Source organism: Gossypium hirsutum, chromosome D02, assembly GCF_007990345.1.
Source record: "Gossypium hirsutum isolate 1008001.06 chromosome D02, Gossypium_hirsutum_v2.1, whole genome shotgun sequence".
Classification (NCBI taxonomy): Eukaryota; Viridiplantae; Streptophyta; class Magnoliopsida; order Malvales; family Malvaceae; genus Gossypium; species Gossypium hirsutum.
Window position 1 is genome coordinate 10421017 of NC_053438.1, and position 72089 is coordinate 10493105.

Consider the following 72089-nt stretch of genomic DNA (forward strand, 5'->3'; position numbering starts at 1 on the left):
GATTTAGTCCTTTTTGTCAAATTGAACTTGTAAACAGTAAAATTTGTTAACGAAATTTTTATATAGTACTTCTATCATGCTATAAGCAATAAAATAATTATAAAATAAATTTTTTGACTTCAAATTTGTGGTCCTAAAATCATTGTTTCGATTTCACTAAAAACGGGCCGTTACAGTTGAAATGTATTTAACCCTTGTACTTGTATTTCTCCAACTTAAACTTGTTAAAGCTTCTAAGTTGTTTAAGATGTCTTATAAAGCTTCTTAGCCTAACCACATTGTGCTGATTCTTCAACGGCTTTCGGACAAATTGTATTAGATACTTACAATCAAATTTTCTTTTAGCTACTAGGATGCAGGATATCACTGGCTAATGTTTCACTTTTTGCAGCTTTAGAAGGTAAAAATCTAACCTTGCTAATAGTGAGTTTAAATTTTTTTGAATCAATTGATTTAAGTTTAAAAGGTATTTTTTTATTTGTTAGAGAAAAAAAATAAAATTTATGATTCATGTTATGTACTTATCTTTCCTTCAAGTAGGTTTATTTTCCTCCTTTTATATTGAAAGATGTAATGTTGTAATTGCTAATGCATTTTTCACTTGAGAGGTGATGAAACTCTTTTAACTTTTTATTTTGAGCATATGCTTGACAATTGCATTTTTTGTGAGCATTTGTTGGTTATCCATAATTTCCTTATTTTTGGGGTATATGGTATCCACAAAGGGTATCCATGTAGATCCAAAAAAGATAGAGGCTATTCTGAAATGGAAACAAACCAAAAATGTTTCCAAAATAAAAAGTTTCCTTGGTTTAGCCGGATATTATAGGAGATTTGTTGAATGATTCATTCTTATTACTGCTTATGTAACTAAGTTATTGACGAAGAATTTTCTAATCAAATGGACGGATGATCAACAAACTAGCTTTGAAAAGTTAAAATCCGTGTTGATACAAGCTCTCGTGTTAATTCAACCGAAGTCAAGAAAGAAGTATGTGGTATATAGAGACGCATCTTTCACTGGCATTGGATGTGTATTGATGCAAGATGGACAAATAGTTACCATGTGTTGAGACAGTTGAAACAACATGAGTGCAACTACCCGACTCATGATTTGGAGTTTGCAGCTATGGTATTTGCACTAAAAATATGGATGCACTACCTGTATGGTGTGAAGTGCTATATCTATACTGATTATAAGAGTCTCAAATATCTTTTCACCAAAAAAGAGTTGAACTTGAGTCAACAGAGGTGGATAGAATTGTTAAAAGACTATGACTGTGTGATTGAATACCACCCCGAAAAAGTCAATGTAGTGGTGGATGCTGTAAGAAGAAAACAAATGACTGATTTAAAAGCAATGCTTTGTTAGGTTAAGTCTAGTGGATGATGGAGGCTTACTAGTGGAACAAGTGACACGTACCTTGGTTAGTGAAATTAAGGATAAACAACATTAGATGTGTTCTTGTTGTCATGGATTAAGCATGTGGAAGACAAAAAAATGTGGATTTTGGGTTTAACACTGATGGTATTTTGTGCTTGCGAGGGAGATATTGTGTGTTGAATGATAATGGTCTAAAATAGTCCATACTTCAGGAAGTGCATACTAGCCTGTATGCTATGCATCCTAGAGGAAATAAGATGTATCAGAAATTAAGGGAACTGTACTAGTGGCTTGGACTGAAACAAAAAGTGATAGATTTCGTAGCTAAGTGCCTAACGTGTCAGCAAGTGAAAGCTGAACACCAGTTCACTTCTAGTTTGTTGTAATCGATTAAAATACCTTAGTGGAAGTGGGAGCAAAAAAATGGACTTTGTTAGTGGGCTACCCTTAACACCCACTAAGAAAGACTCAATTTGGGTGGTAGTACATCGATTAACTAAGTCAGCTCATTTCTTATCGCGAAAATTTGAGTTTAGTTTTATTTGATTGTTCAATTTTTGTCGATCTGAATCTGATATGAATATTGTAATGACCCAAAATTCAAAAGCACCGAAAAAGTACATTATCGGGCCTCCGTCTTAGTAAATTGAGTTCGAAAATAATTATTAGATATATTTATTAGACTAGTTGTGTGTTTAATTAGGTATTAATTGGGTGAATTTAGTTTAATTAAGAGAAATTAAGAAAAAAGGACTAAATTGATCTAGGGGTAAAAGTTGAATTATAGATTAATAAAAAAGGATTAAAATGGCAATTAAGCCATTAATAAGAAATGAGACGGTAAAGTGATAAAAATCTTAGATTTTTATGCTTTATATTATATTATATTATATTATATTATATTGTATTATATTATATAAGTAAAAAAAAAAGATGACAAATGTATGGTAAATATTGAAGACATGTGTAATAGTAATAATTACATGGGTACACTTGTAATAAAAATAAATATGTGCTTAATTAATAAGTAAAAGATTTTTTTTAATATATTATTAGTTAAAATAAAAGATATAAAGTAAAAGAAAGAAAGAAACAAAGAAGAAAAGAAACAGAGTAGCTAGAAAAGAAGCAGGGAAAGAGACGAAAATAGGGGAAGAAAAGGGGAAAGAAAAATAAAAGGGAAAACTAAGGATTTAAAGCTTCAAGTTAATTGGTAAGCTAAATTTAGCCCTTTCCTCTTCATTTTGATATTTTAAAAGCTTTAAAACAAAATTTTGTTGAAGTTAAGTGGAGGTTATGGAAGTTCATAGGTTTTTGAACATGATTCATTTTGAACAAGTTGTTAAATTAGGGGTTTAGTTGATAGAATTTTTAGTTAGAATAGATAAAAAGAATGATTTGTGAACTAAGTTGTAAGTTTTACATAATTGGGATTAAGTTATAAAAAGCCTTAAATTAGGGTTTATGTTGAATAAATGATGAAATTGAGGGTTTATTTGATAGAGTTTCTAGTTAGAGTTGATAAAAGGATTAAATTGTGAACTAAACTATAAGTTTTGAATTTTAGGCATTAAATTGAGCAAAATTCGAAATTAGTGAAAAACGCTGAAAAATTAGTAGATAAATTTGGATTTAGAAGGAATTTGAATAGAAATAGAGTGTGAATTAAGTTAGAAAAATAAGTAAGCTTAGTTAGAATTAAATTGGGAATAAGTAGGAATTGAATAAAAATATTATTATTATTATTGTTAATATAATTATAATTATAATTATTTTAATGATTATAATTAAAAGTGAAAATAATTATTATTTTCGTAGCTAACAAGGAAAACGAGGCATCAGCATCTAAAGGAAAAGAAAAGATCGTTGAGGAGTAAACGCGTATTCCGGGTTTGTATTACTATAACTTAATCTATTTAATAAATGCTATATTGAAATTGTATTCATGAGACATTTAAAGGAAGGTAAGTATTAACATTTGAAATTAAGTAAGAATATGTGTATATTGAATTATATGTGAATTGAAATAATAGATGTTTTGTATTGATTGAATATTTGAAATTGTTGTGGAAATGAATTCGAAATAGGAAAAGTAAAATAATACCCTATTAACTTATCGGACTAGATTGGATACAAATGGCATGCCATAGGATTTGTGATGTGATGAGGAGATTTGTAGTTCGGTCGTGAAGATGACTATGTTATTAACTGCTTCGGTTTATCCGAAGAGGCATTAAATGCCTTATTGGTGTGTTTGGGAGGTTATGATATACTGGTGTGTTATGAAGGATTTAAATTATTTCGGGTGTGTTTAGGTTGGATATTTTGGTGTGTTTGGGTGGAATCCGCGTATCTGTCAGAGTCCGAGCCTTGTTAATAGGGTAAATAATTGAAATGGAAATTTGAAAATGAGATTAGTTGATTTGACACTATTGAAAAATATGAGAAAGAATGTATGATATAAATTATGAATTGATTTAGTATGTAAATATTTAAATATATAAATTTCAGATTTATGGAATGATATATGAATATTTATATTTAGTTTAAAGTGATTTTTTTAAAGACTATGGTCAATATTTGAAATTTTATTATTATTAAATAGTTTAATTTATAGTAATACCACTGAGTATAAAATACTCAGCGTACGGTTGTTTCCGTGCGCAGGTTGAAAAGGGGTTAGTGTCTCGGTTCAGCATCCAGGACAATCCCGACTCCGACATAAAGATTTTGGTGATGTTTTCTTCCTTTAAGAGAAAGTGGCATGTACATAGGATTTATAATAGTTATTTTGGCATGTTATATAGTTTTGTTGTAAAGTAAGATATTATGTGTTTTGATGATTATATTAGAAAAATGGTATAAGTTTTTTTAGCATTGGTATCAAGTTGAAATGGCTTAGTTAGTTTTATGTGTTAATTAGAAATGATAATAGGATTTTATTTACTTAAGTTGTTAAGTCTATATGTCAAGTAGGATTAAGTATATAAATGCCTTGGTTGAAATACTGAAATTGGGTTGGTTATGTTTGAAATTTTGCAGGGGGTTTAATGTAAAAATAAGTCGAAATGCTGCCGAAATTTTTTAAAAAAATGAATGAAATCAATTAGTACAAATTTATAACAATTTATGAAGTATTTTAATATGTTGGTTATTTATTTAGAATTATTTGTAAATTGTTTGATATGTCCGGTAATGCCTCGTAACCCTGTTCCGGCGACGGTTTGGGGTTAGGGGTGTTACATTTTATGGTATCAGAGCTATCGGGTTTAATCGATTCTTGGACTAAATCGGGCTCAGAATTGAGTTTAGATGTACATGCCACAATCGAGTCAAACTGAGTCAGGATTTTTGGATGCTGATATAATTATTTGTTTTGTTTTATAGTTAAAATGTCGAATGAACACGTGGAAGATGTAGATCAAGAAATGTATATCAGAGATAGAGAATTGGATGAAACAGAATCAGCTACACCGAGTGTAAATCCATTAGGTAACCAACCTAATATAGAACGGGAAAATGTTAGAGACAGAGATGACTCCCATTTACTGAGAATTATAGCTGATGCTTTGCAACGAGTAGCGGGAACTGTACCTGCTACGATATCTACTCCTACTACTAGACGGGCCCCAATCAAAGAATTACGAAAATACGGTGCTACTGAATTTTTGGGTTTGAAGGGAATTGATCCATCCACTGCAGCGAATTGGATGGAATCAACTAAACGAGTTCTGCAGCAATTAGAATGTACCCCCCGAGAGAGCTTGATCTGTGCTGTTTCTCTACTGCAAGGAGAAGCCTATTTGTGGTGGGAATCTGTAATACGACATCTGCCTACAGAACAGGTGACATGGGATTTATTTCAAAAAGAATTTCAGAAGAAATATGTTGGGGAGCTGTATATTGAAGATAAGAGGCAGGAGTTTTTGATGTTGAAACAAGGTAACCTGTCTGTTATAGATTATGAACGTGAATTTTCCAGACTCAGCCGATATGCTTCTAAGTTTATACCGACAGAGGATGATAGTTGTAAAAGGTTTCTTCGGGGTTTGAGAAATGAGATCAGGGTACAGCTGGTGTCACATCGAATTACAGAATTTGTAGATTTAGTAGAGAGAGCGAAGATGGTTGAGCAGGTGTTGGGTTTGGATAAAAAGCCTGAGATAGCTAGATCGACTGGGAAACGAGCTGGCATTACTATTTCAAGTCCTCTACCGAAAAGATCCCGAGAATTCAGAGACAGTTGGAAGTCAAGTTTCAGATCAGATCGAGGAGATAAAAATCGAGGCAAACAGACTGCTGTTTCTACCGATAGTGTAAAAGGACCTTCACGAAATATTGATATCCCCGACTGTGAACACTGTGGAAAGAAGCATTTGGGCGAATGTTGGAGGATAACTCGACGATGTTTTCGATGCGGGTCTACAGATCATTTCATCCGGGATTGTCAAAAAAATGAAGGTGCTTTACCTGCAGCATCTCAGAGATCAGTATCTACTGCTAGAGGCAGAGGGTCAGGTAGAGGTAGTTCACTCTCAAGGGGAGGAAATATTAGGAGGAGCAGTGATATAGCTACTCAACAGTCTGAAGTGAAAGTACCCGCCAGAGCTTATGTTGTCAGAACACGGGAAGAAGGCGACGCCCATGATGTAGTAACAGGTATATTCTTACTATATTCTGAACCTGTTTATGCTTTAATTGATCCCGGATCTTCACACTCTTATATAAATTCAAAACTGGTTGAACTGAGAAAGTTAAAATCTGAAATGTCTAGAATTTTAATAGAAGTGTCTAGCCCTTTGGGACAAACTGTGTCTGTAGATAGAGTATGTCGGAGATGCCTGTTGATGATACATGATAAAATGTTTTCCGTTGACTTGTTGATTATGCCATTTGGGGATTTTGATATAATACTGGGGATGGATTGGTTATCTGAATACGGGGTGATTTTAGATTGTTACAAAAAGAGGTTCGGTATTCAGACAGAGGATGGAGACAGAATTGAGGTGAATGGTATTCGTACTAGTCGATCGACACGTATTATTTCAGCAATCAAGGCTAGTAAATTGCTTCGACAGGGTTGTACAGCATATCTAGCTTATGTTATTAATTCTGATTTGGTGGGTAGTCAGTGTAGTCAGATCAGAACTGTATGTGAGTTTCCAGATGTATTTCCTGAAGAACTACCGGGCTTACCACCTGACAGAGAGGTTGAATTTGCTATAGAAGTGTGCCCGAGTACAGCACCAATCTCTATACCTCCGTACCGAATGTCGCCCACTGAATTAAAAGAGTTGAAGGTGCAGTTGCAGGACTTGCTAGATCGTGGATTTATTAGATCGAGTATTTCACCTTGGGGAGCTCCGGTATTGTTTGTTAAAAAGAAAGATGGATCAATGCGGCTTTGTATTGATTATCGGCAGTTGAACAAAGTCACAATCAAGAACCGGTATCCGTTGCCTCGTATAGATGATTTATTTGATCAACTAAAAGGAGCTTCGGTATTTTCGAAGATTGATTTGCGGTCCGGGTATTATCAGTTGAAAGTAAAAGAAAGTGATGTGCCGAAGACAGCTTTTCGTACAAGGTATGGTCATTATGAATTTTTGGTGATACCGTTCGGATTGACTAATGCTCCAGCTGCTTTCATGGATCTGATGAACCGTATTTTTCAGCCGTATTTAGATCAGTTTGTGGTGGTTTTCATTGATGATATATTAGTTTATTCGAAGTCAGAGTTAGAGCATGATCAGCATCTCAGAACTGTGTTACAGATTTTGCGAGAAAAACAGTTGTATGGAAAGCTCAGCAAATGTGAATTCTGGTTATCAGAGGTGGTATTTTTGGGACATGTAGTATCGGCAGATGGAATCAGAGTTGATTCGAAGAAGATTGAGGCAATTGTTCAATGGAAGGAACCAAAGAATGTATCAGAGGTACGCAGTTTTTTTTGGTTTGGCTGGGTATTACAGAAGATTTGTAAATGGGTTTTCGAAGATAGCTTTGCCGATGACCAAGTTACTACAGAAGAATGTTCCTTTTATCTGGGATGATCGGTGTCAGAGAAGTTTTGAGACATTGAAACAAATGTTGACAGAGGCACCGGTTTTAACTTTACCAGAATCGGGGAAAGATTTCATAGTGTACAGTGATGCTTCTTTGAATGGTTTGGGTTGTGTATTGATGCAAGATGGAAAAGTAATAGCTTATGCATCTCGACAGTTGAAGCCACATGAACGCAACTACCCGACACACGATTTAGAGTTAGCTGCTGTAATTTTCGCATTGAAGATTTGGAGGCATTATCTTTATGGTGAAAAATGTTACATATATACCGATCATAAAAGTTTCAAATACCTTCTGTCACAAAAGGAGTTGAATCTGAGACAGAGACGATGGATAGAACTTCTGAAAGATTATGATTGTGTTATAGATTATCATCTAGGAAAGGCAAATGTGGTAGCAGATGCATTGAGCAGGAAAGCAGCGGTTGAATTACGGGCAATGTTTGCTCGGCTTAGTATTAATGATGATGGAAGTTTGTTAGCTGAGTTAAGAGTCAAGCCAGTAATGTTTGATCAAATCAGAGCAGCACAGCTAAAAGATGAAAAGTTGATGAAGAAAAGAGAAATGGTACAGCTTGGTACGGTGGAAAATTTTAGTATTGAAGAGCATGATTGTTTGAGATTTCGGAATCGAATTTGTGTTCCAACTACTTCTGAGATTAAAGAGTTGATTCTTCGAGAAGCACATAATAGTATTTTTGCTTTGCACCCAAGTGGAACGAAGATGTATCGTGACCTACGAGAACTGTATTGGTGGCCAGGGATGAAGAAAGATGTAGTCGAGTATGTTGGTAAATGCCTGACTTGTCAACGAGTAAAAGCAGAACATCAGGTACCGACAGGTTTACTTCAGCCTATTAGTATCCCCGAGTGGAAATAGCAAAAAGAATGCTATTTGGGTGATAGTTGATAGGCTTACCAAGTCTGCTCACTTTATAGCAGTCAGAATTGATTGGTCACTACAGAAGCTTGCCGAAGTTTATATCCGGGAAATTGTTAGATTACATGGTATTCCGGTATCGATAATCTCAGATCGGGACCCTCGGTTTACATCGAAATTTTAGAGGCAATTACATGATTCACTAGGAACTCGGCTCAATTTTAGTACTGCATTTCATCCACAAACTGACGGACAGTCTGAGCGGGTAATTCAGATTTTGGAAGATATGTTGAGAGCTTGTATTATCGACTTTACGTCAGGTTGGGAACGATATTTGCCATTAGCAGAATTTGTTTATAATAATAGTTTCCAATCTAGTATTCAGATGGCTCCGTATGAAGCACTATATGGTCGAAGGTGTCGATCACCAGTATGTTGGACAGAATTAAAAGAAAGAAAAGTGATTGGGCCAGAATTGATTCAAGAGACAGAGGAAACAGTTAAAAAGATTAAAGATAGACTGAAAGCCGCATTCGACAGACAGAAATCTTACGCAGATTTGAAACGACGAGATATTGAATATTCGGTTGGTGATAAGGTATTCCTCAAAGTTTCGCCATGGAAGAAAATTTTAAGATTTGGTCGGAAAGGAAAATTGAGTCCACGTTTTATTGGGCCGTATGAAATTGTGGAAAGAATCAGACCGGTTGCCTATCGATTGGCTTTACCTCCGGAATTACAAAGGATTCATGATGTTTTTCATGTTTCGATGCTTCGGAGATATAGATCGGATCCTTCTCATGTTATTCCCACTGAAGACATTGAAATTCGATCTGATTTAACTTATGAAGAAGAGCCGGTTCAAATATTAGCACGAGAAGTGAAAGAATTAAGAAATAAACGGGTTCCTTTAGTAAAAGTCTTATGGAGAAGCCATAGTGTGGAAGAAGCGACTTGGGAACCAGAAGAGACGATGAGAGCACAATATCCTCATCTCTTCTCAGGTAAATTTCGAGGACGAAATTTATTAAGGGGGGAGAAATGTAATGAACCAAAATTCACAAGCACCGAAAAAGTACATTATCGGGCCTCCGTCTTAGTAAATTGAGTTCGAAAATAATTATTAGATATATTTATTAGACTAGTTGTGTGTTTAATTAGGTATTAATTGGGTGAATTTAGTTTAATTAAGAGAAATTAAGAAAAAAGGACTAAATTGATCTAGGGGTAAAAGTTGAATTATAGATTAATAAAAAAGGATTAAAATGGCAATTAAGCCATTAATAAGAAATGAGACGGTAAAGTGATAAAAATCTTAGATTTTTATGCTTTATATATATTATATTATATTATATTATATTGTATTATATTATATAAGTAAAAAAAAATGACAAATGTATGGTAAATATTGAAGACATGTGTAATAGTAATAATTACATGGGTACACTTGTAATAAAAATAAATATGTGCTTAATTAATAAGTAAAAGATTTTTTTAATATATTATTAGTTAAAATAAAAGATATAAAGTAAAAGAAAGAAAGAAACAAAGAAGAAAAGAAACAGAATAGCTAGAAAAGAAGCAGGGAAAGAGACGAAAACAGGGGAAGAAAAGGGGAAAGAAAAATAAAAGGGAAAACTAAGGATTTAAAGCTTCAAGTTAATTGGTAAGCTAAATTTAGCCCTTTCCTCTTCATTTTGATATTTTAAAAGCTTTAAAACAAAATTTTGTTGAAGTTAAGTGGAGGTTATGGAAGTTCATAGGTTTTTGAACATGATTCATTTTGAACAAGTTGTTAAATTAGGGGTTTAGTTGATAGAATTTTTAGTTAGAATAGATAAAAAGAATGATTTGTGAACTAAGTTGTAAGTTTTACATAATTGGGATTAAGTTATAAAAAGCCTTAAATTAGGGTTTATGTTGAATAAATGATGGAATTGAGGGTTTATTTGATAGAGTTTCTAGTTAGAGTTGATAAAAGGATTAAATTGTGAACTAAACTATAAGTTTTGAATTTTAGGGATTAAATTGAGGAAAATTCGAAATTAGTGAAAAATGCTGAAAAATTAGTAGATAAATTTGGATTTAGAAGGAATTTGAATAGAAATAGAGTGTGAATTAAGTTAGAAAAATAAGTAAGCTTAGTTAGAATTAAATTGGGAATAAGTAGGAATTGAATAAAAATATTATTATTATTATTATTGTTAATATAATTATAATTATTATTATTTTAATGATTATAATTAAAAGTGAAAATAATTATTATTTTCGTAGCTAACAAGGAAAACGAGGCATCAGCATCTAAAGGAAAAGAAAAGATCGTTGAGGAGTAAACGCGTATTCCGGGTTTGTATTACTATAACTTAATCTATTTAATAAATGCTATATTGAAATTGTATTCATGAGACATTTAAAGGAAGGTAAGTATTAACATTTGAAATTAAGTAAGAATATGTGTATATTGAATTATATGTGAATTGAAATAATAGATGTTTTGTATTGATTGAATATTTGAAATTGTTGTGGAAATGAATTCGAAATAGGAAAAGTAAAATAATACCCTATTAACTTATCGGACTAGATTGGATACAAATGGCATGCCATAGGATTTGTGATGTGATGAGGAGATTTGTAGTTCGGTCGAGAAGATGACTATGTTATTAAATGCTTCGGTTTATCCGAAGAGGCATTAAATGCCTTATTGGTGTGTTTGGGAGGTTATGATATACTGGTGTGTTATGAAGGATTTAAATTATTTCGGGTCTGTTTAGGTTGGATATTTTGGTGTGTTTGGGTGGAATCCGCGTATCTGTCAGAGTCCGAGCCTTGTTAATAGGGTAAATAATTGAAATGGAAATTTGAAAATGAGATTAGTTGATTTGACACTATTGAAAAATATGAGAAAGAATGTACGATATAAATTATGAATTGATTTAGTATGTAAATATTTAAATATATAAATTTCAGATTTATGGAATGATATATGAATATTTATATTTAGTTTAAAGTGATTTTTTTTAAAGACTATGGTCAATATTTGAAATTTTATTATTATTAAATAGTTTAACTTATAGTAATACCACTGAGTATAAAATACTCAGCGTACGGTTGTTTCCGTGCGCAGGTTGAAAAGGGGTTAGTGTCTCGGTTCAGCATCCAGGACAATCCCGACTCCGACATAAAGATTTTGGTGATGTTTTCTTCCTTTAAGAGAAAGTGGCATGTACATAGGATTTATAATAGTTATTTTGGCATGTTATATAGTTTTGTTGTAAAGTAAGATATTATGTGTTTTGATGATTATATTAGAAAAATGGTATAAGTTTTTTTTAGCATTGGTATCAAGTTGAAATGGCTTAGTTAGTTTTATGTGTTAATTAGAAATGATAATAGGATTTTATTTACTTAAGTTGTTATGTCTATATGTCAAGTAGGATTAAGTATATAAATGCCTTGGTTGAAATACTGAAATTGGGTTGGTTATGTTTGAAATTTTACAGGGGGTTTAATGTAAAAATAAGTCGAAATGCTGCCGAAATTTAAAAAAAAATGAATGAAATCAATTAGTACAAATTTATAACAATTTATGAAGTATTTTAATATGTTGGTTATTTATTTAGAATTATTTGTAAATTGTTTGATATGTCCGGTAATGCCTCGTAACTCTGTTCCGGCGACGGTTTGGGGTTAGGGGTGTTACAAATATGATAAAAAAAAATAAAGATTCGTTATAACATTATAACAAAACAAAGATAAGACATTATCTAGAAATAGAATCTGTGTTTAATTTCTTATACTTATATATACATATTACTCTTTACAAAAGCTAGCTAAGTTATATATTTCGAAGATTGTAAGACTACATGAAGTACTAGTATCAATTATTTTAGATCAAGATCTCCATTTTACATTTCAAATTTGGAAGAAACTACAAGAGGCACTAAGTACTTGTTTGGATTTTAGTACTTCCTTCCATTCGCAGACTAATGGACAATTCAAGCGAGTTATCTAGATCTTAGAAGATATGCTAAGGGGTTGCTTTATTGAACTCCAAGGTTGTTAAGAGTAACACTTGCCCCTAGCTGAATTTGCCTATAATAATAGCTTTCAATCAAGTATACAAATGACATCTTATATAGCCTTGTATGGTCGTAAGTGCCGAACACCATTGTGTTGGATTGAACTAGGTAAAAGGAAAATTTTGGGTCCTTAAGTGGTATAAGAGTCCGAGGGAAAAATTAGATTAATTCAGGATAGACTGAAAGTGGCTTCAGATAGGCAAAAGTCGTATACAGACCTAAAGAGAAAGGACATTAAATACAGTGTCAGAGATCAAGTCTTCTTGAAAGTGTTGAGTTTCTGTCGAAAAGGCAAGTTAAGTTCTAGGTTCATCGAACCTTACAAAATTCTCAAGAGAGTCAATTGAGTGGCATGTCAATTAGAATTACCTCCTGAGTTGGACCGTATTCATGATGTATTTCATATTTCCATGTTGAGACGATATCGATTCAACCTTTCCCATTTTGTTCTAATCGAAGAGATCGATGTGAGGCTAGATTTGTCTTTTAAGGAGGAACCTATACAAATTCTAAGAAGGAAATGAATCCCATTAGTTAAGGTTCTGTAGCGGAACCATGGCACTGAGGAGGCTATGTGGGAATCACATGACTCAATCTATCAACAATATCCTCATCTATTTGAATCAGGTAAATTTCGAGGATAAAATTTCTTTAACGAGGGGAGAGTTGTCATGCCCCGAAATATTGGGGGATCAGTGAAATGGATAGACAAGAATTTAATTAGGCTTCATGGTCAAGTGTTAAAGAATCCTCCCTAGAGACCCAAGTTTGAGCTCCCTTCCTCCCATTTCCTTCCTTTTATTTTCGATAACCTAGGGTAAAAGCCACACCTAAAACATATACAGTAAGGAATTAAAATTGAACAAGAAATAGGCTTCAGGCCTAATGGTTAAGAGTTAGCTTCCCTTCCTTGTGACCCTCGGTTTGAACCACTCCTTCCCCAAAAGTATTCCTTTCATTTTCAGCCAAATTTTGGGATATTTGTCGTTGACACCCTAAAATAGATAGACAAGAATTGAATTAGGCTTCATGGTAAAGTGTTAGAGAATCCTCCTTAGAGACCCAAGTTTGAGCTCCTTTCCTCCCATTTCCTTCCTTTTATTTTTGGCAACCTAGGGTAAAAGCAACACTTAAAATATATAAAGCCAAGAATTAAAACTGAACAAGAAATGGACTTTAGGCCTAATGGTTAAGAGTTAGCTTCCATCCCTTGTGACCCTCGGTTCGAGCCACTCATTCCCCAAAAATATCTTTTTATTTTCGGTCAAATTTTGGGATATTTACTGTTGTCGCCCTAGGGTTTACAAACCCTAGCTATTTAGTCATTCCTATTCCTATTTTGATTAGGATTTTCTCTTTTCAAAATTTTAATAAAATTCCTTGTCATCCTAAATTTCTTTTATTTTCCTCCTCTTTTCTCTCATATTTACACCATATTTTCATCCTAATTTATGATAATTATTTTGCTTTCTTAAATCAAATCATCATTCATTCTATCATTCTTTCTATCGATTTTATAATTGTCGTCAATAGCATCCCTACCTTTGCCAAGAATTGGTAAGTAAATATTGTTTCCGATGTTTAGATCCTGAACTTTCGTAGTATTAATATATGATGCTAATCTTACGTTCGATTAATCAATTTTTACAGTTATTGCCAAATCTTCTATATTTTTTTAGAGTTTTATTTCACTCAATTGAATCTTTGATAATATGTATATTTGGAATCTATGATCTGAGTGGCTGAAATATTATTGTTATAAGCATGATATGTAAATAATACATGCCTACTGCTACTATTAAATTGAATACATGTTAAGCATGTTTATTGCTACTGTATTGATCTGTTATAAGCATGTCATATTGCATTGCATAGGGTGGAGTGATATGAACGAAGGAAGAATGAGCAGTTCATCTGCAACGATTAGTGGTTCATCCACAACGTATTGATAGCTCGTCTGCAAATGTTTTTATCTGAAAACTTTTGTGGTTCATTCACAATTTTTATTACTAATAGTTCATCTGCAATGACTAGTGGTTCATCCATAACGATGAGTGGTTCATCCATAACGCGATGTATAAGGATGCATGAGTTCTAAGAAACTCTTACTGTGGTGTGTAGCGAAGTTAAGTAGAATATTTTTTGAAAAATTAAAACTGCATCACCATTCATAAGCATGTGTATGCATAACTGTGTATTCTGAAATATTATTATAGTGATGTGTTAATCAGTAAAATTGATTCTGCGAATTGCATATGATTGTGTTTGTTATGAAAATTGTTATTTTGTATGTTACATCTACAAATTTTCACTGATTTTCTTGTGATAGAACTCACACCGAGCTTCTTAAAGCTCACCCCACTATAATTTTCATCTTTCCAGATAACCCACAAGGTTAGGGCACGGACTTGGCATTCGAAAGGTCTCGGCTCAAAAACAATAATTTTATTAAAAAGTATTTAGATTTTATAAATTCTACTATTTGGAACTGTATTAATTTATTCAAACTGTGGCATGCGACTTAAGTTTTGGGTTTATTTGGAATGCATGACATATAATTTTTAGATAGATTTACATATTCGAATATCCTAAAATTACAAATATTCTAACCCGCGGCAATTCTTATTATAAACAGATTTAAAATTTTAAAAATTAATCTTTTAATATATGAAATTTTTATGCCTCAGCAGTTGGAGTGATAATAATGGTATATTTATAAAAATAGTTTACGATTTTGTATGAACAGGAAATTCAATAAAAATAAAATCAAGACACTAGAATTTGTATTTGGTCAGCATTATTTGTTTGGGAAGACGGACGCTAAGAAAAAAATTTACTTGAATGGAATTATGATTGTAGTGGTTACTAAAAGTGGCATTTTGATGAAAAAGAAAGTACGTACGATTGTTTATACAATTTGATTTTATTACATGTATAAAGTTTAGTTCAGTAAATAAATTTAGTATAACAATATTATATTTGGTAGGAGTATTATTTTTTACTATGTTTTAATATATGAGTTTGTAATAAACTAATTTCAATTGGTAATTTTTAATCACTCACATGGCTTGATTTGCGAAAAGAATAGAGAAAATTTTTGCTTATTTTGAAGAGGTGTTATTTTTTACAAAAAAATTTACTCATATTTGTAATCTCAAATTTAAATTTGTACTAGCTATTTTTTATTTTATGTCTAACTATTGCAATAAATAATGTAATAAATAAGCTTTTTCTTGATGTTATTACATAAGTAACCACATGAGTTAAAAGTGACTTAAGTTCTATCACAAATTGGTATAACAGCCTCAATTTTGTACCTAAAAATATAGATCACTCTCCTCTAAGTCTAAGAACTTAGGTAGTAAACAAAATGTGTTTACCCTATTAAGTGTACTCTAGAAAATACGTTCTACAATGAATAGATATGTGCTCACAATACTCGATCTAAAACCTATACAAGTCTCAAATATATAAGAGTTTTGAGACTAGCTAACATCTTAGAAATAAATTATAATTACTTCTCTTGTTAAACAACAACTAAAATAACAATATACGATGTAATAATAAAGACCAATGTAAGGTGGATTGTTCGAGATATGTCCTTAAAGCTATCCGGATCCAGTCTCTAAAATTCAAGGAGTTCAAATGCGTAATCCAAACTAATCTAATCTTCAAAATAAACTGTTTCAAACGGATTAATCTTAATAAATGAGTTCACATACTTTTACAATATCAAATCGTTTAAAGCCTAAAAATTTTATTTAAAATTTTATCAACCTAAAGTAACAAAGTCGGTTATAGTATTAATCGTATATGGATGAGTGCATAATAATATTTATATATCTTTAAAAATTAATAATATGTAGTGTCAAAAAAATTATATATTTTAAGATTATCTTGATTTAAATTATTATCTTTTAAATTTAATATCTTTTCAGAATTACATTAGATATTAAGCCGGCAAAGGAAAACAAGAAAACGTCACCTAGTACAAACGTTGAACGGTTGATGACAGCAAAAGCCATGGTGTGTGAAAATTGGGGTTTGATTTTCAGGGTTTTTGCTTGATCACCACCAAGAAGAAGATTCGATTTGGATATGCTTTACGTTATGAATCAATTTATGGTTATGTCAATTGCTTAACTTCAATTTGGTACAATATAATTTAATTTTGTAGAAATTTTGGAGCACTGGACCATTCCCATCTCATCTTTTCGCAATTCTTTTCTCATTCAACTAATAAAATATTAAACGAATTTGGAAAAAGAAAAGACTCTTAGAAGTTCCAAATTAGAAGTCAATTAAAGTCCATGTAATATACATATATATATATATATATATATGAAAGTCTTCACTAAATTAATGGGGTTAAGTGAAGGGTAGTTTTCATAATAAAATCCGAATAATAAACATGACTGGTGTGATCTGAATAGGTCATACTTAAGACAGTAAACACTCCTAACCATTAAGTCATTACATGGAGTTACTCTCAATAATTCTTTATACAAATATAAACTATTTATATATATAAATCTTCAAGTCGGATATTAAATGTACTCAAATTAATTTTTTTAAGTTACTTGGTGGTAATAGTCTATTGTTGTTTTTTTGGATTTTGTCTTATTTCTTAAATGAATTATTTACTGGTAAGTGAAAGAAAAAGACAAACCCTTTTTTAACGTATTCAAATAAGAGCATTTTAAGCACTTCACCCTATTTTATGGTATAAAATTAGGTGGATATTACATGTTTAGAATATAATACATAACAATTGTGTCGGATATTAGTTGAAAAGAAAAAATAAGAACATTATTTGGAACCTAATATATAATATTTGAAAATTCTTTATTTAAGCATATTTTGAAAATTTTTTTAAGGTATATTCTATGTCGGTTTTACGATGTATGAATACTAATTCTTTTAGAAGATTTGAGGTTACTTCTCCCAACAATATCTCCAAAGTTAAAAATTCAATGTCAGTGTCACATCTCAAAATATAGGGGGTTAATCGAAATAATTAATAAAGAAATGACATAGGCTAAATGGTTAAATAGTGGGTGCACTCCCTAAAGGAGTCAACATTACATAGGTAGCTAATCTAAAACAGTCTTGATAACTCGTAAGTTTCTTGAAAATTGGATTAAGTTTTCCTCTAAATTAAACAAATGCTTTAATATGACCGTTTTAAAAACTTTGATAGCTCATTGGGCTATCTCGATGGTTAATGTAATCTTTCGAATAGGGGTTTAACGCCTAGACAAGGTTGAGGAGGTTACAGTAAGTATATAAACAAATATTAAATATGACTTTTTTTAAAAAAAAAACTTATAGGAAATTCATAGAAAAAATCTTTAAAAAATCGAAATTAATTAGAATTATGTATATTTTGAATTTATTTAGATAATACTTTTATTCAATTTTTAATTTATAAAAAATGCAATTATTTAGATTGAAGTATTATTTTTGATAGTTTAAAAAAGTACTTTTTTATAGACCGATCATAAAGCTTAAAATATATAGTCTTTTACTTCAAATAAATCGCAACTGATAGACCTAGCCCGCTTGTGATGCATGCTCATACGAGATCTTGATTACCAACTATTTGTATGTCATAGAAACAAACAAGCAATACATAAATTAAGGAACAAAATTGAGGTTGTTAATTGATATTGGAAATTTAGGGTTTATTTTTATAACAAAGCTGTTGTGGAGTCTGAAGGTGACAATCACATACATTTGCCCAATCCATTTGTCAATTGGAAACACCAAACCTTTTAGTATTTTAATTCAGTGTCTGATTGTTGTATTATTATTATTATTATTATTATTATTATGGTAAAGTTGTATTATCAATTTCGTCCTCGACGAGTTTAAGAATTGATTAATTATCAACACTACTAATTAAACAATTATCTTAGTTTTAATTAAAGGATTCATATATAGTTTGATACCTAAGTTTAATATTTTTTTAATGTAATCTTTATATCTTTTTCTATCTAATGTGGTACATGTATTTGACAAAAGTCATATACTTTGATATCTGAATATAACAATGTTAACTTTTTAGTATTAAATTTGGGGTTTATAATTGATTTGATAAAAATTCATAATTAGCTGATAATATTAGCAATTATCTTTCATCTAATCAATTCCAAAATCTGAATTGAATTGCATCCATCATACTGTATTTGATAAATTAAATGCAAAATTAAACAAACTCATAATTAACACATTTATTCTATTAACAAAACCATGAAAAATTCAAGACTAAGAATATTAACAATTAACTTTCATCAAATCAACCATAAACCCTGAATTAAACATTAAAAAGTTAACACAATTACATTTGAGTACTGAAATATATAACTTTTGTCAAATGCATGTATAACATTGGACTAAAATAACATAGATACGATATTAAAAAAAAAGTGTCAAACATAAATACCAAATGATATATTAATCTTAATTAACTGATTTTTTCTTAATAATTAGAATTAATATGAAATTATCAAGAATTGAACTCAAATTTTTATGCCAGCACAACACAATAAAATTATCCCTAAATAAGAGGTTGTTGGGTATTTAATTAATGATTAGATAATTATTTAAGTAGAGATTTAGTTTTACTGGTGAAGGATATATCTGTTCTTAATAAGGTTTGTACTAAAATGAATATATTTATTATAATAATATTATGTTGAGTGTAATTTATATTTTTGTAAGTTTGATTAACTTTCGTATCAATATTTTTCAATTAATATTGAAAGAAATAAACTTGTTAAAAAAATTATTAATAAATATAATTTAATAAAATATATTTTTAAATAATTTTTTATTCCGTCAATTAAACAATAAAATTTTACTTTTCAATAAAATATATCAAATAAAATAATATAACATATTTATAATATACTAAATAATTTTACATTCTATTAATTTTATTATCGAAAATAATCTTACATGTATGAACCAAAAGTTACTCATACCAAAGTACCTCTTGAACTTAGATAAATACCTAAAATTTTGCTGTCAAACACATGGACCAATTTGACTAACGTTATTAGTCCAAGATGAAAGTGGCAACTAATGTTCAATAAGAAGGCAAAACGTGGTAAAAACATTATCTCAATATTTTCATATAATTATTAAGTGAAATAATTGAATATTAAAAAAATAAAATTAAAAAATTCCAATATATATGTATGTCTGTAATCAACACTAGCCGCTGCTGGTTTCCCCCAGGTTGTCTCCATTTGAGCTCTAAACCAACTTGGTGATGGGAGGATCACCATTAATAACCTGTTTAAAGCTTCTCTTTCCTCACCAACTTAAAGACAATATAAGAGTAGGTGAATTCAATCAAACAAATAGAATGGTAAATTGATGTTGAAAACAGAATCAAAGAATGAAACATAAAAAAAAGATGGAGGCAATTCCCCTAAAGTCAAGAAAGACGTGCTAACGTGAGTTGAGAGAAAAAGCCCAACTCTACTCAAAAACTCATAATTTATTTTCTGAAATTATAAAAATATTCTTAGAATTGTAATAATGAAACAACTTTTTTTAAAAAAAATTCATAAAATTCTAGAAATTAGAAAGGAAAAAAAAACCCAAAATCTTCTTTTGGGATGAATTACCCATAAATACAGTTTTTTTTATAATTATCAGTTAGTTTTTCTAAAATTTATCGAATTAGGTTGAAAATACGAAAACGCATCCAGCTAGATATATTTTCAGCGGATTAGCAAGAAAACACTTCCAGCTGGTCGCGTTTTCATTCTCTCTCCACGGGCTAGGGTTCTTTTATTATTTTAGTTCTTTTAATTGTTTTATGGTTTATGAAATTAGGGTGAGCATTTGATGGAATCAGATGAAATTTTTTTTAGTTAACCGAGTTGACAATTCCTATTTTATCATCCTAACTCAATTCGAATTTTTCTCGAATCAAGTCGAGTGACATGAAATTCGAATTGAATCTAATCTAATATATTTTTCGAGTTAAATTAAAAAAATGACTTTAGGTCCTTGTAGCCACTACCACCTACAATAATCAAAAATTTTTTTAACTTTCATCCCCTTATAAATTTATTTATTAATCTTTTATATACGAGTTAGCTTCTTTGCTTACTTGTTTCAATTATCTCCTTATTCTTGTCACCATGTATTTTAAAATAAAAAACATATTAAATGTAAAAAATGTGATTTGTTTAATAAAAGTTATTTTAAATATAAATGTGAAAATAATACCAACAGAAATTTTTAACACGAATATTTTATGGCATCATCAATAATTCAATTTTAATACAAATTGATAAAGATCCGGCATTACTAAACAATTTAATAATATAAATAGTACAAAATGTGAAATTTAATTCGATAATGTAAATAGTATACATAAATTCGAAAAAAAGTTTTAGGGGTTTGAGAGAAAGTAAAAGTTTTGGGAAAAAACAAAAGGAAAAAGTTTTGGGAGGAAAGCAAAAGTAAAAAGTTTTAAGGGTTTGGAGGGAAGTAAATTTTTAGAGGGGTAAGTAAAAGTTTTGAGGGTTTGAGGGGAGTAAAAGGGGTTGAGGGGGGTTGGGGGGAAGGGAAGTAAAATGATTTGGTATTTGGTTTATCAGATCATTTGAGTTATTTAAATTCAAAAATTCAACTCGATTCAAACTTGAAATTCGAAAAAGAAATTTAAATTGATTTGGTTAACTTGATTAATTCAATTCAAATAATTTGAAATTCAAACTTTTTTCGAGTCGAATCGAATTTTGCGCACCCTTATATAAAATAATGTTTTAGATTTTTTTTTTACTTTTTAACTTTTTTATATATTCTTTAGAAACTTATTATAATTTTTTAAGCTATAAAATTAATATTATTTTTAAAAATTTGAAATTATTTAGAGCCTAATTTGGTATAAATTTAAAACATGACAGGTACCAAAAGGCATTCACAACAATTGTATTTACACCAATTGTATATTCAAATTATTCAAATTGTAAAATTTAATTCGATTCAAAATCAAAACTCGAACTACTTGATTCGATTAACTCGTATCTCGTATTTTTTTTTATTTTTTTCCAAATGGAATCAAGTTTTGATCACCCATAGTTTACGACAAGAGGAGGTCAATCTGAAATTTTCAGAAAATATTATCTCGAGAATCTTGGGATATCTGATGGGTGAGTGGGAAATTTGTAGGAGTAGAAATTGGTAGTGGGAAAACGCTCCACATAGGGAGCATTTTTAGTGCAATGTCAGAAAAATGAACTGAAAGTGCACTCAATTGGATGTGTTCCATCCTTTCTTCTGGACTTTCAAGCAATGTCAACAAACTTTCTGGTATTGTAAGACATTGGTAAAAATCGACGACACATTTATGTACGGGAGATATATGCATTGGTTGTTGGTTATGGCACAGGAGGGTAATCAGAAAATCTCACCATTGCCCTTGCAATAATGCAGTCTCAAAAGGCGGACGATTGAGATTTCTTCCTGTCTAGGTTGAGGAGGTATGTTGTCCACCAATATAATATATGTTGGAACGCCGGCACCCCTACGGCGCAGCGGAAAAAATATAACACCCGGCAATCCTAACCATGGATCCATGTGTGAGGAACGAATCGGGGTGAAAAAAGGGTTTCGAAATTACTGAATGGTGATTCTGAGTAGACAGCGATGCCTCGGCAATGAGTAATCTGATCTACTACCGAACCAAGCCGCAATCTTTGATGACTCCGACCTTTACGTAATCCACCCAGTTGACTATGAACAGAAGGAATCCCCAAATAGTTTTGGAGAAGACTTTGCTTTGACGGCTACTAGACTCACCAAGCAAAGAAAAACGAGATTTTATATCTTATTATTTTTTAGGGTTTCTCAAAATTAAATAAATATAATAATGTTTAAAAAATAAAAAATTATAATTACATTAATTATAATAAAGATTTCAGTAAACTATATTTATTTATATACGAACCAAAATCATATTCTCATTATGTGTACAACAACCTTGTACATATAATGTGTTCGATATTTGATTACCCAATTAAATTAATTCTATAATTAATTTAATTCATGCAACAACCAAACACAATACCAATTATGTTTTATTCTGTTCATTTCAACTATAGGGTGTGACCCTGTAGGTTCTTGTAACGTTAGCAGTAATGTTAGAACGATTCCAATGTTACAAACAATGAGTGGCACCTAGCAATGCATCATTGCTACCTAAGTCACAAGAAATCATGATTCGACATAACCTTTTTATGATTAATCTTTTCATGCACTAATCCTTAAGTCATTTATTTCTGGATTCAACACAAGTCATGGAATAGTCACACTTGTATAGTCCATTCCATGTTCCTTGATATCTTAAGTAGACTATGATATACAAATAAGTATGACATCTCATATCAGCTTATTAGAGCATGGTCATGCATTTCTAGTCTCACTCAATCAAGTGGCCTAAGATATTACTCCCATTATGTAGGAGGGACTTATCCTATATCGATCAACGATATCCCTCTACATAGATTGTGGTACATCCAACATCAGCCTTTATAGAACAACCAGTTACGGTGTACGTTTGACTGTATCAAAATATACAACTCACGATGTTGGGATTATGATGATCTCAAGTCTGAGGATCATATACATATTAATCACTATGAGTAATATCGTGACAATTACATAATAATCCAAGAAACATACTCATAACGGGTTAGTCCAATATGTTGTTCTCTAACACACATATTCATGCATCGATTTTGACACTCCATATCAATGAAAACTCTTTATCATCAATCAACTACATGTTAGTCTTAATGCGTTATCGTTGTCCTATCCAACAATAATACTTGACTAAGAACATTTTAAGAATAATCATATTATTCTTAAGATATTATTATAAAACAGTTTATTTATACACACAGAAAAGAAACTGAAATAATAATGGTAACGCCTTATATTAATAAACATGATAAATCAAGTATGTTATTATAACCATCTCATGATTGATCTTTGGGCATACTCTAACAATATATGCGTCATCTTCGACAGGGGACCTGGAATACTGGTCACAATTGAACGACAGGGAAGCCTTTGAGACCACTCACACCATAGATATTGTTTAAGACATGTTGCGGTGAACTACCACGAACAGTTCGAATCTAAAGCTCAGCGCGTACAAGTGATTAACATGGGTATGTATTCACCATTATTTTAATTGTCTGATATTTAACCAATCAGCAGATGTTGGGGATAATGGATAAACTATTCACTTTCCTCGGTAGAGTACGAGCTCGTCAAACATTGTTTCCATGAAATGTTGAAAAACTTTCGGGCCATTAACAGTGTCAATGCAAGTTTCCTCTCTAACATACCATTCGACCAATGGACAAAATCGTATTACAGGGGTCTACGATATGGGCACATGAGGACAAACCTGGCGGAATGCATCAATTCCATATTGAAGAAGACATGTCATTTTCCTATAACCTCAGTTGTGAAAGAAACATATTTCTGTTTGGTAGTACTATTACCAAAAGGGAGCGGAAAAATATATTGGACAAATTAAGGGTGGGCACATTTGGTGCAAGGACATTATGAAAGAAATTAGGGAGGCTACAACACGAGCTAAATATATGCATTCAGTGTGTCACTCATGCCATACTGACCAGGGGATAGTGTGACCATCGGTGCTTGTTTTTGTGTTGGTGTAGATGATGGACTCACCTCAACAGCTGCTCCAGACTTTGGATTTCTATGCGCCTATCGTGGCCTCCTTATATGACGTTGCCTACCCTTCGCCTCTTCCGCTAGTAGATATGGCTTGTAATGATGTCTAAACCATGACATGTACTCCAAATCGTAGGCTAATTCACAAGCGATATTGGGTTCATGATTATGTTAAAATCCGTACCTATAGTTCCAGATGTTGATATATTCCACATGGAATTTAACCCCATTTTCATCGGTTTTCCCACACAAGTCGATATGGTGCAGATATTCGATTTCTTATGGTACCGATGGAATCGTTTGCCTAAACCTAAGCTACCGCATAACTCTATCTAATTTGTGCATCTCTACCGTAGCATACATTACCAATGGCACCTTCATGTGCCAGATGTTAATATTCACCAAGAATTTAGATGGGATGCATGCTTGAATTCTTGGATCGGAGTATGGCGTCCATTCAAACTATATTAAAATAATAATTTTAATTATATATTTACTATTAATTTTTAAATCAACTACTTTAATATTATATAATTGAAATTTTACAAATACATACCTCTACTTCCAATCGTTGATCTAACAAAAGTCGTATATCTTGAAGCTCCTCTGGTAGTTCCACATATCTCGGCCCATGGTTCCACCTATTGAAATAATATGTTAACACAATAATTTAAATTTTAAATAATTTTATTATGATAAATATATTATCTAATGAATTTTACCTTTTTATGAGTGCGAATGTATAAGGTTAGTCCGCTCAAGGACGTAAAAATGGTAGCTGGTACCACACCCATGATTGCAGCAATAACATCCAACCATCAATGGTTGCTTCGCCTGACACAGTTGACCCCCAACTGAGTTCGCCTGCTTCTCTAAAGTTCATGAGTTTTAGCAACCACTTTAAATGGACAAGATTTCGTGATTTATCGGGTATTAGGGGAGATCCGATGATCATAAGGATATACGCCCAAGCGTGTTATTCTCTTTCAACTTCACTGGATTCTGAATCAAGCCTAACAAAATTTCTTTTCAACCAATTCATATCTATCTGAGTTCCATCAATCGTCTTTGAAACGCTCTCTAAAAGTTGCTCGCATACATCTCTCCAATCGGTTGCAACAACTGACCTAGTCACTATCGGCTCATCCACCGGTAACCCGAGTTGTAACTACACGTCCTTGAATGTAATAGTACACTTGGTGCATGGAAGATCGAATGTGTGTGTCTCAAGTCTCCATCTTTCCAGCAACACGCTTACAAGTGTAAGGTCTAATTTACACCACATACCCATATGGGCCATGTGCAAAAATCTCGCATCTCTTAAGTATGGTTCGATTAAAAATGATGGCGGATTGAATAGATTACGAATATATGTCTCCAAAATTTGATCTCTTGACTATAGATAAAAAAACATACAAAATATCAAATTTTTGTATAGCAACAAAATATTTAAATTAAATTAGACTAAATATAAAAAAAAAAACTTATTACCATGTGCAATTGATCGACTGAAATGTGCTTGTCATTCAAATGAATTAGAGATTTTGTCATTACTAATTTCAATAAATAAGAATTAAATTGTAATACAAAATTAATTTTAAAAAAACTTAATACAATTTGAATAAAAAAAAGAGAGTTGAGAGAAGAATAAAAATTGAGTGGTAATTAAGAGGGAATTGGGAGAAATTTAGAAGAGATTTGAGAGAGAATTGAGAATGTGAGAGAGAGTTGAGTTGAGATTGAATTGAAAAACAATGGAATTAGGTGTTTAAATAGGAAAAAAAAGACCTGGGGGATTAAAATCCCGTTGAAATAGCCGTTGGGTGGGGGTTTGCTGGAAATTGACCGTTGGGGGCCGGGGTAGCCGTTATGGAAAACACATCCAATTGGAAGAATTTTCCTGCCAATTTGCTGAAAACGCGTTTTTGTATTTTCAACCTAATTCGGTAAATTTTGAAAAGCCCGACCTAATTCAGTAATTATCCCAAAAAAAACTGTATTTATGGGTAATTCACCCAAAGAATTGAGCTTTTTCTAATTAATAAATTTTAAATCATAAAAAAAGCAAAAATAATTAAGAATTATAAAGGTTCAGAAAATTCAAGAAGCATTTTTTTAATATAAAAACTAAAAAAAAATCTTTAAAATGGATATTCATATAACCTAAGATAAAGCTTATCTTTATTCAAAAGCCAAATCAAATCATAAATGATGTTTGTTTTTAATTGGTGCTTGAGAATTGTTGTTCCAGGGAATAAAGTAAATTATATTAAATACTTATTTGCCATAATGCAGGCAATCATTGGCTAATATTTGCTAAATAATAGAAGTAAAGTGAATTCATTCACAATTAGTACATGGGTAAATTTAAGTCAGTTTAGTAACCTTGCTAATACTTTAGACATTGTCTAATTGATTGGTTTATGTTGAAAAGATGTTTTTTCTTTTGGGTAAATTTTAAAGCTGGTTTTCATTTATCAAACAAAAAAATATATACCAGCTAATTATGAGAAATTAGATCCAAATTACATCTTATTATGATTCATCCTATCTACTTTTCTTTCCTTCAACTGTGTAATTACTAATGCATTTCTCACTTGGGAGGTAATGAAGCTCTTTAACCTTTTACTTTGAGCATATGTTTGTTAACTACAGTTTTTATGAGCATCTATTGCTTATCCCCAATTTCTTCAGAAAATCTATGAATGTTTCTTATGGTGGTAGTGCATAATTTGATTTGTCTTTTGGATAAAGACATTTGGTATTGGGTTATTCCCCAAAAATTTAAGATTTCTTTTTTTAGAATTTCATGCAACATAATTGTTATATTTATTTTTGAATTTTTTATAAGTTTAAGGATTTTTAGATTTTTTTCGTATTTTGTTATAATTTAAAAGTGTATCAATTTTTAGATTCTTTTGGAATTTTGTTTTTTATTTAAATTGTGAAGTTTATAATAAAATTTACACCATGTTTGGTTGGGTGTAATGCCCTAATACGGGCCTATTACGTTACGGACGTATTCCCAAAATTCTCTGCTTCAGCGCCGATTTGTATTCCCTTCCAAAAGCAAGGATTAGCTATTCAATCTCTGTTTTACCCTCCCAAGTCAAAATCAACCTCCACCCTCTCCCTCCCAACATCAACAGAAGCTGCCAGCGAACCAAACCTCCACCCGCTCCCATTTCACTTTCATCTTGGCATCTTTCGCCGACTCCACCGTCTCAGATCTCCAGCCCAATTGAAGCGGCAATTGAAGCTTCAATTTCTTGTAGCTTCTATTTTCTCCTGAAGTGTGGTTGTAGTGGCTTCCCAAATGTATAGGCTTGTGAGTAATCTCTATTTCTTTCCTCTCTGCATGCATTTTTAATGGGTGTTGTTGTAATTTTTTTTATAAATATGATTAGTTTTTGGTGCGATTGTTTCAGTTCATTAGTTTCTTGGTAAATCGACATTTCGTTTCTTGCTAGTTATGATTTTTTTTCATTACCGAAGCTAGGATAGAGAAAATTTTGGGCTGGAAATGTATTTACTGTTTTTTATGCTTTATTTTGTTCGTATTTGTGCTTTTTGGGAGAAACGGGGACTTTTTTGTATAAATACTTTGTCCAAGAAAATAAGGTGCTTTTTTTAAACCCTCGTTTTGTGGTGTCAGGTTTTGTGTTAACTAAATACTTTATACTTCTGCTCTTGAGGAACAGAAAGTACAGCACTCTCCTAGACCATATTTAGACCATTATCAGGTTATTTGTTTGCATTTTATGATACTGTATTACTTACCAAAGTGTTTTGAATCATGTTTGTAAACTTATGTCTCTGCATTATCATTCTATCTTGTATCTGTTATTGTATTTCTCCTCGTTGTTTGCTTCCTGCAATATTACCTTTTTTTTTCTTTTCTGGTGTTATTCTTTATTCATGATTCACATATTACTAGCTAGTGTTTTCTTTTTAATGGAGAAACAATCGTTTTTCTCTAAGGATTAAATACTTTCTGAACTTCATTAGTCTGATATGTGAACATTCTATCATTTTTTTTAAAGCCCCCTGGATCTTAATTTAAATGTGACCGATATTATGTCATTCAATCCTTATTTGGTCTTTTTTTAAGAATAATATGTTAACTGAAATACAGAGAGGTGCATTTTACAGACAACAGCTGGACATGATTTTGCTTATTGGTTTAGTTACTGTTTTGTGGACTTCTGGTTATAAAAGAAAAACTTTGATTTAGGATTAATGATGATCTTAAACATAATTTTCTTTGTGCATCCGATATTATTTAGGTTGATGCAACTAGTGGAGTGGGTAATGGTATCGTGCAGGTTGGAAAATGTTCCACATAGGAATATTTAGGAACTAAACATTTCCAAAAGAAAGTGCTTTTGATGTATGGGTTTAGATAATATCTTGATGACTAAGTGGAGTATTAATTTTGATTTACTTCTGTGCAGATTGAAAAAGTCTCAAGGCCATTAATTATTGATTGGGTGATTGGTCAGCATACTCACATACTGGAATGGACAAGAAGAGCATTGGAACTTGAGGTTAGTTCCATAGTAGGATTATGTTAATTTATTCTTTTTCTGTATAGTAGGATGGTATCAATTCATACTGAGACTGTAAAAATTTGTACCTGTACATGGTTATAAATTTTTTGAGACAAAAGTGAGAAAATGAAACATTTGATAGACTCATATTGACAATTGAAGTTGTTGACTTATTTTTTTCTTGGTTTGTATCTCTTATTTGTTGTGTCTTTGATGTTGTTTAATTTTCCTCTTTTTTTGTGTTCATTGCACAGACTCACACATATTTTATTTCTTCTTGCCTCTGTTCTTTGCTTTCTCCCTCTAAAAATATTGGTCACAAATCCCTTTGGTTCTATTTTCTTGAGCCTTTTTGTCAATGAGTGACAGAAGATGATGATTTTGACCTACATTTCAAGCCAAGGTAGGTTGTTTGTATCCTTAATTGGATTTGATGCTGATATATGATAACATGTTTGAATATATGAAATATAAGTATCCTGTGTTTGTCTTACTAATAGACAGTTATCATGAGTTGTTTCAAATTAAAATTGCCGAAACTCAGGAACAATGGTTAAACCACATCTTACTTTTTGTAATGTGCAGGATTGGGAGTTGTTGTCATTTCATCAAAGGTAGGCAGCATCAATAGTTGAAGTTCTTAAGATATTGGAGGAGGTAAGCCATCTCTGGATTTAGGGCTTGTAATTCTCTTATGTGTTTTTTGTATGTCGGAATTTCCATATCCTTAGATTTCTCTTTGATGCAATAGATATCCTTGCCTTAGGAATCTCACCCTTACTAAGTTTCATGAGTGCTAAATAAAAGCTGTAAATGCACCTTCAACCAGGAAAGATAGTAATAACTTTTTTCATGTATTTGAATTCTATTATTTTATATTTAAATTGTAATAATTGAATCTCATTTGCTTAGTTGTATTTGCGGTTTATGGTTAATTGTAACGACAGGTACTATTAAATCCATAGTTATCTGTTAAATCGATTCCCTCTGTTCTTTATGTGTCTTGTTGGCGTTTTGTCTATATTTGGGTCATAGATCTTGACTTGCTGACAATTCCTTTTTAATGTTGTTTACAGTGATTGGTTTTGCTTTTACATCTACTCCTGTTTGTGCAAAGTACTGTGTGAAGTGTATATGTTGGTGCTTTTAATCAAATAAGTTGGTTCTTTCACATGCCATATTCAATATCTTGAATAGGAGTCTTCAAATGGTATGGGAGATTGCTTTGGGGAAATATATGAAGATTTAAGACAAAAATTCAATTGTGATGTCGTAGTTGATGTACGGCTTTCCTCTACATAACGGACTTTCAAAGTTAAACTATTTTATCTAGTTTTCATTTGGAGACCATGATATCTTTTTAAAATTATTTCAAAATATTTTTATACAATGTAATTTTAAAGATAACTTAATATTGTTATTTAAATACTCGCTCTATTATTATTATTTGAATAAACTTAACATTTTTGTCTATTGATATACTATTTGCAGGCTCTAGTGCATTTTAAAGGGTAATTATATTATTATAGATAATCTGCTCCAAGTAATTTATAAAGATATTTTTGGAATAATTGATATTCAAAAAGAGATTTAAAAAAAAGAATGACATGGAAAAAGCAACCTTGTACCTTACTACGACATCATACTTTCCCTTACTACGACCACCTTACTAACATATACGCAAGAGATCGAGCGACTGGGAAAGATGCTCAAACAACCGCTGATGCTTTTGAAGAAATAAATGCTCAGGGTGTACCTATTACAGATATGGATGAAGAAAGAAACGAATTCTATGACTGCGAAGCTGACGTCTCTTTGGATGACATGGATGTTTCTGCTACGGAGCCGCGACGAGATAGAAACCAAGGGGGTTCCTCATCTTCAAACAAGAAAAAGAAGAATTCTGATGCAGGTGATAATATTTCTTCTTCATTTAATGAGGCTGCCACTTTATTGGCCGAAAACATGCGGGACATTGGTGAACAAATCAGTAGGAGTATTGCCTCCGATGTGGTAGTTCAATAGAAGTCAGAAGAATTCCAGATCATCCAAGAAAAAACTACAAATTTATATTCAACCTTATGTGAAATAAAAGGTTTAACAGTGGATGAGCGGTATCAAGCATTGAGTAAAATTCCAGATCATCCAACTCAAATGCTCGTTTTCTTTAGTTTACCTTCTGATGTGTGGTTGGAATGGGTCAGAAGATTTCTTGCTGACCATTAAACTTCTTATTTCTGTTGATGATATTTTCGTAACTTTTTCTATTTGTAATATTTGGGATGGTATGTCATTACAATCTTCTAACTTTTTGATGTTCTAAAACTGTATAACATATGGATTATGACATAGAATTTCATGAATTTCATTTAACCTTTTGTTAATATATGAAAATTATGTTTATGCAAAATATAATTCTCAAGTTATTTATTACTGGTAATATTTTTTTTGTAGAATAATTAAATTATTTGTTCCACTAATGATATTTTAGCACATTAAAATATGTATTGTAGTTTAAAAATAATAAAGTAGATTATAAATTATATTTAATAATAATTATTTTAAATTATATTTTATAGTATTATGTATTATGATTTTAGTAAATTCATATAAGAATATTTAATACTAAGAATTTTATCAAATTATATATTTTTATTAAATTATATTTAATAATAATTATTTTAAATTATTTTTATAGTATTATGTATTATGATTTTAGTAAATTCATATATTTTTATTAAATTATATATTTTTATTAAATTATATTTAATAATAATTATGTTAAAATATGATTAAATTATTTATTATTTATATTAATAATCTTATTAAAATTTAATAACAATAACAATAATCATCTACCTAAAAAAAATTCTGCTAAGGGTATTCTAGTCATTTTAGTTTTTTTCCTTATGCTATTACACCTTTATTCCATTAAACCAAACACAAGAATACCATTACGCCTCTATTCCATTCCTTTCAACCAAACAAAAGAATTACCTATTACGTCTCTATTCCATTACACATCTATTCCATTACAGCGAACCAAACGTGCCCTTATACTTTTTTAGCATAATTATAATTTCTTTTAAAAAATAATTGAAAATAAATTTTCATTTTTAGAGTTTTATGATATTTTTATAATTTTTAATTTATTGTTAAAAAAATTACTCTAATATTTTAGCTATAATTTAAGGACAAAATAGATATTAACCCTATATAAAATGTTTCACATCATCATTCTATCAAGGGATTAATTGCAGTTAATGGACGAGTAACTAAATTATTACAAATAAATAACTTAGTAATTATTTTGTAATTTTTTTTATAATTTGATGACCAAAACGAAAGCCGACTAATAATTGGGTGATCTCTAGATTAGGTTATCTTAAAAATTTCCCTATTAAATTTGATGATATTATATTTTAATAGGTTAGATCTAAGCTTTTTTATATAATTAATTAAAAATTTGATCTATAAATTTTACATATGCTCCGCATATATTTTAAGTTGACATTTAATATCCAAACGGATAAAAGAACCTAATTAATATTATATTGATATTTTGAAAATTCAATTAGAATATTTTAGATATCTAATTACAATATTTTTTTTGTCATTATATTTCACACTTTACTTTAATCAACTTGTTTATATTTTTTATAAAATGTGATATATTTGAAGTTAAAATACTTATGCAAATCGTGACACATTAATAATTTATATAATATAAACCCATGCATACTGTAAAAAGGAAAAACAAACCCATGCATTTGCAAAATGGTTGCATAACACATACACAGTTACATATATTATTCTTTTAAACAGAAATAAAGAAATAAATACGAGTGAAGCCACCGAATAACACACAATTTATCTAACATTATTCACTTCAAACGTGGAGACTAGGCAATATTCTTCTTTATGATTCCCTCTAGATTTCTTTTCAAACCATCTTTTGTGGCTTTATTTGAATCACAATCTTCTCTTCTCCTGCAACAAAACAATGGGTTTTTTGGTATTGAACTGATTAAACATCAAAACATGCAAAACAATGTGAAATAATGCACCTTCACGAGTTGGAAAAAAAAGGAGATATATAATGTATATTACCTAGGAGTATGGTCAAAGCCGTCGTCACTTAGTAGTGGTGAGGAGGAGGAGGTGAAGAGTAGACATAATGGGGTGGTGGTGGAGGAGGAGACTTGTAAACGGGAGGAGGTGGTGGTGGAGACTTGTACTTGTAAGGGTACTTGGGTGGTGATGGCGGTGGAGGTGGTGGAGACTTGTACTTGTAAGGGTGCTTGGGTGGGGATGGAGGTGGTGGTGGCGGAGACTTGTACTTGTAAGGATGCTTTGGAGGTGATGGTGGTGGTGGTGGTGGAGACCTGTACTTATAAGGATGCTTTGGTGGTGATGGTGGTGGAGGTGGTGGGGACTTGTACTTGTAAGGGTGCTTGGGTGGTGATGGTGGTGGAGGTGGTGGAGACTTGTACTTGTAAGGGTGCTTGGGTGGTGATGGTGGTGGAGGTGGTGGAGACTTATACTTGTAAACTGGAGATGGTGGGGGTGGAGACTTGTACTTGTAAGGGTGCTTGGGTGGTGATGGTGGTGGTGGTGGGGACTTGTACTTGTAAGGATGCTTGGGTGGTGATGGTGGTGGAGGTGGAGGAGACTTGTACTTGTAAGGATGCTTGGGTGGTGATGGTGGAGGAGGTGGTGGAGACTTATACTTGTAAACAGGAGTTGGTGGGGGAGGAGATTTGTACTTGTAAGGCTTCTTGTGTGGTGGTGGTGGAGACTTGTAATGGTAAGGTGGTGGTGGGTACTTCTTAGGTGGTGGTGGAGGAGAAGAATAAGTGTAATCTGCTGAGGTTTCAAAAGGCAAATTGAGAGACACTGCTAAAACTAAAAGAGTGAGAAAGAGAGAGGTCATTGATGACCCCATTTTCCCCATCCTTACTTCTAAAAATGGGTTTAATTTGGTTATGCTCTTAGCAGCCCTCTTCACTCCCTTTATATAGACTTTGTTTTAACGTTACAATCATGATAAAAGTGTGAAGGTGGACCGAACCTTCAGCAGCATTGAAAAAAGACGTTACGTTTAGGTTATTAGCATGGTATGACATAATAATTCTCTATTCTCTTCCTTGTCGTTTCCCATAAATTTAATTTAAATAGTCCATTTGCTATATTTATATTTCTGTTTCTCTATTAAATATTTATCAAATTCATTTCTCACTCCTTATAGAATATGAATAATTAATCATTAAACTCAATTTAGTAAATACTTTAAAAAATAATTTATCTTATTTTTATGCTTTAATTAAGGCATCAAATCATTAATCCCATTTGATATTATGAAAATTTATCACTTAATTGATCAAAATGTGATTCTTGGCAGGAAAACATAATTTACTTTCCTTAAAATGTAATTTTTATTGAGAGTTATTTTTCCACTAACAATAGAAAGTGATTCTCTTTATAATTCGTGAAAAAATTACTTTCACATGTAAATAAAAATTGTTAGGATAAAATTAACTTTTCTTTTATTTATGTTAAGGTTACTAATTAACTTATTCAACTTTAATAAAAGATAAACATAGTTGTAGCTTGTTTGTTGATGTTAGTTTTTTGTCTTTACAACTTCAAACCATTATTCTAGTGTAATTTTTTTTTCTTTCTAAATAGTAGATAAGTATCTATATTTTATTTTGCTATAAGAAAATTATATTTTTTAGCATACAAAACTTAAGATAACTTGTAGAATCAAGTAGTTGTATACCTATTACTCTAGCAATAATAATATTGACATTGTCTACTTTCAAATTAAAATTTCAAATTAGTTCATTGCCCAATTTTCTCATTAAAAAAAATTATATATAACATGTCAACTTAACGAAACTTACATGAAATTTTGTATGTGTTAAAAATGAAAAATATGGCGGTTATTAAAAAAGATGTCATACATCTAAATCAAACTACTAATTTAAAAATTAGTATTGAGATAATTTCAAGCCATATATGCAATATTTGAGTATACTTGAACTTATACATACAAATTAGTGAGGATTAAAATTTTGTAAATTGTACATCTTCACAATCTTGCGTTAATATACAATTTTTTTAATGTATTAATATAATGTTTTAGATCAAGACGTGAAAAAACATAATTCAAATATTTGTTAATAGTAAAAAATTATTGATAAATATTTAATTCAAAATTTATTAATAATAAAAATTATTGAAAAATATTAAATACGTTAATATTATTTTTATTTAATAATGATAATTTTGTACAGTAATCTTATATTCCCAAATAAGTGTTAAATGTGTCAAGATTTTAATCAATACTTTCTGGTGATTACCAAACGTTGTGAAGTAACTTCTTAAACAATAATATTCTTATCAATCACATTCCATTAAAATTTTAACATAGAAAAGCACCAAAACGCCCCCTTAAAATCGTTGTAAGTCTTGTTTGTCTAAAATTCAAATATTTATTTTATCATTTAAAATATATTAATTTTCTAAAAAAAATCATTAATATTTATATTTCTAATTTTAAACATTCTTTTGTTAATTAAATGATAGTCTAAACGGTTAAACTCAAATCGAAAGCATTTTATCTTATATTAGATTATATGAATCATATTATGGTTGAAAGTAAAATGTATAAAATCAATACAAACATCAAATATTAAACTTCCACTCAATAGATTTTAAAATTTCTAATTTTATCACTAATCTATTTTAAGATTTTTTTAAAAAAAATCGTACTTTAGATTATCTAATTTAAAATTTTATAAAATTATTAAAAAATATTCTTGTAATAAAAAAAATTTGTTTTAAAATTTTTAATTTTTTATATAACCAATGAATTTTTTACGTTTGTTTTAACTGGTTATCTAAACAAAATAAAAACTTATTTAGTTTAAATAAAGTGGTAAATGTGAAAGCACCACAAATCACAACTACATTAGTTTTATAATTGGATTAATTTAATCACCGGCAGAGGAAATGTGTTAGTTCTAGCTACCAACAATTCATTTTAATTCCTTTAAAAATATTAGAAAAAACCAATTTGATTTTTAATAATAGATCTAATTACTTAAAGGAACATGGGTGATGTGCACATGGCATACAAGCATAAAAAAGAACAAAAAGATTAAGTATCTTTGCAAAATATCTCTCTCTGAAATAAATAAAACTTAAAAAAAACAATTTTATTATCAAAATAAAAAGAAAATAGTGTTTTTCTTCACAAAAAAAGAAAAGAAAAGAAATACTAGTGTTTTTAATTAAAATAGAGTGATCTGGGTAGAATCTTTTACTTAAATACTGACATTGACTTTATAAGCTATTTTTTATCAAAAGAAGAAAGAGAAAAGCATCCGATTGAAGATGTGAATTATTAAGTTAAAATTAATCATACATGTAAAATATTATTGTGCTTTTTTCTAGCCCTCCGAAAGACATTATGCTTTGATTACAACATTCTTCCTCAGAGATGAGGTTTGAAGATGAACTCGGATGCATTTAGATTTTTACAAGACGAAAGTAAATTAAAGGATGTTAGTACTTGTATTCCGATACGCTTATAATACAGAAAGCAAGTAATATGTGACTGTACATAATGGCTATGAGGCGAGGATATGATACGAGAAGATAGAGATGAGAGATTGCACTTAAGGGGTTAGCACCTCTTTTCTTTTTGTGTTTGGTCCCCAAAGCATATCTCTTATTGGCTGATGTTGCAAGGCGATCCCATAAGTTGGGCTAAAAGTGCTTGATAGCTAGAATTAATATTGTGGTATAACATATGTCACCCCTATATTTGAATAAGGTTACAAAGTGACTACTTGAAGATTTAAAAAAGCATGGAGATAATTTTGTTGCGAAAATTAAAAGTAAGAGCTAAATTGTTTGGCTTTATTAGAGTATAGACTCTGTTAGTCTATTATCATTTTGTTATATAGGCTGGAATATTATTAGTAAGCAGTTAGCAGCAGTTAGTCATAACAGTTAGTCATACAAGTATAAATTCTATTCATGTATTGTTCAAAGATAAGCTAATAATACCAGAAGAGATTTAACATGTTCATTCTACTTTTTTTTGTTATTCTTCATAATACAGTTGTTAACATGGTCTCAGTCGCCAAATTTCTTGGAGGTTGCTTCTATTGTAGATCCATGGCCAATTCCACTGATTCTACCTTCGCTGGTCGTAGCAGTCCTTCATTCTCAGTTCATGTTTGGTTCAATCGTTTCCTCGTCATGGCACTGTGAAGTTAGATGAAGGAAATTTTGTACAATGGCAACAGCATATCCAATTGATAATTGAAGGATATGAACTCATAAGATTTTTAGAAGGGACGTTACCTGCTCCGCCTCGCTTTGTGTCATCTCTGGATGGAAACTTAGCTCCGACTCCCGATGCATCCCTGTTTGTTCAGCAAGATAAGTTACTCGCTTATTGGTTACTTTTTACGATTAGTGCTCCTTTGTTTTCTTGTTTTACAACTGCTAAGACGGCGTGTGAGGTTTGGAGCACTGCGAATTGCCTATTTGCTGCTGCCACTAGAGCCAAGCTTTCGCGTATTAAGCATGAACTCCAGTCCATCATGAAAGGCGTGATGACTATCAAAGAGTATATTGCTAAGATTCAAAATACTTGTGCGTTACTCGAGGAATCTAGATCAGTGGTTTTAAAGGCTGAAAAGGTAGAGATCATTCTTGCCGGCCTATTGTCTGATTATGATGTCGTTTTAACTCTGGCATCGTTCTCAACTGAAACTTTTTCGTTATAAAAGATTGTTGATATGCTTCTAGAGTTCGAAAGCCATCAGACTCAAGCGGTGAACGACATACCTTTTCATGCTCATTTGGTAGAGGCCACTTCGGTGACATCCGTGGAGGACTCCGTGCGTGGTGGTCGTCCTCCTTCTGGTGCTCGTAGGCGCGACTTTCGATCTCAGCTTCAGTGCCAGGACTATGGTTGCTATGGACATTTGGTACAATGCTGTTATTATCGGTTCAACCGCGACTACGGTGATCTGTCTGTTTTGACCATGGCGCGGGTTTCGCCTGTTCATGCTGATCACAATTAGCATGACGATGTTTTTGGCGCAAGTGGTCTCTCGACTAGCTGGTTTTCATCAACTTGTCCTGGTCTGGACCCGTTCGTGCCTGGACAGTATGTCGATTCTTTGGTGGTGACACCGGCGCATTTCTCTTATGGCTCATCATGGTGAGGGTGGCCACATTTGCAAAACAATGCCTCCCTTGTGCCAAGTTTGTTGAATGTTAAGGTTTCTAACCCTTTTGCTCATAATTTTGACGATGGGGCAGGCTAGGTGTTTGGGCTCGCTGTTGGACCAAGCTCAAATTGTGGCCAATTTGGTGGTCCTCACTTACCGCGGAAAATGGGCCAGCACGTTAGGCCATTTGCTAGTGTTCCTAGGCCGACTGGTTCAGGCCAAGATTTTGGGCCATATGGAATTCGTAGGCTAACTAGTGCTGGTCCTAACATTGGACAGGGTTCACTTGGGCCAAATGTTAATTTTGTTAGACTTGAGGGCTCTTTTGGGCATGGACAAGGACTTTGGCCCACCACTGGCAATGTTTCAGTGCCAAATAATGGGTCATGCGTTCCATGGCGCACTAAATTGACGGCGCACATTATTGATTGATTTCTCACTGTGTGTTGGGTTGCCTCACATTTTTGATTTTCATGTGTCTGATATTTTTACTACCTCTGGGTCCAATGCCAACACGACTCCGTATGGGTCTAATTTTGATAATGATAACTCTTACATTCCTATGCCTGTAGAGACCTTGTCCTGGTGTCTTAATTCAGGGTCTATACATCATGTCTATCGAGAAGCCTCTACCTTGAACGAGTCTACGCCATACTCAGGTACATCTCCTCTCCTCATGGATGATATTACTCCTACAAAAATATCATGTGTTGGAAACTCTATCTTGCCTACGAAGACTAAGCTGCTTCATCTATCTAATGTTTTGTGTGTGCCAAATATACGGAAGAATCTGCTATCTGTTTCTCAATTTGCTAATGACAATAATATGGTCTTTGAATTTCACCCATCTTATTGAGGACATCCAGACTCAGGAAATTTTACTTCGGGGCCACACTCGTGATGGGCTCTATTATTTTTCGTAGGTTACTCATGTTCCGTCTGTCGTTGTTCCTTCTGTTCACAACACTGGGCTCCAGAGTCGCAATGCCGGTGATGATGTTTTTACGTTATGGCACTGCAGACTTGGTCATCCGTCTGCCTCGATTGTTAAACTTGTTCTCGATAAGTGTCAAGTTGTTTCAACTAAAATGTACCTTGAAAATATTTGTATTGCTTGTCAAAAGGGGAAGTCCCATAAACTGTCTTTTTCAAGTTCTACTACTGAATATACGGATTTGTTTGAATTGGTTGTCTCTGACTTATGTGGACTGGCATCTGTTGTCTGTAGAAATAATCTGTATCATGTTTCATTTATCGACATGTGTAGTTATTTTACTTGGATTTATCTCATTAAACGTAATTCTAAGGAGGTTGAATATTTTCTTCAGTTTCAGAAAATGGTCAAAACTCAGTTTGGGAAAGATATTAAAAAAATTCAAAGTGATTGGGGTGGTGAGTTTCTTGCCTTTACGTCAGTTCTGGCTAGTCATGGGATACTTCATCGCCTCTCCTGTCCATATACATCCGAGTAGAACGATGTAGCTGAACGAAAACATCGACACATTGTTGAGATGAGTCTTATTCTATTGGCCAAAGCTAACCTGTCCATGGATTTCTGTGGTTTCGCATTTTACAATGCCATTCATCTCATTAGTCGTCTACCGACCCTAGTTCTGAAAGGTCAGTCTCTATATCAGGTTCTTCATGGTAGTGACCCTACATATGATCATTTACAAGTATTTGAGTGTTGTTGATTTCCGTACCTGCGTCTGTTTTTGCAACACAAGTTGGATTTTCATTCTCAGCCATGCACATTTTTTAGGTATAGTTCTCAACATAAAGGCTATCACTGCCTCACACCAAATGGTAAGGTCATTGTCTCTCGTCATGTTGTGTTTGATGAACGTTGGTTTTTCTTTTCTTCAAATGTTGTGAACACCGTTCAGTTAAGTCCATGTATCTCTACAATGTTCCTATTGTTCGGTCTTCATCTTGCCGCCCCACGACATCTTCGCTTGTTCGACCCACTGAGTCATCGACTCTTGCTCCTAATTGTAGTTCCACGCTGTCTGTTTCAGTTGACACTCCGGCTGAATTAGGTTTTACTCATGAGGTGCATCGGCTCTCTACCTCATCCATTGAATCTCGTCAATGCGATCCAACTACAATTCCATTGGCTGTTCCATCTATTTCTCTGGGAATACTCATAACACTATTACTCAGCTAAACCCAAAGCTCTGTCTGTTGAAATTGTCAACTGTGAGTCAATCACGATTGAAGAGGCGCTCGCTAGTAAGGAATGGCAATTAGTTGTCCAAGCTGAGTTTGTTGCTATAATGGTTAACTCCACTTGGGAGCTTGTTCCCTTACCTCATGGTCGAAAAGTGATTAGGTGTAAGTGGCTTTTTAAAATAAAAAAATCCTGATGGGACTATCACTTGACGTAAGGCTCGGTTGGAAGCAAAGGGTTGTTCTCAGGTTCTCAGGTGTGATTTCAAGGAAACCTTTAGTTTGGTAGTTAAACCTGCTACTATTAGAACCATATTATCTGTTGCTATCTCCAACGGTTGGCAATTTGGTCAGGTAGATGTGAACAATGCTTTTTTAAATGGTGATCTTATTGACGAAGTGTTCATGCAGCAACCTCTAGGCTATGTTCAGATTGGTCAAAATGGTGAGCCCTTGGTGTATCATTTGACAAAGGTGTTGTACAGATTAAGACAAGCTCCACGTGCTTGGTTTGATAAATTGAAACGTTTTTTTGTTTCTATTGGATTTGCTTTATCCAAATCTGATGTATCCTTATTTGTTCAAGTTAATTCGAATCAACTATTTATGTTTTAGTCTATATGGATGATATTATCGTTACTAGAAGTACGATCGACGGTATAAATGGCTTTATTCAATAGTTACATAATGTATTTCCCTTAAAGATATGGGAGATCTTTACTACTTCTTAGGCATTGAAGTCACTCGGTAGTCCACTGGGAGTCTCCATTTGTGCCAACGCAAATACATTCGGGATCTTCTTGACAGGAGTTTTTTAGCTAATGCAAAGAGTGTTCACACACCGATGGTTAGTTCTTCTACGTTGTTTAAAGATGTGGGAGATCGCCTCGTTGATCCTACTGGATATAGAAGTCTTGTCGGTGTATTACAATATGTGGTCTTGACTCGGCCTGATATTGCTTATGCTATAAATCATGTTTGTCAATTCATGCATGCCCCTACTACAGTACATTTGGTGGCTTTGAAAAGAATCTTGCACTATTTATGTGACACTATTAATCATGGGTTAATTTTGTCTGTTCAACATATTGTCTTTAGTTGGCTATGCTAATGCCAACTGGGGACTGGATTTTGATGATCGTAAATCAACAACAAGCTATTGTTTGTATTTTGGGTATACACCCATCTCTTGGTGATCTAAGAGACAACTCTAATGCGTGAGGCGAAGTATTTTGGCCGCACCATGGCTGAGGTAAAGTATCGAAGTCTAGCCATAACTACCAGTGATGTTACTTGGTTAGTCTCTCTACTAACAAAATTACAGATTCATTCTATAGATCCACATACTATTTGGCGTGACAACTGTAATGCAGTAGCGGTCATTGCTAATCCGGTCTGACACTCTAAATTTAAACATGCCAAGCTTGATCTATTTTTTGTTCGCGAAAAGGTCGCTAATGGTTCTCTCGTTGTCGGTGAGATTCTAGCATGTGATTAAGTTGCTGACATTCTCACAAAACCACTGTTCGTCTCTACTTTTGCTAGGTTTCGTAGTCTGCTTCAATTCTTACCTCTTGAGAAGCTGGGTGAAGCCAGGTGAATATTAGAGTATAGACTCTGTTAGTCTGTTACCATTTTGTTATTCAGGCTGGAATATTGTTAGTAAGCAGTTAGTCATAGCAGTTAGTCATACAATTATAAATTCTATTCATGTATTGTTCAAAGGTAAGCTAATAATACCAAAAGAGATTTAATGTGCTCATTCTACTTTCTTTGTTATTCTTCATAATACAGTTGTTAACATGCTTGATATCATCTCTTAGAGAGAACGAGGAGAGATAAGAGTAAGAGTATGAGCCAACTAGGGATAAGGCTCTACCATAATACCTTGGATGCAATTAAAGTAAGAGTAAGAGCCAACTTGTTTGGCTTGATAGCATCCCCTTATAGAAAAGGCTCTACCGTATGGCATGAGAGCAATAAAAGTAACACTCAATTTCTTGGGTTGATAGCATCTCCTTAGGGAAAAGGGTTTACCATGTGACATGAAAGCAATTAAAGTAAGAGTAAGATCCAACTTGTTTGTCTTAATAGCATCATTTAAGAGAAATATCCCAATCAATTTATTCAAATATGTTAATCAAATAATGCAAGTTACAATGTTCTGTCAGTTTTTCCTTTAATTGTAACTGGGTTAAAGTTGGTAGTTGTAACTGCTACTAATAGAATGGATACGGTAGAAATGGTTGCAAGCAACATAAGCAAAGATGACTTTAATGTCTTTGTATTGACCACGTGAGAACTATAGAATGCAGAGAATAGTATGGTGATTGGCAACAGAATGCTACTAACCTTGAGGATAGTAGACAGGGATGGATCCACGGGGGTTGGGGACGGTCCCCCCTTGGAATTTTTAAAATTTTAAATTTTATATATAAATTATCATGTATTTTAAATTTGGTGTCCACATTGTATAGCATTCACCCCCCCTTTGCCAAATTGCATTTCATATCATTTGCCCTCTTAAGCCATAAGGTTATACTTTATATTAACAAAGTATTTTCCATTTTTTAATTATATAAATTTAATAATAATAATAATAATAATAATAATAATCAAATATTAATATATGATAGGCATTGAAAGACTAAACATAAAGGTCCAGTTGAGACTTTAAAGCCAAATTCCAAAATTAATTAATTGATTTGGCCCATACCAGTACATATTAGGTTAGCGAAATTCTTGTATTTTGATTTGTATGTCTTGCTAAGGAATTATCTTCCTTTGGTAAGGTGTTGACACTGCCAAGAGAAAAAGAAAGGATTTTGATGTCGAGATTGTGAGCATAGAGTAAAAAAAATACAAATTATCTTCCTCTTAGCTCCTTATGGAAAAAAACCTCTCGGTAAATATTTTTGCATAAATTATGTTCTTTTATTAATTTGACTTAGTTTTTTTCTTTTTTCCTAATACATTGTTGTTTAATATATTCTTACAATCATCAGGTTTTTCGACTAAATTATGGTCAATAAAAACATCGAATCTATTTTTAAAAAAAGAGTGTCAGAAAGCAATAATGATCAACCGGTTCCTCAACCTTCTATTATTAGTGAAGAAAAATCAAATATCGGATCTTCCAAAGCTCTTGAACAAAATATCAGGTCTTCTTAAGCCCAAGCTCCTAAATGCGGTATGGAGTCTTCCCCAACTCCTGAACGAGATTGTAACAATCCATATCCAATTCGATCACCAAATCCAAGTAGAGAGCGCCGCAACTTAAACCATATGAATTGAATAATAAATATTTGAAATTTATTAAAGTATCGAGTTCTTGGTGTAACCCTCAGTATAACAATACGAAACAATTAAATCAATGATACGCCAGGAAAAAATGTTTTTAGGCAAAACACATGGCGGAAGCCTTACAAAATTTTATAAGTTTATATAAAATGTAAGATGAGTTAATCCCAAACAACAGTTTCAAGTGCATCGTTGGCGGTTAAAACAACATTCAAAAACTATTCGGCGTATATGCCAATGAGACAATCACGTGGAACAAGATATAGTAGCTTAAACACATACATCACTTACCACGTCATCATAACATATACTAACCATATAAACAAACTTATCGAGCTGCGAACTAACAAGTTCACCCAAACATCTGGGGTTAGCGATAACTTATTAGAAGAGCCCGACAAACCCTAGAGTTCGCCAAAACCTGGAGTTCACCAAATGGCGACTCCCATAGAATACGCCAAACACACAACCAAAAACAAATACTCTACTAATTTACTCATTTTCTATTCTTAGCATAAACAACTATGCACCAAACAGTAACTTGATACATTATCTTTCGGGCGAGTTGTTACAATTCTCCCCCATTTAGAAACTTTTGTCCTTGAAATTCTTACCGGTGAATAACTGAGGATATTGTTCTTTCATCGAACTCTCTCTTTCCCAAATGGCTTCTTTTGTATTGTGATTTATCTATAATACATTAACCAAAGGAATTCTTTTACTTCTCAACTCTTTTACTTCCCTTGCTAAAATACAAACAGGTTCTTCTTCATAGGACAAGTTTTGCTCCACTTCCAGTGCTTTGACTTGTACCACATAATCTAGATTGGATTGATATTTTCTTAACATGGATATATTAAACACATTATGTATATTTGATAACTCTGGTGGCAACACCAGTTTGTATGCCACTGGACCAACTTATTCCAAAATCTCATATGGTTCTATGAAATACAGACTTAATTTCCCTTTTTGTTCAAACCTTATGATCTTCTTCCAAAGAGAAAACTTCATAAATGCATTGTCACCCACTTCGAAAGAGATTATTTTCCTTTTTAGATCAGCATAAGCTTTCTGGCGATCTTAAGTTACTTTCAGATGATTTCTAATGATAAAGACTTTCTCTTCTGTTTCTCATACTAAATCAAGACCAACTATTTTCCTTTTACTGAGTCTCATCCAACAGGTAGGAGATCTGCACCTTCGTCTATACAAAGCTCCAAATGGTAACATTCCCAGACTGTCATAATAACTATTATTATACGCAAACTCTGGCAAAGGAAGATATCTTTCTCAATTCATTCTAAAATCTATAATACAACCTCTAAACATGTCTTCTAGAACTTGAAATACTCTTTCAAATTGCTCATCGAATTAGGGATGAAAGGTAGTACTGAATCATAATTTCGTTCCCAACGATTCTTGCAGTTGTCTCCAAAATCTCAATGTAAACATTGGGTCTCGATCTGAAACTATGGATGTTGGAATCCCATGAGGCGTACAACTTCAGAAACGTAGAGATTAGCCAACTTTTCCAATAAGTAATTTGTGCGGACAAACAAGATATGGGCTAACTTAGTAAGTCGATCTACAATTACCTAGACTGAGTTCTTCTTCGAAAGGATGAGAGGGAGAGCCAAAACAAAATCCATGGTGATCTTATCCCACTTCCACTTAGATATCTCTAAAAGGTACAACTTGCCTAAGGGAACCTGATGTTCTATTTTAATCTGCTGACATGTCAAACAAATGGAAATGTACTTTATTATTTCTTTCTTCATTTCAAGTCAGTAATACAAACTTATCAAATTATGATACATTTTATGTAAAACTCTCAACCCGACTCGAAATGTCGAGTCTGGATCTCGGGTATTACTATACATAATACTTGGCAAAATATCAAAATAGTTGACAAATACTCTTTATAGAAAACATTTTCTTATTATTTTAACCAAAAGACTAAATATTTAATAACAAGAGAAAATATTAAAAACAAAAAAAAATTATTACATCAGACTTGGTACAACTCATTATAGTATAAAATTTTGTTAAAGACATACTCTTGGGGCATAACCCTAATCTAAGCCACTTTTCCACTATATGCATAATAACCCACTTCGCCACTATCTTGGCGTACTCCTAGCATCGTCACTCCTAATGCATTCTCTACCCATACACCTGAAAACAACAACATTTTAAGCTTAAGATAACTTAGTGACTTTTATCCCAAAAATACCTTGGCGAGTACTTTATATTATTTGAAGAACATTTGTGCGCCATCTATCCTTCTGAACCACCTTCTTCTGAATTAAGTGGATACTATTATAGATTCAACTTTCACTTACACGCCAACTATCATACTCTTAACAAACTCACTTATTCTAGAATAGTTGTTCACATATATTAATCACTAATTGATACATACATATTTGGCGAATACTTACGCAGATCTGAATACCATCAAACTACTAATCAAATCATACCTTGATCCGATACCATACAAACTCATACTGATAATGTACTACACAAATTATTCAAATGAATTTTCCACTACTTTGTTACAGGACCCCAGATAATCATCATAACAATAACTCAATTTTCATATGATTTCAGAAGAAGATATAATACAACCCAAATACGGCGAATTCCAGATAACTCAGATTCAACAACTGCTTAACACATACGAACTCACATTTATAATTTCTTATGTCCCACATAACTACGACTATGTCTATATTCAACACTAACAAATAATCATGACGGATACCCTTCTTATACATATATGCATTTCTTTTCTAGAAATCTCTTAAGACTTACTCAATTATATCACATATCTTATTCTACCCTTAACTTTAGACATATCATAACCCTATCATATCAATATCTATCACAAAAAAAAATCAGGATTTATCCAAAACTTACCATAAAGGTAGATAATCATATTATATCAGACAAACTTAACTAAATGTGCCACAAAGGCCAAACAAAATATGCCTTAAAGGCTTCATACAAAATCACGTGTTTACTATCCCGACGGACTATCACAAAAGGTGTCATGGGTTTCTCCCACATGGACTTATACATAATTTCATGTATTGTGATCTGCCATTTTGAATCATACGTTATCGAAGGATACTCCATAAGCATACATACAGACATATCTTGCCATGTGTCTCAGCCACATGGCTTAAACGCACATTCATGTACTGTGATATGTCAATCCAGTCTTACTCTTATTAGAGCCTACACCATGAGTGTTTTCAAATCATATTAAGATGTTGTAGGTCTCAACCTCATAGTCTTACACTTGTTTTCATATCGTGACCTGCCAGTCTAGTTAGCAATATAAATGCCCTACCAGAGGCTTCATAGAGGAACATTTGCTTAGATTCACTTACCTAGATAATCTGTAACACCCCTTACCCGAGACCGTTGTCGGAGTCGATCACGAGGCATTACTTATCTTATCTTACTAACTCGAAGCATAAAAACTTGTTTTAAAAATTAATTTCACTATTTATAGCAATCTGTCCAATCGCGCAGCAGTTACTAAATTAATTATAACTCGAGATACGGAACTTGAAATTTAACTCCGTAAATTTTCCCTGAAACTAGACTCATATATCTTCCTACCATAAAAATTTTAGGATTTTTAGTTTATCCAATTAGTACAGTTTATTAGTTAAATTCTCCCCTGTTTCACAAATCGACTGCCCTGACCTCTTATCACTAAAAATAAAATGTATCATTGTGGGATTTTCGTATAGTGCTACCGCTTGCTTCTACAGAAAATAGACTCAATAAGGAATCTATACATATAAACTACAACTCATAAATATTTTTTTAAAATTTTTAATGATTTTATAAACTCAAAACAGGGGTCACCAAAAACTGTTCTAACCCTGTCTCACCAAAATTCACATATCTTAAAATATAAATTCCTTTTGCTACACCGTTATTTTTATGTGAAAATAGACTCAACAAGATTTATGTCATTCAATATTTAATTCATTTTATACTATCCTAGGTGATTTTTCAAAGTCACGTCACTGTTGCTGCCTGAATTCTGTTTCTTTGCAAAATTTTACCCTTTTATGATTTCCATGCATAGTTTATCACTTAGACTCTTATAACAACAAACACTTCCATACTTAACCATTTTAGCAACCATTCATCATCAAATACTTACACATCATTCTTTAGCAAGATCATAAATACAAACATTTAAAATAACTAAATCCCTTTACATTCCATACTCAACATGGTTCAACATAAAAATACCGAGTTGCTGTGGTTGATAGTGTGGACGATCTCCGACTTCTTTAGGATCCTTGAAGTAACCTTGCAATACTATAAGAGAAAGAGAAATAAAAGACGTAAGCATAAAGCTTAGTAAGTTTACTAGCAAATAAATAACAATATTTAACTAGATAATTAAACTCAAGTGTCTATATCTCTAGTTTACTATTTAGTTAATCTCATTCTAGTTCTCTTGCTTGTTTACTTAGTATACTTGTGTGCATAACTTACTCCTCTCTTGCTGTATAGTTGAATATCAATTGATAATATAATAAGTTATTAACTCTTATAACTTACCTGAACTTGCCATTTATGTTTTTAACTGAACTTTCCTGAACATGATTCGTTATTTAGCCCGTTGAGCTACATTGGAACAATAAGGATACTCGGGCCTCTTCTGATAATAACATGCCAAAGCCATGTCCCAGACATGGTCTTACATGGGATGTACTCATGTCGGTGTCCATTCCATATCCCAGACATGGTCTTACGGGGGACCTCTCATCTCGGTGCCAATGCCATGTCCCAGACATGGTCTTACATGGGACCTCTCATCTCGGTGCCAACGCCATGTCCCAGACATGGTCTTACATGGGACCTCTCATCTCGGTGCCAACGCCATGTCCCAGACATGGTCTTACATGGGACCTCTTTACCCAAATGTCATGACATTCGTATCCAGTACCATCCTTATGTATCAACGGGACTTTTTAATTTTAATTCTCTATAATATCATGCTTGGATAATCATCAAATAAATTCATGAAATAAATTCATAGTTGCTGGAAAATAGCAGCATTAATAAATTTTATTGAAATATTGTATTTATTTACCGTAAACTTACCTCGGTACCGAATATAGCCCAATTCACCAACTTAGTCTTCAACTTTATTCTTTCCTTTGTCTAACCTCGAGTTTCGTTCTTCTTGATATAAAATAGAAAATTTAACTTATTTAATACTCACATTCATCAAAACAGCCCTCGACTCTAACTTTTTCAAAATTATGATTTTACCCCTAAACTTTGCATAATTACATTTTTTCCCCAAGGCTCGAAAATTAAACTTCATCTCATATTCTTATGTTTTATGACATGCTAAACATTTTTCTCTTCTATGACAACATCAAATTCTCACTCTAACACTTACTTATGTACATTAGAGATTTTTACCGATTATGTCAACTAACTCGTTTTTGCTTAAAATCGGCTAACAAAAGTTGTTTAACATAATTTCTAGCTTCATATTCTATCATAAAACATCAAAATAAACACTTTTCACCTATGGGTATTTTTCCAAATATAAACCCTAGGTTAAATTATTGCTAGAATAAGCTAAATTAAGTTACCGGGACTCCAAAAACGTAAGGAATATTAAAAACGGGGCTTGGGATCACTTACTATGGAGCTTGGAAGCTTGAAAACCCTAAATATGGCTTACCCCCTTGCTGATTTCGTCCAAATGAAGAAGATGAGCGTAATTTGTCATCTTTTTCCCTTTTAATTAATTTTAATTACTAGATTACCAAATTGCCCCTAACTTAAAAATTTCCTATTTCACTTATCTCATATCCATTTTTGTCTAACAACTTAACCAATGGTCTAATTACCATATAAAGACCTCCAATTTAAATTTTCATAACAATTGGACACCTCTAACATGTAGAACTCAACTTTTGCACTTTTTACAATTTAGTCCTTTTGACTAAATTAAGTGCCCAAACGTCAAAATTTTCGAACGAAATTTTCATGAAATCATTTTGTGAAATCATAGAACATAAAAATGTATGAAAAATAAAATTTTACTCATCGGATTTGTGGTCCCGAAACCACTATTCCGATAATCTTAAATTTAGGCCATTATAACTCTCCCCCCTTTTTGGATTTTCGTCCTCAAAAATCTTACCAGTAAAGATTCGGGTATTGTTTCCTCATTGTCTCTTCTGGTTCCCATTTTGCTTCCTCAATCCCGTGCTTTTGCCATAATACTTTCACCAATTTTATCTTTTTGTTTCTAAGCTCTTTTGTTTCCCGTGCTAATATCTTAACCGGTTCTTTATTATAAGTCATATCCGGCTGAATCTCCACTTCTGTCAGAGTAATATCATGTGAAGGATCAGGTCGATACCGTCGTAGCATAGATACATGAAAAACATTATGAATTCTATCGAGTTCCGGTGGTAAAGCCAATCGATAAACAATCGGTCCAATTCTTTCTATGATTTCATATGGCCCGATAAATCTTGGACTCAATTTACCCTTTCGACCGAGCTGAAGAACTTTCGTCCAAGGAGACACTTTTAAGAATACTTTATCACCCACTTGAAATTCAATCTCTTTTCGTTTAAGATCAGCATATGACTTCTGACGATAGGAAGCTGCTTTTAGACTATCTTGAATCAGCCTTACTTTTTCTTCTGTTTCCTGGATCAAATCAACCCTGTGTATCTTCTTTTCACTAAGCTCTATCCAATATAACGATGTTCTACATTTTCTACCATACAAAGCTTCATATGGAGCCATTTTAATAGTGGACTGATAACTGTTATTATAAGGAAATTCAATCAAAGATAGATACCTTTCCCAATTACCTTGAAACTCTAATACACAACATCAGAGCATATCTTCCAATACCTGAATTACACACTCAGATTGACCATCTGTCTGAGGATGAAATGCAGTACTGAAATGCAACTGACTACCCAAAGCTTCTTGCAATTTGTCCCAGAAACGAGACGTAAATCGAGGATCTCTATCTGATATAATGGAGACAGGCACTCCATGTAGTCTGACAATTTCAGATATGTACAATTCAACCAATTTATCTAAAGAATAATCCATACATACCGGGATAAAGTGCGCGGACTTTGTCAATCGGTCGACAATTACCCAAATGGCATCTTTCTTCCTCGGAGATAACGGTAACCCAGTTACAGAATCCATAGTGATTCTTTCCCATTTCTATTCCGGTACAGTGATTGGTTGAAGCAACCCCGAAGGTACCTGATGCTCAGCTTTAACCTGCTGACATATTAAACACCTTGATACAAACTCATAGATATCACGTTTCATACCTGGCCACCAATACATCTTTTTCAGATCATTATACATTTTATTACTCCCCAGATGTACAGACATAGTACCGCTATGGGCGTCGTGTAGAATCTTCTGTATAAGCTCGGAATCCTTTGGTACACATACTCTGCCTCTGAATAATAAACAACCATCAGTCCCAAATTTGAAATTCTGAATCATTACCGGACTCATAATGTGCCCGTTTAGCCTGTAACTTCTCATCTCGGTGAAAAAATTCACATTTACTAAATTTAGCATAAAACTTCTTTTCACGCAGAATTTACAACACCATTCTCAAATGTTCTGCATGCTCATTTGCATCTCGAGAATAAACTAGAATATCATCAATGAAAACTACTACAAACCTGGTAGATACGGTTTGAATATCCGGTTCATCAAATCCATAAATACTGCAGGTGCATTAGTCAGCCCAAACGGCATAACCAGAAACTCATAATGCCCATACCTGGTTCTGAAAGCTGTCTTTGGCACATCTGACTCTTTTACCTGTAACTGATAATAACCCGATCGGAGATCAATCTTTGAAAATACTGTGGCACATTTCGGCTGATCAAATAAGTCATCAATTTGAGGCAACGGGTACTTATTCTTTATAGTTACCTTATTAAGCTACCGATAGTCAATACACAATCTCAAAGACCCGTCTTTCTTTTTCACAAACAGAACTGGAGCACCCCAAGGTGAATGACTCGGACGAACAAAACCTCTGTCAACAAGTTCTTGTAACTGTGCCTTTAACTCTTTTAATTCTGTAGGAGCCATACGATACGGAGCTATGGAAATTGGGGTAGTTCCCGAAATTAGATCTATGGAAAATTCCACTTCCCTTTCCGGTGGCAACCCTGGTAACTCCTCTGGAAACACATCAGAAAATTCACATACAACTGACACTGCCTGTATCTTTGACTCAGATACCTTAGTATCCAACACATATGCCAAATAAACATCGTACCCTTTTCTAACACACCTCTGAGCTGTCATAACTGAAATCACATCAGATAATTCATCTGTCTGATTAGATTTAACCTGAAGTAATTCTCCATTCTGACACTTCAACACAACATATTTCCGTTTACAGTTTACTACTGCATCATGCTGAGTTAACCAATCCATGTCCAATATCACATCAAACTCATCAAAAGGCAATAACATCAAGTCAACCAGGAAACAAATATCTTTTACCATCAGTGGACAATTTTTATAAACTTTATCCACCATCACAAACTGGCCCAGGGGGTTCGAGACTTTAACCACAATTTCAGTAGGTTCAACAGATAAATTTTTAACAAATGCTAATTTTGTGCATATGTATGAATGTGTAGAGCCAGGATCAATTAATGCAATAACATTAGTGTCATAAAGAGAAAATGTACCCGTAATTATATCAAGAGAGGACGTCTCTTCACGAGCTCGAATAGCATATGTTCTTGCGGGTGCTCTAACATCGGATCTAGCTACTGAATCTCTGGATGCACCCCTGCTACTCACTCCCAGTCCTGGGTTTCTCTGCGGTCTACCTCTGGTAGGAGCATTTCCTGATCTTGCACTCATTATTTCTTCCCTTTTTGTTGTTTCAAGACAATCCTGAACAGAGTGATCTGGTGCTCCACATCTAAAACAAACATTTTCACTGCTCTACACTCTCCGGGGTGGCGTCTCCCACATTGAGGACATTCTGGCCTAGGAGGTCGAGTACTTCCTGTACTTGCAACTGTAGTGGGTTGAGCTCTGGAACCCTCGAATCTTCTACCCCTGCTTCGGCTAGAATATCTAGCTGGAAAATGTGATCCGCTAGAGAGCTCCCTAGGCCTATTAGATGTAGACTGAAATGATTTACTCATTTGTCTCTTCTTTGTATTCTGCGCTTCAGCTTCAGCTTTGCCTTTCTCTTTTTCTTTCAACAAATCTTCTACTTTACAAGCTCTCTCAACTAAAACAAAAAAATCTCTAATTTCCAAGACACCCATTGCTAATCGAATATAATCATTAAGCCCTTCTTCAAATCTCTTGCACATGTTTACTTCAGTAGACACAAATTCCCGGGCATACTTACTAAGTCTGACAAACTCGCGTTCATCTTCAGTCACAGACACCCTACCTTGTTTTAGCTCAAGAAACTCAATCCTTTTCTGATCTCTAAATCTCTGGCTGATGTACTTCTTTCGAAACTCCTCTTGAAAGAAATCCCAGGTCACCCTCTCACTCGGTACTACTGACACGAGGGTCTTCCACCAATGGTAAGCTGAATCTCGAAGAAGTGAAACAACACACTTCATACATTCTTCTGGTGTACAAGATAATTCTTCAAAAACCCTGATTGTATTCTCAAGCCAGAATTCTTGTAACACCTCTAACCCGTATCCGTCGCCGAATTAGGGTTACGAGGCATTATCGAACAAATACAACCATTTTTAAAACCAACTGATCACAAACATGAAAATTAAATCATTTTCGCATAGCTATTTATAATTTACAATCAACATCTAACCAACATCGTAATCAAACCTATACATGCCATAAGATCATGTTCAAATATTTAACAAAATACCAAAAGGGGTCGAAAGTGTAATAGACTATGCTGATGATCCCCGAGCTCGTGACGCGTCTCCAAAATCTATAAAAACAAATGGACAAAAACAATCAAAGTAAGCTTTTATAGCTTAGTAAGTCTATAGCATATCTAAAATACATATAAAAGAATCATATAATTCTTAAAATAAATTTATTGAAATCACAATTATCAATTATAATTACTAATCGAACATTGCTATATTAAGTCATCTTGTTTAAATCTAAAAGGATATGTATTTATCTAATACACATGAACGGACAAATGTATATACATTATATGCATATAATCAATTTACTAACATAATCATTAATTGCATATACGGATTTCTATAGTACTTTTTGTTCGCACTTCATCGGATCCATTTAAATATAATTGTTCAAATACATATACCAAAAGCATAATAATTTTATACTTGATCAACTATAAGTGCCGAATGCACATATACACCTATACCCACCTATGCCGAATGCATACATATATACACATATATATATATCCAACAATTTCATGACAACCGATATATATATACATACTCACTATTCACAAGGACTCGAACGATTATATACTCATCAACCACCTTAAAACAATGTTCATAAACTTATCCATTTCATATAAACAAAAGCATATATATTTATACCCAATGCATAGAATCACTTAATTTAAACAGATTCACTGGCACTTCACCTGATAGGCTTATAGTTTAATTCAGTTCACCGGCACTTAGCCTACTAGGCTTGTAGCCTGATTCAGTTCACCGGCACTTAGCCTGCTAGACGTATAGTCCGATTCAATTCACCGGTATTTAGCCTGCTAGACGTATAGTCCGATTCCATTTACCGGCACTTAGCCTGCTAGACGTATAGTCTGAATAATTTTACTGGTAATAAATCCGATAGTCATTTCTCCGTTGAAATTGAATTATATTCAATTCTACGTAACAAACATGCACTTAAAACATACTTGCATAATTCACAACAATAATTTCAGTCCAAAGAGCTGTAATTCATATTCGAACTATATATATATAAATCCATACATAAAAATTCAGCTCAAAATTTATAACCTATATCTTTGAACCACATAGGTACATGAAATTCAAACACCAAAATCCAGCTCAATAACTTCATGATTCAACCTAACAAATTTATGTATATAACTTTTTATCTAATTTCAATACAATAACTTATACATGTACGTATATACATATTCGAATCTAACATATACATATATAATTTCATACTTAAATATATTCAAGACTTATTCATGAGTATACATATATATTACAACTCACATGTACATATATATACACATTCATACCTTTAACCAAGTCCAAGGCTTTATAAATGTATATGCTTATATATATATTCGGACCTTATGTTTACATATATATATTCTATAAATACCTTTGATTAAAAACAAGTATTTATACATATATATATTTTCGAACATGATACATATATATATTTATATCATTCATACTTAAACAAAATTCAATCCATATACTTTCAATTTCAGCTCACCAAATTACTATAGATATACATGCATATATACTGATTTAATAACCTCAAATTGCTAATAGACTTACCTCGGATATCAGCGGACACGATCGACTATTCGATTACTTTCGTTTTTCCCCAATCCAAATTCGTTTTCTTCGTTTTTTGATCTTAATTAGACCTAGAGATAGCCGAACCTTGTTGTTCTCTTTTCTTTTCTTTTCTTTTTCTTTTCTATATTCGGCCAAGATGAAGAACATGGCATTTAAAATTTGTTATATTAAACATATATTAGCCTTATTTTTAATTTACTATATTAACCTTTACATATATATATAACATATATAATAAGGTTACATTAGTCCTTTGCCACCCACTAACTTACATAGTGGACTAATTGCATAGTAAAACCTCTAAATTATAAAGACAACAACAATTAGGTGCTTTTATAATTAACCCCTAAATTTTCATTTTACGCGATTAAGCCCTTTTATTAAATCGGACACTTAAATGACGAAATTAAAACACGAAAATTTCACACAATCAAATGCATACAAAATAATATTAATAATATTTTTCTAATTCAAATTTGTGGTCCCGAAACCAGTATTTTGATTAGGGTCAAAAACCGGGTTGTTACAACTCTCCCCCCCTTAGGGATTTTCGTCACCGAAAATCTTACCGGTGAATAGGTTTGGATAACGCTCTTTCATTGTAGCTTCTGACTCCCAAGTTGCTTCTTCAACCCCATGTTTATGCCACAACACTTTAACTAACGGAATTTTCTTATTTCGTAATTCTTTGATCTCACGAGCCTGAATGCTAATCGGTTCTTCCTCATATGTCATATCAGAGTTAATTTCAATCTCCGTCGGACTAATCACATGTGAAGGATCAGATCGGTATCTACGGAGCAACGAAACATGGAATACGTTATGAATCTTTTCTAACTCAGGCAGTAACATCAATCTATAAGCAACCAATCCAACTCGCTCTATAATCTCATACGGTCCAATGAATCTCGGACACAATTTGCCTTTACGACCAAATCTGAGTATTTTCTTCCACGGTGAGACTTTTAAAAACACTTTATCCCCGATCTGAAATTCTATATCCTTTCTTTTCAAATTCGCATAAGATTTCTGACGATCCGATGCTGATTTCAGACTGTCCCGAATCACTTTCACTTTCTATTCGGTCTCTTTAATCAAATCAACCCCGTGTATCTTATTTTCACTGAGCTCGGTCCAATACAGTGGTGTACGACATTTACGACCGTACAAAGCCTCATAAGGTGCCATTTTGATACTAGATTGAAAGCTATTATTATAAGCAAATTCAATCAAAGGTAAGTATCGTTCCCACGTACCTTCAAACTCGAGAATGCAACATCTCAACATATCCTCAAGTATCTGAATGATTCGTTCAGATTGACCATCTGTTTGCGGATCGAAAGCTGTGCTAAAATGTAGTTTCGTACCTAAAGCATCTTGTAGTTTCTTCCAAAATCGCGATGTGAATCTCAGATCTCTGTCTGAAACAATAGAAATAAGTACACCATGCAACCTCACAATTTGTGAAATATACAATTCCGCAAGTTTATCGAGCGAAAAATCTGTACGAATCGGAATAAAATGTGTCGATTTTGTCAACCTATCAACAATAACCCAGATTGCATCTTTCTTGCTCGGTGTCAACGGTAAATCGGATACAAAATCCATCGTGACTCGATCCCATTTCCATTAAGGTATCATGATCAGCTGAAGCAACCCAGATGGTACCTGATGCTCGGCTTTAACTTGCTGACAAATTAAACATTTCGAAACAAAGTCAGAAATGTCTCGTTTCATACCTTGCCACCAATAGTGCTGTTTCAGATCGTTATACATTTTCGTGCTACCCGGATGAACAGAAAATCGACTACTATGAGCTTCCTTCAAAATCATCTGAATTAACTCTGAATTTTTCGGAACACATAATTGGTTTCTAAATCTCAAACAATCCTCAGCATCAACTAAAAACTCCGAATCAATATTTAAGTCACATTGAGCTCGTTTTGCAGTTAAATCATTATCGACCTTTTGAGCTTCACAAATTTGTTGTACAAATAACGGTTTTGCTTTCAACTCAGCTACTATCGCACCATCATCAGACATAACCATATGTGCGTTCATTGCACGCAAAGCAAACAGTGATTTTCGACTTAGGGCATCAGCAACAACATTAGCCTTTCCCGGATGATAGTCAATCACAAGCTCGTAATCTTTCAGCAATTCTAACCATCGACGCTGTCTCAAATTCAGATATGTCTGAGTCATCAAATATTTCAGGCTTTTGGGATCGGAATAAACATGACATCTTTCGCCAAACAGATAGTGACGCCATATTTTTAACGCAAATACAATAGCGGCCAATTCCAGATCATGCGTCGGATAGTTTTTTTCATGCGGCTTTAACTGTCTCAAGGCATAGGCTACAACTTTGCCTTCCTGCATCAAAACACAACCCAAACCATTTAAAGATGCATCACTATAGATAACAAACTCTTTACCCGATTCGGGTTGAACTAGGACTGGAGCTTCGGTCAAAAGAACTTTCAACTGATCAAAGTTTTTCTGACACTTTTCTGACCACTCGAACTTAACGTCTTTTTGTAGTAGCTTTGTCATCGGGGTCGCAATCATAGAAAACCCTTTCACGAACCGTCTATAATAACCAGCGAGCCCCAGAAAGCTTCGACCATCAGAGACATTTCTCGGAGGTTTCCAATCAAGTATAGCTGAAATTTTACTTGGATCAAGCCGAATACCCGATGCTGACACAACATGGCCCAGAAAACTAACTTCACGTAACCAGAACTCGCATTTACTGAACTTTGCATACAACTGTTTATCTCGCAAAGTTTGTAACACAAGTCTCAGATGTTCAGTATGCTCGGTTTCATCACGAGAGTAGATCAAAATATCATCTATAAATACTACCACAAACCGATCCAGATACTGTCTAAAAATCTGATTCATCAAATCCATGAAAACAGCAGGTGCATTAGTAAGTCCAAAAGGCATAACCAAGAACTCATAATGTCCGTACCTCGTTCGGAAAGCAGTCTTTGGCACATCAGAGTCTTTAACTCGCAACTGATAGTAGCCTGATCTCAGATCTATCTTCGAAAACACAGTAGCCCCTTTCAACTGATCGAACAAATCATCAATCCGTGGTAACGGATACTTATTCTTTATAGTCACCTTATTGAGTTGCCGGTAATCAATGCACATTCTCATTGTTCCGTCTTTCTTTTTCACAAATAGAACTGGTGCACCCCAAGGAGAGAAACTCGGTCGTGCAAAACCTTTATCAGTCAACTCTTGCAACTGTACTTTCAATTCTTTTAATTCGGTCAGTGCCATACGGTACGGAGCTATCGAAATTGGAGTTGTCCCTGGTACTAACTCAATACCAAACTCTACCTCTCGAATAGGTGGCAAACCCGGTAATTCTTCGGGAAACACGTCTGAATACTTACACACTACTGGCACAGATTCAATCTTCTTTTCGGTCACTTTACTATCAAGAAAAAATGCAAGGTAATCTTCACAACCTTTTCTCACATACTTCTGAGCCGACATCGAGGATATTATTGCTGGTAAACCATTCAGATCATTAGATTCAATCCGAATAATCTGATCATTCTGACACCGTAGATCAATAGTTTTCCGTTTGTAGTTTACTATAGCATCATGCAGAGTTAACCAATCCATACCCAGAATTATATCAAACTCGTCAAATGGTAGCAACATCAAATCAGCCAGAAAACATAAATCTCGAATCATCAACGGACAATTCTTGCACACTTTGTCAACCAAAACACGCCGGCCCAGGGGGTTCAATACTTTAATTACAAACTCAGTAGACTCAACAGGCAAAGTCTTACTGAATACTAAAGTCTCACACACATAAGAATGAGTCGAACCAAGATCAATCAATGCAATAACATTAGTATCATAAAGAGTGAAAGTACCAGTAATAACATCTGGAGAAGAAGCCTCCTCCCGAGCACGGATGGCATATGCTCTGGCAAGTGCACGAGCCTCAGATCAAACTGCCATGTCCTTTGTTCCTCTCTAACTGCCACTTACATTACTCAATTGCCTCGGCGGTCTACCTCGTACTGGCACTTTACTCGGTCTGGTATTCTGCACAGTGTTTTGCTCAGCTACCATCGGACACTCTCGAATGAAATGATCCTTTGAACCGCACTTAAAGCAAGACCGATCATGTAATCTGCAATCTCCAGGATGCCATTTCCTACAATGCTTGTACTCTGATCTATTTTGTCGAACACTACCAACGCTAGCAACTGAAGTAGCTCGTGAACTCACAGGGGGTCGATCTCGATCATACTTAGGAAACCCTGCAGTAGCTTTAGATCGGCTATGATCCTCTCTGGATTTCATTGAGGTCGACTGGAATGATTTACTGAATGATCTTTTACGAGAATCTCGAGCTTCATAGCCAGCTTTCCTCTTCTCTTTCCCGAGCTCCTCAACTTTACAAGGTCGTTCAACAAGTACTACGAACTCTTTTATCTCAAGTATACCAAATAACAGTTTAATATCTTCATCCAGCCCATCTTCAAATCTTTTACACATGATAGCTTCAGTCGAAATACATTCTCGAGCATATCTACTGAGTCTCACAAATTTCCGCTCATATTCTGTCACTGTCATACGACCCTGTTTCAATTCAAGAAATTCCTTACGCTTCTGATCAATGAATCTTTGGCTGATGTATTTCTTACGGAACTCAATCTGAAAGAATTCCCAGGTCACTCGCTCTTTCGGAACCACCGATACTAGTGTATTCCACCAGTGATATGTAGTGTCCCGTAGCAAAGATATGGTACATTTCAAGTACTCATCAGGGGTGCAAGATAACTCATCAAACACTCGAATAGTATTATCAAGCCAGAATTCAGCTCGCTCAGCATCATCATCATCAGTAGCTCTGAACTCTTCGACCCCGTGTTTTCGAATTTTGTCAACAGGAGGCTTAAGTAATCTCATCGGATCACTTACTTGAGGTATAACAGGAATCGAAGGTGGATTAGTCGGGGGTGGAGTTTGTTGTGCAACCGGATTAGTTCGGACATATTGAGTAAACCAGTCATTCATCATTTGGTAGAAGGCTTGTTTAGCCTCTCCCTCCTGGTTACTCGAGGTCGGTCGAGAATCTACCGGCTCTGTCCCTTGTGTGGGAGCAGGCGCTATACTCTCAACATCATCGACTACGGCTCGATCGGGATCCATTACTATACGAAAACACATTTTTAGACATCAGCAGTCATCATACTATCTTGGTATAAAAATATGGCATGTATAGCTAGACTCATACATGCTACATTAGTCCAAGAATCGATTAAACCGTAGCTCTGATACCAATAAAATGTAACACCCCTAACCCGTATCCGTCGCCGAATTAGGGTTACGAGGCATTACTGAACAAATACAACCATTTTTAAAACCAATTGATCACAAACATGAAAATTAAATCATTTTCACATAGCTATTTATGATTTACAATCAACATCTAACCAACATCGTACTCAAACCTATACATGCCATAAGATCAAGTTCAAATATTTAACAAAATACCAAAAGGGGTCGAAAGTGTGATAGACTATGCTGATGATCCCTGAGCTCGTAACGCGTCTCCAAAATCTATAAAAACAAATGGACAAAAACAATCAAAGTAAGCTTTTATAGCTTAGTAAGTCTATAGCATATCTAAAATACATATAAAAGAATCATATAATTCTTAAAATAAATTTATTGAAATCACAATTATCAATTATAATTACTAATCGAACATTGCTATATTAAGTCATCTTGTTTAAATCTAAAAGGATGTGTATTTATCTAATACACATGAACGGACAAATGTATATACATTATATGCATATAATCAATTTACTAACATAATCATTAATTGCATATACGGATTTCTATAGTACTTATTGTTCGCACTTCATCGGATCCATTTAAATATAATTGTTCAAATACATATACCAAAAGCATAATAATTTTATACTTGATCAACTATAAGTGCCGAATGCACATATACACCTATACCCACCTATGCCGAATGCATACATATATACACATATATATATCCAACAATTTCATGACAACCGATATATATATACATACTCACTATTCACAAGGACTCGAACGATTATATACTCATCAACCACCTTAAAAAAATGTTCATAAACTTATCCATTTCATATAAACAAAAGCATATATATTTATACCCAATGCATAGAATCACTTAATTTAAACAGATTCACTGGCACTTCACCTGATAGGCTTATAGTTTAATTCAGTTCACCGGCACTTAGCCTACTAGGCTTGTAGCCTGATTCAGTTCACCGGCACTTAGCCTGCTAGACGTATAGTCCGATTCAATTCACCGGTATTTAGCCTGCTAGACGTATAGTCCGATTCAATTTACCGGCACTTAGCCTGCTAGACGTATAGTCTGAATAATTTTACTGGTAATAAATCCGATAGTCATTTCTCCGTTGAAATTGAATTATATTCAATTCTGCGTAACAAACATGCACTTAAAACATACTTGCATAATTCACAACAATAATTTTAGTCCAAAGAGCTGTAATTCATATTCGAACTATATATATATAAATCCATACATAAAAATTCAGCTCAAAATTTATAACCTATATCTTTGAACCACATAGGTACATGAAATTCAAACAACAAAATCCAGCTCAATAACTTCATGATTCAACCAAACAAATTTATGTATATAACTTTTTATCTAATTTCAATACAATAACTTATACATGTACGTATATACATATTCGAATCTAACATATACATATATAATTTCATACTTAAATATATTCAAGACTTATTCATGAGTATACATATATATTACAACTCACATGTACATATATATACACATTCATACCTTTAACCAAGTCCAAGGTTTTATAAATGTATATGCTTATATATATATATATATTCGGACCTTATGTTTACATATATATATTCTATAAATACCTTTGATTAAAAACAAGTATTTATACATATATATATTTTCGAACATGATACATATATATATTTATATCATTCATACTTAAACAAAATTCAATCCATATACTTTCAATTTCAGCTCACCAAATTACTATAGATATACATGCATATATACTGATTTAATAACCTCAAATTGCTAATAGACTTACCTCGAATATCAGCGGACACGATCGACTATTCGATTACTTTCGTTTTTCCCCGATCCAAATTCGTTTTCTTCGTTTTTTGATCTTAATTAGACCTAGAGATAGCCGAACCTTGTTGTTCTCTTTTCTTTTCTTTTCTTTTTCTTTTCTATATTCGGCCAAGATGAAGAACATGGCATTTAAAATTTGTTATATTAAACATATATTAGCCTTATTTTTAATTTACTATATTAACCTTTACATATATATAAAACATATATAATAAGGTTACATTAGTCCTTTGCCACCCACTAACTTACATAGTGGACTAATTGCATAATAAAACCTCTAAATTATAAAGACAACAACAATTAGGTGCTTTTATAATTAACCCCTAAATTTTCATTTTACGCGATTAAGCCCTTTTATTAAATCGGACACTTAAACGACGAAATTAAAACACGAAAATTTCACACAATCAAATGCATACAAAATAATATTAATAATATTTTTCTGATTCAAATTTGTGGTCCCGAAACCAGTATTCTGATTAGGGTCAAAAACCGGGTTGTTACAACTCTCCCCCCCTTAGGGATTTTCGTCCCCGAAAATCTTACCGGTGAATAGGTTTGGATAACGCTCTTTCATTGTAGCTTCTGACTCCCAAGTTGCTTCTTCAACCCCATGTTTATGCCACAACACTTTAACTAACGGAATTTTCTTATTTCGTAATTCTTTGATCTCACGAGCCTGAATGCTAATCGGTTCTTCCTCATATGTCATATCAGAGTTAATTTCAATCTCCGTCGGACTAATCACATGTGAAGGATCAGATCGGTATCTATGGAGCATCGAAACATGGAATACGTTATGAATCTTTTCTAACTCAGGCAGTAACATCAATCTATAAGCAACCAATCCAACTCGCTCTATAATCTCATACGGTCCAATGAATCTCGGACACAATTTGCCTTTACGACCAAATCTGAGTATTTTCTTCCACGGTGAGACTTTTAAAAACACTTTATCCCCGATCTGAAATTCTATATCCTTTCTTTTCAAATTCGCATAAGATTTCTGACGATCCGATGCTGATTTCAGACTGTCCCGAATCACTTTCACTTTCTGTTCGGTCTCTTTAATCAAATCAACCCCGTGTATCTTATTTTCACTGAGCTCGGTCCAATACAGTGGTGTACGACATTTACGACCGTACAAAGCCTCATAAGGTGCCATTTTGATACTAGATTGAAAGCTATTATTATAAGCAAATTCAATCAAAGGTAAGTATCGTTCCCACGTACCTTCAAACTCGAGAATGCAACATCTCAACATATCCTCAAGTATCTGAATGATTCGTTCAGATTGACCATCTGTCTGCGGATGGAAAGCTGTGCTAAAATGTAGTTTCGTACCTAAAGCTGTGCTAAAATGCACACAAAATAAACACACAAAATAATATTAATAATATTTTTCTAATTCGGATTTGTGGTCCCGAAACCACTATTTCGATTAGGGTCAAAAACCGGGTTGTTACAATTTTGCTTCTTCTGCATCATCATCTTTGGTAGCTCGAAATTCTTCAGCCCCTTACTTCCTAATCTTATCAACAGGTGGTCTCTCACTGATGACTATACCTGCAGCTAGGGAAGCTACATGGGGAACCTGTGAATCCTGAGGGGGTGGAGGTCTTACACCCGGATTCATACGAATGAACTCGGCAAACCAATCATTCATGGCTTGGAAGAAGGCTTCTCTAGCTCCTCCTCCCTGTCTAACTGATGCAGGTCTTTCACTAACGTTAACATCTAGTGGCACCGTCCCTTCTGCGGAAGTAGGCGCATTACTCTCTACTTCATCTGCACCAGCTCGTTCAGGATCCATAACTATAAAAGAAAATATTTTAAAATCGTCAAGAGTCGTCACACTATCAAAATATATAAGTATGGCATGTATACGTAGACTTTTATTCATACTGCATATTTCCGAGAACCGACTAAACCTGCTCTGATACCAACAAATGTAACACCCCTTACCCAAGACCATTTTCGGAGTCGAGCACGAGGCATTACTTATCTTATCTTACTAACTCGAAGCATAAAAACTTATTTTAAAAATTAATTTCACTATTTACAGCAATCTGTCCAATCGAGCAGCAGTTACTAAATTAATAATAACTCGAGCTACGGAACTTGAAATTTAACTTCGTAAATTTTCACTGAAACTAGACTCATATATCTTCCTACCATAAAGTTTTTAGGATTTTTTGTTTAGCCAACTAGTACAGTTTATTAGTCAAATTCTCCCTTGTTTCACCAATCGATTGCCCTGACCTCTTATCACTAAAAATAAAATTTCTCAATGTGGGATTTTTGTATAGTGCTACCGCTTGCTTCTACAAAAAATAGACTCAATAAGGAATCTATAAATATAAACTACAGCTCCTAAATATTTTTTTAAAATTTTTAATTATTTTCTAAACTCAAAATAGGGGTCACCAAAAACTGTTCTAACCCTGTCTCACCAAAATTCACATATCTTAAAATATAAAATTCATTTTGCTACACCGTTATTTTTATCTAAAAATAGACTCAACAAGATTTAAATTCATATATCATTCACTCTTTAATTCATTTTATACTATCCTAGGTGATTTTTCAAAGTCACGTCGCTGTTGCTGCCTGAATTCTGTTTCTTTGCAAAATTGTACCCTTTTCTGATTTCCATGCATAGTTTATCACTTACACTCTTATAACAACAAACACTTCCATACTTAACCATTTTAGCAACCATTCATCATCAACTACTTATATATCATTCTTTATCAAGATCATAAATACAAACATTTAAAATAACTAAATCCCTATACATTCCATACTCAACATGGTTCAACATAAAAATACCGAGTTGCTGTGGCTGATAGTGTGGACGATCTCCGACTTCTTTAGGATCCTTGAAGTAACCTTGCAATACTATAAGAGAAAGAGAAATAAAAGACGTAAGCATAAAGCTTAGTAAGTTTACTAGCAAATAAATAACAATATTTAACTCAGATAATTAAACTCAAGTGTCTATATCTCTAGTTTACTCTTTAGTTAATCCCATTCTAGTTCTCTTGCTTGTTTACTTAGTATACTTGTGTGCATAACTTAATCCTCTCTTGCTGTATCGTTGAATATCAATTGATAATATAATAAGTTCTTAACTCTTATAACTTACCTGAACTTGCCATTTATGTTTTTAACTGAACTTTCCTGAACATGATTCGTTATTTAGCCCGTTGAGCTACATTGGAACAATAAGGATACTCGAGTCTCTTCTGATAATAACATGCCAAAGCCATGTCCCAGACATGGTCTTACATGGGATGTACTCATGTCGGTGCCCATTCCATGTCCCAGACATGGTCTTACGGGGGACCTCTCATCTCGGTGCCAATGTCATGTCCCAGACATGGTCTTACATGGGACCTCTCATCTCGGTGCCAACGCCATGTCCCAGACATGGTCTTACATGGGACCTCTCATTTCGGTGCCAACGCCATGTCCCAGACATGGTCTTACATGGGACCTCTTTATCCAAATGTCATGACATTCGTATCTAGTATTATCCTTATGTATCAACGGGACTTTTTAATTTTAATTCTCTATCATTTCATGCTTGGATAATCATCAAATAAATTCATGAAATAAATTCATAGTTGCTGGAAAATAGCAGCATTAATAAAAATTATTGAAATATTTCATTTATTTACCGTAAACTTACCTTGGTACCGAATATAGCCCAATTCACCAACTTAGTCTTCAACTTTATTCTTTCCTTTGTCTAACCTCGAGTTTCGTTCTTCTTGATCTAAAATAGAAAATTTAACTTATTTAATACTCACATTCATCAAAACAGCCCTCGACTCTAACTTTTCAAAATTACGATTTTGCCCCTAAACTTTTACATAATTACATTTTTCCCCCAAGGCTCGAAAATTCAACTTCATCTCATATTCTTATGTTTTATGGCATGCTGAATATTTTTCTCTTCTATGACAATATCAAATTCTCACTCTAACACTTACTTATGTACATTAGAGATTTTTACCGATTATGTCAACTTACTCGTTTTTGCTTAAAATCGGCTAACAAAAGTTGTTTAACATAATTTATAGCTTCATATTCTATCATAAAACATCAAAATAAACACTTTTCACCTATGGGTATTTTTCCAAATATAAACCCTAGGTTAAATTATTGCTAGAATAAGCTAAATTAAGTTACGAGGACTCCAAAAACGTAAGGAACATTAAAAACGGGGCTTGGGATCACTTACTATGGAGCTTGGAAGCTTGAAAACCCTAAATATGGCTTACCCCCTTGCTGATTTCGTCCAAATGAAGAAGATGAGCATAATTTGTCATCTTTTTCCCTTTTAATTCATTTTAATTACTAGATTACCAAATTGCCCCTAACTTAAAAATTTCCTATTTCACTTATCTCATGTCCATTTTTGTCTAAAAACTTAACCAATGGTCTAATTACCATATAAAGACCTCCAATTTAAAGTTTCATAACAATTGGACACCTCCAACATGTAGAACTCAACTTTTGCACTTTTTGCAATTTAGTACTTTTGACTAAATTGAGTGCCCAAACTTCAAAATTTTCGAACAAAATTTTCATGAAATCATTTTGTGAAATCATAGACCATAAAAATATAAGAAAAATAAAATTTTCCTCATCGGATTTGTGATCCCGAAACCACTGTTCCGATAATCTTAAATTTGGGCCATTACATGATCACCTTTTTACTAGCTCATACATCTCCTACATCAGACCTTACATGCATGCTTACCAAACTTTATTCTTTTTAACAAAACTTTATACATATCATCGTAGCACATCTTTCATCTTTACTAAACTCATATTTTTACCAATTTCTGTAGACATCATCATCATCATCCTATATATATGCTTCTTGTTTGAACAGTTCATATCAAAGAGTCAAGATAGAGACCCACTTGACACTCACCTACTGCAGTTCAAAGCTCTAAACTTAACCATCCTTCTCAAACCAGCAGTAAAAACTGCTTATAGAACATAGAATCACCATTAAAAACCCATTTACATACAAATTACTATCATCTTAATCACTTTTCCACTGTTAATTTATAAATAAGTGTTAAGTAGTAAATGAATAAAAAAATTAACTAAGTTTTCAAAAAAAAAGTCACCGTGACGAGAAGAATGTTAAAATTAATTGGTGTTTGTTAACTCATATGTTTTTCTAAAAATGGGTTAAGTTTTCTTCTGAAATAAACAAATGTTTTAAAATGGTTGTTTTATAAACTCCGATCGTACTATCCCATCTTGGTGGCTGATGTAATATCCCAAATTTAGGTCTAACATCTAAGTCGGGTTGGATAGGTTACAATATATATAGAAAGATTGATAAATAATGCAAACTTGAATACGAGCAAAGAAAGAAATCAATCAATGTGAATGACTAACAAGTTTAAAATCATATATTTGCATTATATTTTGTAAAGCACAAGATTGTCATGGAATTAGACAATTTGTTTTGATAATGGTTATATTTTATATAGATTTACTTTTATGCACTTTCATATTGAGTTGATCAAAAGTTTTGAAACTTTATAGAAAATTTGAATGAAAGAGCATATTGATATATATGCTATCTTGAGTGTTGAATTAAGCATTCTTTAGTAAAAGAGTGTACATTTCGCACATGGTAGGTGTGTTGGTTTCTTATATATTAATTAAGCACAAATTAAAGAAAAATAATATATATCACCATAGTGTCGTAATATTTTGTATAATTTGTGAAATTATACAAGCAAATAAGTTTACCTATCTTGTTAAATAAAACTCATTAAGTTGGTTCTTAATCTTGAAGAATTAAATAGGTTGGCTTCTTTATTCATTTTATCCAACTACAAGTTAGATTAAAGTTGTGGAAATAGAATGGTTGAAAATTTGTGTTAATGAGAATTAGAGTTATGGCCACAACTGATGCCAACTATTTCCTAAAAATAGGGAATGATGTCCAAAAACATGCTGTAAAATAAAATTTTGGACATGTTAGAATATGAATTTATTATATTATAGTTTCAATGTAATACCCTTATCCCATCTCTGTTGCTGGATTAGGATTTCAGAGTATTACTGAGAAAAATAGAACATTTAACTTTCCAACAGAAACAATTGTACAATTAAATACCAACATATAACAATTGAATCTAATCATGGCAAATATTACACTTTTGGACCTTGAATCGAGCCTATGGGGCCCTAGAAACAGTTTAGGAACAATCTGGGATCAAATCAAAACAAATCAGAACATTTTGAAAAAACATAAAAATTTAGGAATACAGAGGTCACAGGCCATATGGCCAAGTCATGTGACATAGCCTAGATTGTGTAAACATTCAAAGTCAGGACACATAGCTGTGTCCCAGCCTGTGTGTCTACTCATGTGTATATTTGAAATAGGGTCACACAGTCGTGTTGCAGACTGCCAAACGTGTGTGTATTCAAAGTGAGGTCGCAAGACCATGTGGCCGACCGTGCCACAAACTGTTTTGAGACACAAGGTCATGTCTCAGACCGTGTAAAACATGCACTTAAAATAATAAATACACACGACCGTATCTAGTGACTATGTGTGGCACATGGTCGTGTGGTAGCTTGTGTCTCAGGTCGTGTGCTCCATTTTTAACCCCTAAATCAAGCCAATCAAGCATCATTTCTTATACAACAAGACATACCATATCTAACTAATTTTACATGGTTAAAAACACATTCAAATCAACAAATACATGCCAAAATTTCGTTCATCCTATGTCTAACCAATATGCCATCAAAAGGCACCTCAATCCATACATCCATTCAACTCAAGAACAAAGTTACAATAAATGAACAAGTTTTATCATTAGTTAACCATTCATGCCTAAAACCACTAATCTAATTGACCAAAATATGGGCATACTCAACAAGCAACCATTTCAAAACATCATCATCAAATCTTTATATACCATTTATGATCAACTTAATTATATTCAACACAAGTACACATCCAAAATCAAGCACATCACTAAGTATGCCAAAATAACTTAACTATTTACATATCAACAATAAGACACCATATCCCAAAATGAAATAAAAAAGCTACCAAGATGGTTGGATAGTGTGTGCTCCAAAACAATTCATCCGGTTAGTCCACAAAACGCCAAATCAACCAATATAGATAAACAAAAAGATAAGTTCTAATTCTTGATATTCAAATGCAAGATCACACCACATTAGTATATATTTATTTACATCATAAATGATACCTTCCAAAATTCATAACCAATTCATCATCCACAATTTCTCAATACAACCATTAATATTTATAAACAAGAACTTCATAGTAACATTTATCATTTAGTAGTAATATAATTATCCAACAAAATTGAACAAATAAATGCGTTTTAAGTCATTTGATACATAGCCTGCTGAACTATAGTAACTTGACTCGGATACTCATGATACTACATCACACCAAAGGTATCAATGATGCATAACAGAGGCACCGAAGTGCAGACAAATGCACGAATGTGCAATCAGAGGCACCGAAGTGAAAACAGATGCACCAAAGTACAAACCCGTACGAGTGCGCATTAAAACCCTATTGGCATGCTAATCGTATCCTAATTGTTTACTACGTTCAACTCGGCATTATACTTAAAATCATAATATCAATAAATCCATCATTTAGAGGCACTTCTTATTTCCGTACACATACTATAAATATGTAACTTTCATTTCAATAATATGCAATAACAATAATTACCATCATCAAACATTCATTTTCTATTTGTACTTAATTGCAAAATTTAATAATATATAAGTAACTCATGAAATTTCACATATATACCATTAACTAGAAAACAATAATATAATCATAAAGTGACACACATATACATATTATTACACTATGAACTTACCTAAAATCTACTTTCGATTAATACACAGGGACTACTCCGCTATTTTTTTCCCTTTTCTCGGTTATTGTCTTTTTGACTCGGTTCTTGATCTATATAGTAATTAAATTCAATTTATTAAATTCACATACATTTAAAACTCAATTCAATGCATGATACCCTTATGTTTTCATTATTTTCACATTTTTCTTAAACTTTTACATTTCTCACAATTTAGTCCCTACAAAATTTAACAAAATTTTACAATTTTCCATGTTAGTTGAACTTCTTTCGAAACTAGTACAATCCCTAATTATTCACAATTCACAAAATTTCTATGCAAATTTTAATAATTCACACATTGATCATTAAACTCAAAATTAACACAAATTTTTTTACAAAAATATCCTAATCAACATTCAAATATGTACAACTACCATTAAAAATCATGAACACCAAAATTCCATTACTAACCAATCCCTAAAACTTTAACATTTTTATAATTCCATCCTCGGGTTTAATAGTTTAAGTTACAACGAGTTAAAAAACGTAAAAATTATTAAAAACAGGTAAGAGAAACACTTACATGCACCAATTTGCTAATCGAAACTTCAAGCTCCAAAAATGGAGTTTTTTTTTTCTTTTTCGGTGGGAGAGAGTTGAGAAGATGATGATACCATTTTTTTCTTTTGTTTCTTTTCTTTAATCAAACTAATTACTAAATTATCCTTTTAATCTAAACTAAATTATTAACATAGCATGTCCGTAATTATCCATTAACTAACCATAAGGTTTATCTATCAACCAAGTCCATTACTTTAGTTTTTCTTTAAAAATCAAGCACATTTAACAAATAGAAGCCACTTTAGCATCTTTTACAATTTAGACCTTTTTACTAAATTAACTAAATAGACATTAAAATTTCTTAGCCAAATTTTATTATGACTCCAATATAACTCTATAAGCATAAAATAAACATAAAATACTAACTCATTTGTCGAAATTGTGGTCCTGAAACCACCTTTTTTGATACCACTGAAAAATGAGATATTACATTAAATCTCTAATTTATGATAATGAATGTGAGAGAATAATTTTCTTTGTTTAGAAATACTAATCATTTTCTTTGTTTAGTAATACTACAACTAGAATGTGTTTCGACCCTATTATTAGAAACTAATAATGGAAACCCAACTTTTAATTAGAAACCTCTAATTTTAAAGTTTAATAGGTAACACCCCGAATTTTGGCCCTAGAAGAAATATGTTTTGAACAAGGGAACAGTTAGGAGACTGCACATAAATATTTAGTTGTGCAAAGAAGTGACATAAATGAATGTCTACTTCAGTAGTTGAGTGATTTAGGAGTGTTTGGAACTGTCTGAGAAGTCAGGGATTCAAGCATTGGCTTATGCAAAATTTTTATTTTAAGTGAATAAAATCATTGGATCTAGATAGTAAGTTCTTAAATTATTGTGGTTAAAATATGATGCAAAAGAGTTGTTGGTCTAGTGGTAAGGGGTGTGTGGAGTGCACATGGGGCCTAAGGTTCGAGTGGTGGCGCATCAGAAAGGAAATATTTATTTTGCTACTTGAGCTGTTTAGGTAGTGGAGTTGGACTGAAACACAACTAAGGGGAGTTTGCATAGAATTTGAATGGAGTTGTTGGGGGAGTTGAGGAGAAACCGGTAGAATAATTTAAGGAGGGATAAGGGGAGAGATTTTAGGAGAAAATCAAGGGAAGTGAGGGGAGTGAAGAAGTGTGCCGAAAGTGGACTTTGATACTCAGGAAATTTGGCCAGAAGGGATACTGCTCATTTTGGTATACTTTTCATTTCGGTTTTGTGTAGTGTTTCTCTCTCTTTTTGCTTTTTGGTGCCGAATTTTTGCTAAGATTTCGAGTACCACTCGGGTTTTTCTTTTGCTGCTTTTTTCTTTTATCATTTCTTTTGTTTTGGCCGAATTGCTTTTTAGTTCCCTCCTTTGTCGAATTCTTTTCTC

The 72089-nt window shown here is 33.0% G+C and overlaps 2 protein-coding genes across 2 annotated transcripts; one reads left to right on the forward strand and one right to left on the reverse strand.

The window, feature by feature from the left end:
* The first annotated feature begins 3233 nt into the window (after positions 1-3233).
* On the forward strand, positions 3234-11661 carry LOC107900712 (uncharacterized). The gene is made up of 5 exons (XM_041088421.1): positions 3234-3274; positions 4052-4117; positions 4772-6043; positions 10604-10675; positions 11454-11661. Exons 3-4 carry the CDS (start codon positions 4777-4779, stop codon positions 10660-10662), a joined length of 1326 nt encoding a protein of 441 aa, XP_040944355.1. The 5' UTR covers positions 3234-3274; positions 4052-4117; positions 4772-4776; the 3' UTR covers positions 10663-10675; positions 11454-11661.
* Positions 11662-32435: 20774 nt separating this feature from the next.
* LOC107910448 (extensin) lies at positions 32436-33693 on the reverse strand. Its single transcript, XM_016838283.2, has 2 exons — positions 32802-33693; positions 32436-32681 (listed from the first exon to the last, which is right to left on the reverse strand). Exon 1 carries the CDS (start codon positions 33643-33645, stop codon positions 32830-32832), a length of 816 nt encoding a protein of 271 aa, XP_016693772.2. The 5' UTR covers positions 33646-33693; the 3' UTR covers positions 32436-32681; positions 32802-32829.
* Between the last annotated feature and the right edge of the window lie 38396 nt (positions 33694-72089).

Excerpts from the sequence above, each read along its gene's own strand:
- LOC107900712 (XM_041088421.1), top strand. The coding sequence starts at position 4,777 with ATGTCGAATGAACACGTGGAAGATGTAGATCAAGAAATGTATATCAGA. Across the intron at positions 6,044-10,603 it reads CGCCCATGATGTAGTAACAG|CTAACAAGGAAAACGAGGCA; the intron begins GTATATTCTTAC and ends TTATTTTCGTAG.
- LOC107910448 (XM_016838283.2), bottom strand. The coding sequence starts at position 33,645 with ATGGGGAAAATGGGGTCATCAATGACCTCTCTCTTTCTCACTCTTTTA.